At 25.6% G+C, this 72,089-nt stretch overlaps 2 protein-coding genes across 5 annotated transcripts; both read right to left on the bottom strand.

Moving 5' to 3' along the window:
• Window positions 1-24,623: 24,623 nt before the first annotated feature.
• On the bottom strand, window positions 24,624-47,910 carry LOC129613783 (potassium voltage-gated channel protein Shal). Of its 4 annotated transcripts, none has more exons than XM_055528010.1 (6): window positions 46,406-47,910; window positions 41,582-43,623; window positions 41,306-41,468; window positions 41,037-41,225; window positions 40,059-40,211; window positions 24,624-26,773 (listed from the first exon to the last, which is right to left on the bottom strand). In XM_055528010.1, the coding sequence occupies exons 2-6, from the start codon at window positions 42,694-42,696 to the stop codon at window positions 26,678-26,680; spliced, it is 1,716 nt and encodes a 571-aa protein (XP_055383985.1). In that variant the 5' UTR covers window positions 42,697-43,623; window positions 46,406-47,910; the 3' UTR covers window positions 24,624-26,677. The 4 variants fall into 4 exon arrangements, with proteins under 4 accessions (XP_055383985.1, XP_055383986.1, XP_055383987.1 ...); XM_055528011.1 differs by having other exon boundaries at window positions 46,642-47,910; XM_055528012.1 differs by having other exon boundaries at window positions 41,582-43,379; window positions 46,642-47,910.
• Window positions 47,911-49,625: 1,715 nt separating this feature from the next.
• On the bottom strand, window positions 49,626-71,489 carry LOC129613721 (putative uncharacterized protein DDB_G0282133). Its single transcript, XM_055527908.1, has 19 exons — window positions 71,419-71,489; window positions 71,131-71,158; window positions 62,049-64,194; window positions 61,249-61,820; window positions 59,003-59,571; window positions 58,572-58,925; window positions 56,274-56,437; window positions 55,986-56,142; window positions 55,094-55,204; window positions 54,720-54,928; window positions 54,576-54,627; window positions 54,182-54,504; window positions 53,942-54,092; window positions 53,286-53,580; window positions 53,080-53,211; window positions 52,104-52,358; window positions 51,477-52,033; window positions 51,086-51,263; window positions 49,626-50,519 (listed from the first exon to the last, which is right to left on the bottom strand). The coding sequence occupies exons 3-19, from the start codon at window positions 63,525-63,527 to the stop codon at window positions 49,859-49,861; spliced, it is 6,219 nt and encodes a 2,072-aa protein (XP_055383883.1). The 5' UTR covers window positions 63,528-64,194; window positions 71,131-71,158; window positions 71,419-71,489; the 3' UTR covers window positions 49,626-49,858.
• Between the last annotated feature and the right edge of the window lie 600 nt (window positions 71,490-72,089).

Raw genomic sequence — 72,089 nt, 5'->3', positions numbered from 1 at the left:
CTGGCCTGGTATTTTGTTAGAAGTATATTTAAATTTTTGCTCCTTTTTACAATTTCAATTTTAATGAAAGTAATAGGCGATCATGAATGATAGCAAGCGAAAAAATAAATTTCTGATCTACTTTCTACAATTCCTGCTTGCCTGGTATTATTTTAGAAATATATTAATTTTTTGCTCATTTTTACAATTTCAATTTTAATGAAAGTAATAGGCGATCATGAATGATAGCAAGCGAAAAAATAAATTTCTGATCTACTTTCTACAATTCCTGCTTGCCTGGTATTATTTTAGAAATATATTAATTTTTTGCTCATTTTTACAATTTCAATTTTAATGAAAGTAATAGGCGATCATGAATGATAGCAAGCGAAAAAATAAATTTCTGATCTACTTTCTACAATTCCTGCTTTCCTAGTATTTTGTTTGAAATTTATTTAATTTTTTACTCCTTTTCACAATTTCAATTTTAATGAAAGTAATAGGCGATCATGAATGATAGCAAGCGAAAAAGTAAATTTCTGATTTACTTTCTAAAATTCCTGCTGGCCTGGTGTTTTGTTAGAAGTATATTTAAATTTTTGCTCCTTTTTACAATTTCAATTTTAATGAAAGTAATAGGCGATCATGAATGATAGCAAGCGAAAAAATAAATTTCTGATCTACTTTCTACAATTCCTGCTGGCCTGGTATTATTTTAGAAATATATTAATTTTTTGCTCATTTTTACAATTTCAATTTTAATGAAAGTAATAGGCGATCATGAATGATAGCAAGCGAAAAAATAAATTTCTGATTTACTTTCTAAAATTCCTGCTGGCCTGGTATTATTTTAGAAATATATTAATTTTTTACTCCTTTTTACAATGTCAATTTTAATGAAAGTAATAGGCGATCATGAATGATAGCAAGCGAAAAAGTAAATTTCTGATTTACTTTCTAAAATTCCTGCTGGCCTGGTATTTTGTTAGAAGTATATTTAAATTTTTGCTCCTTTTCACAATTTTAATTTTAATGAAAGTAATAGGCGATCATGAATGATAGCAAGCGAAAAAGTAAATTTCTGATTTACTTTCTAAAATTCCTGCTGGCCTGGTATTATTTTAGAAATATATTAATTTTTTGCTCATTTTTACAATTTCAATTTTAATGAAAGTAATAGGCGATCATGAATGATAGCAAGCGAAAAAGTAAATTTCTGATTTACTTTCTAAAATTCCTGCTGGCCTGGTATTATTTTAGAAATATATTAATTTTTTGCTTATTTTCACAATTTCAATTTTAATGAAACTAATAGGCGATCATGAATGATAGCAAGCGAAAAAGTAAATTTGTGATTTACTTTCTAAAATTTCTGCTGGCCTGGTATTATTTTAGAAATATATTAATTTTTTGCTCCTTTTTACAATTTCAAATTTAAGTAAAGTAATAGGCGATCATGAATGATAACAAGCCAAAAAATAAATTTCTGATCTACTTTCTACAATTCCTGCTTTCCTAGTATTTTGTTTGAAATTTATTTAATTTTTTACTCCTTTTCACAATTTCAATTTTAATGAAAGTAATAGGCGATCATGAATGATAGCAAGCGAAAAAGTAAATTTCTGATTTACTTTCTAAAATTCCTGCTGGCCTGGTATTTTGTTGGAAGTATATTTAAATTTTTGCTCCTTTTCACAATTTTAATTTTAATGAAAGTAATAGGCGATCATGAATGATAGCAAGCGAAAAAATAAATTTCTGATTTACTTTCTACAATTCCTGCTTGCCTGGTATTATTTTAGAAATATATTAATTTTTTGCTCATTTTTACAATTTCAATTTTAATGAAAGTAATAGGCGATCATGAATGATAGCAAGCGAAAAAGTAAATTTCTGATTTACTTTCTAAAATTCCTGCTGGCCTGGTATTATTTTAGAAATATATTAATTTTTTACTCCTTTTCACAATTTCAATTTTAATGAAAGTAATAGGCGATCATGAATGATAGCAAGCGAAAAAATAAATATCTGATCTACTTTCTAAAATTCCTGCTGGCCTGGTATTTTGTTAGAAGTATATTTAAATTTTTGCTCCTTTTCACAATTTTAATTTTAATGAAAGTAATAGGCGATCATGAATGATAGCAAGCGAAAAAGTAAATTTCTGATTTACTTTCTAAAATTCCTGCTGGCCTGGTATTATTTTAGAAATATATTAATTTTTTGCTCATTTTTACAATTTCAATTTTAATGAAAGTAATAGGCGATCATGAATGATAGCAAGCGAAAAAGTAAATTTCTGATTTACTTTCTAAAATTCCTGCTGGCCTGGTATTATTTTAGAAATATATTAATTTTTTGCTCATTTTTACAATTTCAATTTAAATGAAATTAATAGGCGATCATGAATGATAGCAAGCGAAAAAATAAATATCTGATCTACTTTCTAAAATTCCTGCTGGCCTGGTATTTTGTTAGAAGTATATTTAAATTTTTGCTCCTTTTTACAATTTCAATTTTAATGAAAGTAATAGGCGATCATGAATGATAGCAAGCGAAAAAATAAATTTCTGATCTACTTTCTACAATTCCTGCTTGCCTGGTATTATTTTAGAAATATATTAATTTTTTGCTCATTTTTACAATTTCAATTTTAATGAAAGTAATAGGCGATCATGAATGATAGCAAGCGAAAAAATAAATTTCTGATCTACTTTCTACAATTCCTGCTTGCCTGGTATTATTTTAGAAATATATTAATTTTTTGCTCATTTTTACAATTTCAATTTTAATGAAAGTAATAGGCGATCATGAATGATAGCAAGCGAAAAAATAAATTTCTGATCTACTTTCTAAAATTCCTGCTGGCCTGGTATTTTGTTAGAAGTATATTTAAATTTTTGCTCCTTTTCACAATTTTAATTTTAATGAAAGTAATAGGCGATCATGAATGATAGCAAGCGAAAAAGTAAATTTCTGATTTACTTTCTAAAATTCCTGCTGGCCTGGTATTATTTTAGAAATATATTAATTTTTTGCTCATTTTTACAATTTCAATTTTAATGAAAGTAATAGGCGATCATGAATGATAGCAAGCGAAAAAATAAATATCTGATCTACTTTCTAAAATTCCTGCTGGCCTGGTATTTTGTTAGAAGTATATTTAAATTTTTGCTCCTTTTTACAATTTCAATTTTAATGAAAGTAATAGGCGATCATGAATGATAGCAAGCGAAAAAATAAATTTCTGATCTACTTTCTACAATTCCTGCTTGCCTGGTATTATTTTAGAAATATATTAATTTTTTGCTCATTTTTACAATTTCAATTTTAATGAAAGTAATAGGCGATCATGAATGATAGCAAGCGAAAAAATAAATTTCTGATCTACTTTCTACAATTCCTGCTTGCCTGGTATTATTTTAGAAATATATTAATTTTTTGCTCATTTTTACAATTTCAATTTTAATGAAAGTAATAGGCGATCATGAATGATAGCAAGCGAAAAAATAAATTTCTGATCTACTTTCTACAATTCCTGCTTGCCTGGTATTATTTTAGAAATATATTAATTTTTTGCTCATTTTTACAATTTCAATTTTAATGAAAGTAATAGGCGATCATGAATGATAGCAAGCGAAAAAATAAATTTCTGATTTACTTTCTAAAATTCCTGCTGGCCTGGTATTATTTTAGAAATATATTAATTTTTTGCACATTTTTACAATTTCAATTTTAATGAAAGTAATAGGCGATCATGAATGATAGCAAGCGAAAAAATAAATTTCTGATCTACTTTCTACAATTCCTGCTTGCCTGGTATTATTTTAGAAATATATTAATTTTTTGCTCATTTTTACAATTTCAATTTTAATGAAAGTAATAGGCGATCATGAATGATAGCAAGCGAAAAAATAAATTTCTGATCTACTTTCTAAAATTCCTGCTGGCCTGGTATTTTGTTAGAAGTATATTTAAATTTTTGCTCCTTTTCACAATTTTAATTTTAATGAAAGTAATAGGCGATCATGAATGATAGCAAGCGAAAAAATAAATATCTGATCTACTTTCTAAAATTCCTGCTGGCCTGGTATTTTGTTAGAAGTATATTTAAATTTTTGCTCCTTTTTACAATTTCAATTTTAATGAAAGTAATAGGCGATCATGAATGATAGCAAGCGAAAAAATAAATTTCTGATCTACTTTCTACAATTCCTGCTTGCCTGGTATTATTTTAGAAATATATTAATTTTTTGCTCATTTTTACAATTTCAATTTTAATGAAAGTAATAGGCGATCATGAATGATAGCAAGCGAAAAAATAAATTTCTGATCTACTTTCTACAATTCCTGCTTGCCTGGTATTATTTTAGAAATATATTAATTTTTTGCTCATTTTTACAATTTCAATTTTAATGAAAGTAATAGGCGATCATGAATGATAGCAAGCGAAAAAATAAATATCTGATCTACTTTCTAAAATTCCTGCTGGCCTGGTATTTTGTTAGAAGTATATTTAAATTTTTGCTCCTTTTTACAATTTCAATTTTAATGAAAGTAATAGGCGATCATGAATGATAGCAAGCGAAAAAATAAATATCTGATCTACTTTCTAAAATTCCTGCTGGCCTGGTATTTTGTTAGAAGTATATTTAAATTTTTGCTCCTTTTTACAATTTCAATTTTAATGAAAGTAATAGGCGATCATGAATGATAGCAAGCGAAAAAGTAAATTTCTGATTTACTTTCTAAAATTCCTGCTGGCCTGGTATTATTTTAGAAATATATTAATTTTTTGCTCATTTTTACAATTTCAATTTTAATGAAAGTAATAGGCGATCATGAATGATAGCAAGCGAAAAAATAAATTTCTGATCTACTTTCTACAATTCCTGCTTGCCTGGTATTATTTTAGAAATATATTAATTTTTTGCTCATTTTTACAATTTCAATTTTAATGAAAGTAATAGGCGATCATGAATGATAGCAAGCGAAAAAATAAATTTCTGATCTACTTTCTACAATTCCTGCTTGCCTGGTATTATTTTAGAAATATATTAATTTTTTGCTCATTTTTACAATTTCAATTTTAATGAAAGTAATAGGCGATCATGAATGATAGCAAGCGAAAAAATAAATTTCTGATCTACTTTCTACAATTCCTGCTTGCCTGGTATTATTTTAGAAATATATTAATTTTTTGCTCATTTTTACAATTTCCATTTTAATGAAAGTAATAGGCGATCATGAATGATAGCAAGCGAAAAAATAAATTTCTGATCTACTTTCTACAATTCCTGCTTGCCTGGTATTATTTTAGAAATATATTAATTTTTTGCTCATTTTTACAATTTCAATTTTAATGAAAGTAATAGGCGATCATGAATGATAGCAAGCGAAAAAATAAATTTCTGATCTACTTTCTACAATTCCTGCTTGCCTGGTATTATTTTAGAAATATATTAATTTTTTGCTCATTTTTACAATTTCAATTTTAATGAAAGTAATAGGCGATCATGAATGATAGCAAGCGAAAAAATAAATATCTGATCTACTTTCTAAAATTCCTGCTGGCCTGGTATTTTGTTAGAAGTATATTTAAATTTTTGCTCCTTTTTACAATTTCAATTTTAATGAAAGTAATAGGCGATCATGAATGATAGCAAGCGAAAAAATAAATTTCTGATCTACTTTCTACAATTCCTGCTTGCCTGGTATTATTTTAGAAATATATTAATTTTTTGCTCATTTTTACAATTTCAATTTTAATGAAAGTAATAGGCGATCATGAATGATAGCAAGCGAAAAAATAAATTTCTGATCTACTTTCTACAATTCCTGCTTGCCTGGTATTATTTTAGAAATATATTAATTTTTTGCTCATTTTTACAATTTCAATTTTAATGAAAGTAATAGGCGATCATGAATGATAGCAAGCGAAAAAATAAATTTCTGATCTACTTTCTACAATTCCTGCTTGCCTGGTATTATTTTAGAAATATATTAATTTTTTGCTCATTTTTACAATTTCAATTTTAATGAAAGTAATAGGCGATCATGAATGATAGCAAGCGAAAAAATAAATTTCTGATCTACTTTCTACAATTCCTGCTGGCCTGGTATTATTTTAGAAATATATTAATTTTTTGCTCATTTTTACAATTTCAATTTTAATGAAAGTAATAGGCGATCATGAATGATAGCAAGCGAAAAAATAAATATCTGATCTACTTTCTAAAATTCCTGCTGGCCTGGTATTTTGTTAGAAGTATATTTAAATTTTTGCTCCTTTTTACAATTTCAATTTTAATGAAAGTAATAGGCGATCATGAATGATAGCAAGCGAAAAAATAAATTTCTGATCTACTTTCTACAATTCCTGCTGGCCTGGTATTATTTTAGAAATATATTAATTTTTTGCTCATTTTTACAATTTCAATTTTAATGAAAGTAATAGGCGATCATGAATGATAGCAAGCGAAAAAATAAATATCTGATCTACTTTCTAAAATTCCTGCTGGCCTGGTATTTTGTTAGAAGTATATTTAAATTTTTGCTCCTTTTCACAATTTTAATTTTAATGAAAGTAATAGGCGATCATGAATGATAGCAAGCGAAAAAGTAAATTTCTGATTTACTTTCTAAAATTCCTGCTGGCCTGGTATTATTTTAGAAATATATTAATTTTTTGCTCATTTTTACAATTTCAATTTTAATGAAAGTAATAGGCGATCATGAATGATAGCAAGCGAAAAAATAAATATCTGATCTACTTTCTAAAATTCCTGCTGGCCTGGTATTTTGTTAGAAGTATATTTAAATTTTTGCTCCTTTTTACAATTTCAATTTTAATGAAAGTAATAGGCGATCATGAATGATAGCAAGCGAAAAAATAAATTTCTGATCTACTTTCTACAATTCCTGCTTGCCTGGTATTATTTTAGAAATATATTAATTTTTTGCTCATTTTTACAATTTCAATTTTAATGAAAGTAATAGGCGATCATGAATGATAGCAAGCGAAAAAATAAATTTCTGATCTACTTTCTAAAATTCCTGCTGGCCTGGTATTTTGTTAGAAGTATATTTAAATTTTTGCTCCTTTTTACAATTTCAATTTTAATGAAAGTAATAGGCGATCATGAATGATAGCAAGCGAAAAAATAAATTTCTGATCTACTTTCTACAATTCCTGCTTGCCTGGTATTATTTTAGAAATATATTAATTTTTTGCTCATTTTTACAATTTCAATTTTAATGAAAGTAATAGGCGATCATGAATGATAGCAAGCGAAAAAATAAATTTCTGATCTACTTTCTAAAATTCCTGCTGGCCTGGTATTTTGTTAGAAGTATATTTAAATTTTTGCTCCTTTTCACAATTTTAATTTTAATGAAAGTAATAGGCGATCATGAATGATAGCAAGCGAAAAAGTAAATTTCTGATTTACTTTCTAAAATTCCTGCTGGCCTGGTATTATTTTAGAAATATATTAATTTTTTGCTCATTTTTACAATTTCAATTTTAATGAAAGTAATAGGCGATCATGAATGATAGCAAGCGAAAAAATAAATATCTGATCTACTTTCTAAAATTCCTGCTGGCCTGGTATTTTGTTAGAAGTATATTTAAATTTTTGCTCCTTTTTACAATTTCAATTTTAATGAAAGTAATAGGCGATCATGAATGATAGCAAGCGAAAAAATAAATTTCTGATCTACTTTCTACAATTCCTGCTTGCCTGGTATTATTTTAGAAATATATTAATTTTTTGCTCATTTTTACAATTTCAATTTTAATGAAAGTAATAGGCGATCATGAATGATAGCAAGCGAAAAAATAAATTTCTGATCTACTTTCTACAATTCCTGCTTGCCTGGTATTATTTTAGAAATATATTAATTTTTTGCTCATTTTTACAATTTCAATTTTAATGAAAGTAATAGGCGATCATGAATGATAGCAAGCGAAAAAATAAATTTCTGATCTACTTTCTAAAATTCCTGCTGGCCTGGTATTATTTTAGAAATATATTAATTTTTTGCTCATTTTTACAATTTCAATTTTAATAAAAGTAATAGGCGATCATGAATGATAGCAAGCGAAAAAATAAATATCTGATCTACTTTCTAAAATTCCTGCTGGCCTGGTATTTTGTTAGAAGTATATTTAAATTTTTGCTCCTTTTTACAATTTCAATTTTAATGAAAGTAATAGGCGATCATGAATGATAGCAAGCGAAAAAATAAATTTCTGATCTACTTTCTACAATTCCTGCTTGCCTGGTATTATTTTAGAAATATATTAATTTTTTGCTCATTTTTACAATTTCAATTTTAATGAAAGTAATAGGCGATCATGAATGATAGCAAGCGAAAAAATAAATTTCTGATCTACTTTCTACAATTCCTGCTTGCCTGGTATTATTTTAGAAATATATTAATTTTTTGCTCATTTTTACAATTTCAATTTTAATGAAAGTAATAGGCGATCATGAATGATAGCAAGCGAAAAAATAAATTTCTGATCTACTTTCTACAATTCCTGCTTGCCTGGTATTATTTTAGAAATATATTAATTTTTTGCTCATTTTTACAATTTCAATTTTAATGAAAGTAATAGGCGATCATGAATGATAGCAAGCGAAAAAATAAATTTCTGATCTACTTTCTACAATTCCTGCTTGCCTGGTATTATTTTAGAAATATATTAATTTTTTGCTCATTTTTACAATTTCAATTTTAATGAAAGTAATAGGCGATCATGAATGATAGCAAGCGAAAAAATAAATTTCTGATCTACTTTCTAAAATTCCTGCTGGCCTGGTATTTTGTTAGAAGTATATTTAAATTTTTGCTCCTTTTCACAATTTTAATTTTAATGAAAGTAATAGGCGATCATGAATGATAGCAAGCGAAAAAGTAAATTTCTGATTTACTTTCTAAAATTCCTGCTGGCCTGGTATTATTTTAGAAATATATTAATTTTTTGCTCATTTTTACAATTTCAATTTTAATGAAAGTAATAGGCGATCATGAATGATAGCAAGCGAAAAAATAAATATCTGATCTACTTTCTAAAATTCCTGCTGGCCTGGTATTTTGTTAGAAGTATATTTAAATTTTTGCTCCTTTTTACAATTTCAATTTTAATGAAAGTAATAGGCGATCATGAATGATAGCAAGCGAAAAAATAAATTTCTGATCTACTTTCTACAATTCCTGCTTGCCTGGTATTATTTTAGAAATATATTAATTTTTTGCTCATTTTTACAATTTCAATTTTAATGAAAGTAATAGGCGATCATGAATGATAGCAAGCGAAAAAATAAATTTCTGATCTACTTTCTACAATTCCTGCTTGCCTGGTATTATTTTAGAAATATATTAATTTTTTGCTCATTTTTACAATTTCAATTTTAATGAAAGTAATAGGCGATCATGAATGATAGCAAGCGAAAAAATAAATTTCTGATCTACTTTCTAAAATTCCTGCTGGCCTGGTATTTTGTTAGAAGTATATTTAAATTTTTGCTCCTTTTTACAATTTCAATTTTAATGAAAGTAATAGGCGATCATGAATGATAGCAAGCGAAAAAATAAATTTCTGATCTACTTTCTACAATTCCTGCTTGCCTGGTATTATTTTAGAAATATATTAATTTTTTGCTCATTTTTACAATTTCAATTTTAATGAAAGTAATAGGCGATCATGAATGATAGCAAGCGAAAAAATAAATTTCTGATCTACTTTCTAAAATTCCTGCTGGCCTGGTATTTTGTTAGAAGTATATTTAAATTTTTGCTCCTTTTCACAATTTTAATTTTAATGAAAGTAATAGGCGATCATGAATGATAGCAAGCGAAAAAGTAAATTTCTGATTTACTTTCTAAAATTCCTGCTGGCCTGGTATTATTTTAGAAATATATTAATTTTTTGCTCATTTTTACAATTTCAATTTTAATGAAAGTAATAGGCGATCATGAATGATAGCAAGCGAAAAAATAAATATCTGATCTACTTTCTAAAATTCCTGCTGGCCTGGTATTTTGTTAGAAGTATATTTAAATTTTTGCTCCTTTTCACAATTTTAATTTTAATGAAAGTAATAGGCGATCATGAATGATAGCAAGCGAAAAAGTAAATTTCTGATTTACTTTCTAAAATTCCTGCTGGCCTGGTATTATTTTAGAAATATATTAATTTTTTGCTCATTTTTACAATTTCAATTTTAATGAAAGTAATAGGCGATCATGAATGATAGCAAGCGAAAAAATAAATTTCTGATCTACTTTCTACAATTCCTGCTTGCCTGGTATTATTTTAGAAATATATTAATTTTTTGCTCATTTTTACAATTTCAATTTTAATGAAAGTAATAGGCGATCATGAATGATAGCAAGCGAAAAAATAAATTTCTGATCTACTTTCTAAAATTCCTGCTGGCCTGGTATTTTGTTAGAAGTATATTTAAATTTTTGCTCCTTTTTACAATTTCAATTTTAATGAAAGTAATAGGCGATCATGAATGATAGCAAGCGAAAAAATAAATTTCTGATCTACTTTCTACAATTCCTGCTTGCCTGGTATTATTTTAGAAATATATTAATTTTTTGCTCATTTTTACAATTTCAATTTTAATGAAAGTAATAGGCGATCATGAATGATAGCAAGCGAAAAAATAAATTTCTGATCTACTTTCTAAAATTCCTGCTGGCCTGGTATTTTGTTAGAAGTATATTTAAATTTTTGCTCCTTTTCACAATTTTAATTTTAATGAAAGTAATAGGCGATCATGAATGATAGCAAGCGAAAAAATAAATTTCTGATCTACTTTCTACAATTCCTGCTTGCCTGGTATTATTTTAGAAATATATTAATTTTTTGCTCATTTTTACAATTTCAATTTTAATGAAAGTAATAGGCGATCATGAATGATAGCAAGCGAAAAAATAAATTTCTGATCTACTTTCTACAATTCCTGCTTGCCTGGTATTATTTTAGAAATATATTAATTTTTTGCTCATTTTTACAATTTCAATTTTAATGAAAGTAATAGGCGATCATGAATGATAGCAAGCGAAAAAATAAATTTCTGATCTACTTTCTACAATTCCTGCTGGCCTGGTATTATTTTAGAAATATATTAATTTTTTGCTCATTTTTACAATTTCAATTTTAATGAAAGTAATAGGCGATCATGAATGATAGCAAGCGAAAAAATAAATATCTGATCTACTTTCTAAAATTCCTGCTGGCCTGGTATTTTGTTAGAAGTATATTTAAATTTTTGCTCCTTTTTACAATTTCAATTTTAATGAAAGTAATAGGCGATCATGAATGATAGCAAGCGAAAAAATAAATTTCTGATCTACTTTCTACAATTCCTGCTGGCCTGGTATTATTTTAGAAATATATTAATTTTTTGCTCATTTTTACAATTTCAATTTTAATGAAAGTAATAGGCGATCATGAATGATAGCAAGCGAAAAAATAAATATCTGATCTACTTTCTAAAATTCCTGCTGGCCTGGTATTTTGTTAGAAGTATATTTAAATTTTTGCTCCTTTTCACAATTTTAATTTTAATGAAAGTAATAGGCGATCATGAATGATAGCAAGCGAAAAAGTAAATTTCTGATTTACTTTCTAAAATTCCTGCTGGCCTGGTATTATTTTAGAAATATATTAATTTTTTGCTCATTTTTACAATTTCAATTTTAATGAAAGTAATAGGCGATCATGAATGATAGCAAGCGAAAAAATAAATATCTGATCTACTTTCTAAAATTCCTGCTGGCCTGGTATTTTGTTAGAAGTATATTTAAATTTTTGCTCCTTTTTACAATTTCAATTTTAATGAAAGTAATAGGCGATCATGAATGATAGCAAGCGAAAAAATAAATTTCTGATCTACTTTCTACAATTCCTGCTTGCCTGGTATTATTTTAGAAATATATTAATTTTTTGCTCATTTTTACAATTTCAATTTTAATGAAAGTAATAGGCGATCATGAATGATAGCAAGCGAAAAAATAAATTTCTGATCTACTTTCTAAAATTCCTGCTGGCCTGGTATTTTGTTAGAAGTATATTTAAATTTTTGCTCCTTTTTACAATTTCAATTTTAATGAAAGTAATAGGCGATCATGAATGATAGCAAGCGAAAAAATAAATTTCTGATCTACTTTCTACAATTCCTGCTTGCCTGGTATTATTTTAGAAATATATTAATTTTTTGCTCATTTTTACAATTTCAATTTTAATGAAAGTAATAGGCGATCATGAATGATAGCAAGCGAAAAAATAAATTTCTGATCTACTTTCTAAAATTCCTGCTGGCCTGGTATTTTGTTAGAAGTATATTTAAATTTTTGCTCCTTTTCACAATTTTAATTTTAATGAAAGTAATAGGCGATCATGAATGATAGCAAGCGAAAAAGTAAATTTCTGATTTACTTTCTAAAATTCCTGCTGGCCTGGTATTATTTTAGAAATATATTAATTTTTTGCTCATTTTTACAATTTCAATTTTAATGAAAGTAATAGGCGATCATGAATGATAGCAAGCGAAAAAATAAATATCTGATCTACTTTCTAAAATTCCTGCTGGCCTGGTATTTTGTTAGAAGTATATTTAAATTTTTGCTCCTTTTTACAATTTCAATTTTAATGAAAGTAATAGGCGATCATGAATGATAGCAAGCGAAAAAATAAATTTCTGATCTACTTTCTACAATTCCTGCTTGCCTGGTATTATTTTAGAAATATATTAATTTTTTGCTCATTTTTACAATTTCAATTTTAATGAAAGTAATAGGCGATCATGAATGATAGCAAGCGAAAAAATAAATTTCTGATCTACTTTCTACAATTCCTGCTTGCCTGGTATTATTTTAGAAATATATTAATTTTTTGCTCATTTTTACAATTTCAATTTTAATGAAAGTAATAGGCGATCATGAATGATAGCAAGCGAAAAAATAAATTTCTGATCTACTTTCTAAAATTCCTGCTGGCCTGGTATTATTTTAGAAATATATTAATTTTTTGCTCATTTTTACAATTTCAATTTTAATAAAAGTAATAGGCGATCATGAATGATAGCAAGCGAAAAAATAAATATCTGATCTACTTTCTAAAATTCCTGCTGGCCTGGTATTTTGTTAGAAGTATATTTAAATTTTTGCTCCTTTTTACAATTTCAATTTTAATGAAAGTAATAGGCGATCATGAATGATAGCAAGCGAAAAAATAAATTTCTGATCTACTTTCTACAATTCCTGCTTGCCTGGTATTATTTTAGAAATATATTAATTTTTTGCTCATTTTTACAATTTCAATTTTAATGAAAGTAATAGGCGATCATGAATGATAGCAAGCGAAAAAATAAATTTCTGATCTACTTTCTACAATTCCTGCTTGCCTGGTATTATTTTAGAAATATATTAATTTTTTGCTCATTTTTACAATTTCAATTTTAATGAAAGTAATAGGCGATCATGAATGATAGCAAGCGAAAAAATAAATTTCTGATCTACTTTCTACAATTCCTGCTTGCCTGGTATTATTTTAGAAATATATTAATTTTTTGCTCATTTTTACAATTTCAATTTTAATGAAAGTAATAGGCGATCATGAATGATAGCAAGCGAAAAAATAAATTTCTGATCTACTTTCTACAATTCCTGCTTGCCTGGTATTATTTTAGAAATATATTAATTTTTTGCTCATTTTTACAATTTCAATTTTAATGAAAGTAATAGGCGATCATGAATGATAGCAAGCGAAAAAATAAATTTCTGATCTACTTTCTAAAATTCCTGCTGGCCTGGTATTTTGTTAGAAGTATATTTAAATTTTTGCTCCTTTTCACAATTTTAATTTTAATGAAAGTAATAGGCGATCATGAATGATAGCAAGCGAAAAAGTAAATTTCTGATTTACTTTCTAAAATTCCTGCTGGCCTGGTATTATTTTAGAAATATATTAATTTTTTGCTCATTTTTACAATTTCAATTTTAATGAAAGTAATAGGCGATCATGAATGATAGCAAGCGAAAAAATAAATATCTGATCTACTTTCTAAAATTCCTGCTGGCCTGGTATTTTGTTAGAAGTATATTTAAATTTTTGCTCCTTTTTACAATTTCAATTTTAATGAAAGTAATAGGCGATCATGAATGATAGCAAGCGAAAAAATAAATTTCTGATCTACTTTCTACAATTCCTGCTTGCCTGGTATTATTTTAGAAATATATTAATTTTTTGCTCATTTTTACAATTTCAATTTTAATGAAAGTAATAGGCGATCATGAATGATAGCAAGCGAAAAAATAAATTTCTGATCTACTTTCTACAATTCCTGCTTGCCTGGTATTATTTTAGAAATATATTAATTTTTTGCTCATTTTTACAATTTCAATTTTAATGAAAGTAATAGGCGATCATGAATGATAGCAAGCGAAAAAATAAATTTCTGATCTACTTTCTAAAATTCCTGCTGGCCTGGTATTTTGTTAGAAGTATATTTAAATTTTTGCTCCTTTTTACAATTTCAATTTTAATGAAAGTAATAGGCGATCATGAATGATAGCAAGCGAAAAAATAAATTTCTGATCTACTTTCTACAATTCCTGCTTGCCTGGTATTATTTTAGAAATATATTAATTTTTTGCTCATTTTTACAATTTCAATTTTAATGAAAGTAATAGGCGATCATGAATGATAGCAAGCGAAAAAATAAATTTCTGATCTACTTTCTAAAATTCCTGCTGGCCTGGTATTTTGTTAGAAGTATATTTAAATTTTTGCTCCTTTTCACAATTTTAATTTTAATGAAAGTAATAGGCGATCATGAATGATAGCAAGCGAAAAAGTAAATTTCTGATTTACTTTCTAAAATTCCTGCTGGCCTGGTATTATTTTAGAAATATATTAATTTTTTGCTCATTTTTACAATTTCAATTTTAATGAAAGTAATAGGCGATCATGAATGATAGCAAGCGAAAAAATAAATATCTGATCTACTTTCTAAAATTCCTGCTGGCCTGGTATTTTGTTAGAAGTATATTTAAATTTTTGCTCCTTTTTACAATTTCAATTTTAATGAAAGTAATAGGCGATCATGAATGATAGCAAGCGAAAAAATAAATTTCTGATCTACTTTCTACAATTCCTGCTTGCCTGGTATTATTTTAGAAATATATTAATTTTTTGCTCATTTTTACAATTTCAATTTTAATGAAAGTAATAGGCGATCATGAATGATAGCAAGCGAAAAAATAAATTTCTGATCTACTTTCTACAATTCCTGCTTGCCTGGTATTATTTTAGAAATATATTAATTTTTTGCTCATTTTTACAATTTCAATTTTAATGAAAGTAATAGGCGATCATGAATGATAGCAAGCGAAAAAATAAATTTCTGATCTACTTTCTACAATTCCTGCTTGCCTGGTATTATTTTAGAAATATATTAATTTTTTGCTCATTTTTACAATTTCAATTTTAATGAAAGTAATAGGCGATCATGAATGATAGCAAGCGAAAAAATAAATTTCTGATCTACTTTCTACAATTCCTGCTTGCCTGGTATTATTTTAGAAATATATTAATTTTTTGCTCATTTTTACAATTTCAATTTTAATGAAAGTAATAGGCGATCATGAATGATAGCAAGCGAAAAAATAAATTTCTGATCTACTTTCTACAATTCCTGCTTGCCTGGTATTATTTTAGAAATATATTAATTTTTTGCTCATTTTTACAATTTCAATTTTAATGAAAGTAATAGGCGATCATGAATGATAGCAAGCGAAAAAATAAATTTCTGATCTACTTTCTACAATTCCTGCTTGCCTGGTATTATTTTAGAAATATATTAATTTTTTGCTCATTTTTACAATTTCAATTTTAATGAAAGTAATAGGCGATCATGAATGATAGCAAGCGAAAAAATAAATTTCTGATCTACTTTCTAAAATTCCTGCTGGCCTGGTATTTTGTTAGAAGTATATTTAAATTTTTGCTCCTTTTCACAATTTTAATTTTAATGAAAGTAATAGGCGATCATGAATGATAGCAAGCGAAAAAGTAAATTTCTGATTTACTTTCTAAAATTCCTGCTGGCCTGGTATTATTTTAGAAATATATTAATTTTTTGCTCATTTTTACAATTTCAATTTTAATGAAAGTAATAGGCGATCATGAATGATAGCAAGCGAAAAAATAAATATCTGATCTACTTTCTAAAATTCCTGCTGGCCTGGTATTTTGTTAGAAGTATATTTAAATTTTTGCTCCTTTTTACAATTTCAATTTTAATGAAAGTAATAGGCGATCATGAATGATAGCAAGCGAAAAAATAAATTTCTGATCTACTTTCTACAATTCCTGCTTGCCTGGTATTATTTTAGAAATATATTAATTTTTTGCTCATTTTTACAATTTCAATTTTAATGAAAGTAATAGGCGATCATGAATGATAGCAAGCGAAAAAATAAATTTCTGATCTACTTTCTAAAATTCCTGCTGGCCTGGTATTTTGTTAGAAGTATATTTAAATTTTTGCTCCTTTTCACAATTTTAATTTTAATGAAAGTAATAGGCGATCATGAATGATAGCAAGCGAAAAAGTAAATTTCTGATTTACTTTCTAAAATTCCTGCTGGCCTGGTATTATTTTAGAAATATATTAATTTTTTGCTCATTTTTACAATTTCAATTTTAATGAAAGTAATAGGCGATCATGAATGATAGCAAGCGAAAAAATAAATATCTGATCTACTTTCTAAAATTCCTGCTGGCCTGGTATTTTGTTAGAAGTATATTTAAATTTTTGCTCCTTTTTACAATTTCAATTTTAATGAAAGTAATAGGCGATCATGAATGATAGCAAGCGAAAAAATAAATTTCTGATCTACTTTCTACAATTCCTGCTTGCCTGGTATTATTTTAGAAATATATTAATTTTTTGCTCATTTTTACAATTTCAATTTTAATGAAAGTAATAGGCGATCATGAATGATAGCAAGCGAAAAAATAAATTTCTGATCTACTTTCTACAATTCCTGCTTGCCTGGTATTATTTTAGAAATATATTAATTTTTTGCTCATTTTTACAATTTCAATTTTAATGAAAGTAATAGGCGATCATGAATGATAGCAAGCGAAAAAATAAATTTCTGATCTACTTTCTAAAATTCCTGCTGGCCTGGTATTTTGTTAGAAGTATATTTAAATTTTTGCTCCTTTTCACAATTTTAATTTTAATGAAAGTAATAGGCGATCATGAATGATAGCAAGCGAAAAAGTAAATTTCTGATTTACTTTCTAAAATTCCTGCTGGCCTGGTATTTTGTTAGAAGTATATTTAAATTTTTGCTCCTTTTTACAATTTCAATTTTAATGAAAGTAATAGGCGATCATGAATGATAGCAAGCGAAAAAATAAATTTCTGATCTACTTTCTACAATTCCTGCTTGCCTGGTATTATTTTAGAAATATATTAATTTTTTGCTCATTTTTACAATTTCAATTTTAATGAAAGTAATAGGCGATCATGAATGATAGCAAGCGAAAAAATAAATTTCTGATCTACTTTCTACAATTCCTGCTTGCCTGGTATTATTTTAGAAATATATTAATTTTTTGCTCATTTTTACAATTTCAATTTTAATGAAAGTAATAGGCGATCATGAATGATAGCAAGCAAAAAAATAAATTTCTGATCTACTTTCTAAAATTCCTGCTGGCCTGGTATTTTGTTAGAAGTATATTTAAATTTTTGCTCCTTTTCACAATTTTAATTTTAATGAAAGTAATAGGCGATCATGAATGATAGCAAGCGAAAAAGTAAATTTCTGATTTACTTTCTAAAATTCCTGCTGGCCTGGTATTATTTTAGAAATATATTAATTTTTTGCTCATTTTTACAATTTCAATTTTAATGAAAGTAATAGGCGATCATGAATGATAGCAAGCGAAAAAATAAATATCTGATCTACTTTCTAAAATTCCTGCTGGCCTGGTATTTTGTTAGAAGTATATTTAAATTTTTGCTCCTTTTTACAATTTCAATTTTAATGAAAGTAATAGGCGATCATGAATGATAGCAAGCGAAAAAATAAATTTCTGATCTACTTTCTACAATTCCTGCTTGCCTGGTATTATTTTAGAAATATATTAATTTTTTGCTCATTTTTACAATTTCAATTTTAATGAAAGTAATAGGCGATCATGAATGATAGCAAGCGAAAAAATAAATTTCTGATCTACTTTCTACAATTCCTGCTTGCCTGGTATTATTTTAGAAATATATTAATTTTTTGCTCATTTTTACAATTTCAATTTTAATGAAAGTAATAGGCGATCATGAATGATAGCAAGCGAAAAAATAAATTTCTGATCTACTTTCTACAATTCCTGCTTTCCTAGTATTTTGTTTGAAATTTATTTAATTTTTTACTCCTTTTCACAATTTCAATTTTAATGAAAGTAATAGGCGATCATGAATGATAGCAAGCGAAAAAGTAAATTTCTGATTTACTTTCTAAAATTCCTGCTGGCCTGGTGTTTTGTTAGAAGTATATTTAAATTTTTGCTCCTTTTTACAATTTCAATTTTAATGAAAGTAATAGGCGATCATGAATGATAGCAAGCGAAAAAATAAATTTCTGATCTACTTTCTACAATTCCTGCTGGCCTGGTATTATTTTAGAAATATATTAATTTTTTGCTCATTTTTACAATTTCAATTTTAATGAAAGTAATAGGCGATCATGAATGATAGCAAGCGAAAAAATAAATTTCTGATTTACTTTCTAAAATTCCTGCTGGCCTGGTATTATTTTAGAAATATATTAATTTTTTACTCCTTTTTACAATGTCAATTTTAATGAAAGTAATAGGCGATCATGAATGATAGCAAGCGAAAAAGTAAATTTCTGATTTACTTTCTAAAATTCCTGCTGGCCTGGTATTTTGTTAGAAGTATATTTAAATTTTTGCTCCTTTTCACAATTTTAATTTTAATGAAAGTAATAGGCGATCATGAATGATAGCAAGCGAAAAAGTAAATTTCTGATTTACTTTCTAAAATTCCTGCTGGCCTGGTATTATTTTAGAAATATATTAATTTTTTGCTCATTTTTACAATTTCAATTTTAATGAAAGTAATAGGCGATCATGAATGATAGCAAGCGAAAAAGTAAATTTCTGATTTACTTTCTAAAATTCCTGCTGGCCTGGTATTATTTTAGAAATATATTAATTTTTTGCTTATTTTCACAATTTCAATTTTAATGAAACTAATAGGCGATCATGAATGATAGCAAGCGAAAAAGTAAATTTGTGATTTACTTTCTAAAATTTCTGCTGGCCTGGTATTATTTTAGAAATATATTAATTTTTTGCTCCTTTTTACAATTTCAAATTTAAGTAAAGTAATAGGCGATCATGAATGATAACAAGCCAAAAAATAAATTTCTGATCTACTTTCTACAATTCCTGCTTTCCTAGTATTTTGTTTGAAATTTATTTAATTTTTTACTCCTTTTCACAATTTCAATTTTAATGAAAGTAATAGGCGATCATGAATGATAGCAAGCGAAAAAGTAAATTTCTGATTTACTTTCTAAAATTCCTGCTGGCCTGGTATTTTGTTGGAAGTATATTTAAATTTTTGCTCCTTTTCACAATTTTAATTTTAATGAAAGTAATAGGCGATCATGAATGATAGCAAGCGAAAAAATAAATTTCTGATTTACTTTCTACAATTCCTGCTTGCCTGGTATTATTTTAGAAATATATTAATTTTTTGCTCATTTTTACAATTTCAATTTTAATGAAAGTAATAGGCGATTATGAATGATAGCAAGCGAAAAAGTAAATTTCTGATTTACTTTCTAAAATTCCTGCTGGCCTGGTATTATTTTAGAAATATATTAATTTTTTACTCCTTTTCACAATTTCAATTTTAATGAAAGTAATAGGCGATCATGAATGATAGCAAGCGAAAAAATAAATATCTGATCTACTTTCTAAAATTCCTGCTGGCCTGGTATTTTGTTAGAAGTATATTTAAATTTTTGCTCCTTTTCACAATTTTAATTTTAATGAAAGTAATAGGCGATCATGAATGATAGCAAGCGAAAAAGTAAATTTCTGATTTACTTTCTAAAATTCCTGCTGGCCTGGTATTATTTTAGAAATATATTAATTTTTTGCTCATTTTTACAATTTCAATTTTAATGAAAGTAATAGGCGATCATGAATGATAGCAAGCGAAAAAGTAAATTTCTGATTTACTTTCTAAAATTCCTGCTGGCCTGGTATTATTTTAGAAATATATTAATTTTTTGCACATTTTTACAATTTCAATTTTAATGAAAGTAATAGGCGATCATGAATGATAGCAAGCGAAAAAATAAATATCTGATCTACTTTCTAAAATTCCTGCTGGCCTGGTATTTTGTTAGAAGTATATTTAAATTTTTGCTCCTTTTCACAATTTTAATTTTAATGAAAGTAATAGGCGATCATGAATGATAGCAAGCGAAAAAGTAAATTTCTGATTTACTTTCTAAAATTCCTGCTGGCCTGGTATTATTTTAGAAATATATTAATTTTTTGCTCATTTTTACAATTTCAATTTTAATGAAAGTAATAGGCGATCATGAATGATAGCAAGCGAAAAAGTAAATTTCTGATTTACTTTCTAAAATTCCTGCTGGCCTGGTATTATTTTAGAAATATATTAATTTTTTACTCCTTTTTACAATTTCAATTTTAATGAAAGTAATAGGCGATCATGAATGATAGATAGCAAGCGCAAAAGTAAATTTCTGATTTACTTTCTAAAATTCCTGCTGGCCTGGTATTTTGTTAGAAGTATATTTAAATTTTTGCTCCTTTTTACAATTTCAATTTTAATGAAAGTAATAGGCGATCATGAATGATAGCAAGCGAAAAAATAAATTTCTGATCTACTTTCTACAATTCCTGCTTGCCTGGTATTATTTTAGAAATATATTAATTTTTTGCTCATTTTTACAATTTCAATTTTAATGAAAGTAATAGGCGATCATGAATGATAGCAAGCCAAAAAATAAATTTCTGATTTACTTTCTAAAATTCCTGCTGGCCTGGTATTATTTTAGAAATATATTAATTTTTTACTCCTTTTTACAATGTCAATTTTAATGAAAGTAATAGGCTATCATGAATGATAGATAGCAAGCGAAAAAGTAAATTTCTGATTTACTTTCTAAAATTCCTGCTGGCCTGGTATTTTGTTAGAAGTATATTTAAATTTTTGCTCCTTTTCACAATTTTAATTTTAATGAAAGTAATAGGCGATCATGAATGAAAGAAAGAAAGGAAAAAAACCGTAGGGAGAGATAGACTGAAAGTACAGAAAGACCGAAGGGAGGAGAAAGGCTGAAAAGAGAGAAAGGCTGAAATTACAAAAAGATCGAAGGGAGTAGAAAGGTCGAAGGGAAGAAAAGATCGAAGCGTGGGAGAAAGGCCGAATGGAAAAGAGAACGAAATTGAGGAAAGACGTAAAATGAAACACAAAATATATTTTTCTCACTTTTGGTTTATTTTTTTTTTTCTTTTTTTTATTGTTTTTTTAATTGTTTTTATTTCTAAAATATTAAATTTTTTAATGTTACTTTTTTTTTGTTTCTTTGTTTTTCTTATATTTATTTAAGGAAGAGGTTTTGTTTCTTTTTTTTTCGTTATGCTTCGTTATGATCTTTTTTTTTCTTTTATTTCGTTTTGTCATGTAATTTTAATTGGAGAGATTTTCTTGCTTGTTGTTTTTAGAAAATTACATAAATATTATATTTCTCTTGTTTTTTCTTTTCTTTTATAATTTATTTTTTCAGGATTCAGGTAAGTATAACAGTTTTACATTTCTAATTTTAAATTTATTTAATTTTTTTTTTTTTAATTTTAATCACGGGTGACAAAATAAGTTTTTCTGTTCTTTTTTTTTGCTAATAAGGAGAAAATTTTTATAACTTGAATTTTTTTTAACATTTATTAAATATTATTTTTCTTTTTCTTTTTTTGTTGTCTATTATTGAATTTTCATAAATATAATATACATATACTTATATATACATATATATACATATATGTTTATATATATATATATATATATATACCTATATATATATATATATATATATATATATATATACATATATATATATATACATATCTATATATATATATATACCTATATATATATATATATATATATATATATATATATATATATATATATATATATATATATATATATATATTATATATATATTATATATATAGGTGTAAAATCTTTAATGTCAAAATGGCGGTTGATCAACAAATTTATGCTAAAAAAAACATATTTGCATATCAACTTTTGTTTACAACTTTTGCATACAACCATAGATTTGAGAACTTTACTTTAGTAATACATAAATGTAGATAGACATCTGGTGGACAACCTTACAAAAGTTAACACAATGCACTTTTGTTAACCTGCAACTAATCAAGATTAAGATGCAAAAGAAAAATTCAACAACGCGCGCATTTTACACATTATCGCGATTACACCAATATTTTTAAATTTAACAATGTTATACAAAAAAAGGTGTGGTAAACACTTGGCTTTGTAAAAAAAAAAAAAAGAGAATTTAAAGATCGTAAATTCGTTAAAGCCATAAAAAAAATGGAATGAAAAAAATTAATTAATATAAAAATAAAAAACAAAAATACAAAACAAAAAAAAAAAGCAAAAAATAACAAAAAATACTTGTTATTTTATTTTTTCTTATTTATTTGAATAAAGTTTTAAAAATGTTAATTAATAAATTGTATAACAAGAATAACAAACTCTTAAGTATTTATATACAAAAATTTTATACATAGTTTGATATATAAACTGTTATATATTTATAACAGTATATATTTAAATGAAATTTATAAAGGATATATTTTGAAATGCATAACAGTAAGTTAGTATTTTATTCCATAAAATTTTACAACTTAACTACGCGCTATAAGAAAGCTTGTTTCAATACCTATATATATATATGTATAACATTTATAATTATATTTTAATAATGATTGTATGATATTTGATATTTGCGTCCTATTCATGTGTTCAAGCTATGTATATATGTACTCATATGTAAGAGCTCATATAGTCATTTGTAATATTTATAAATCGAAACCGTCTCTTTTACGGTATATGAGGATATATATCATTTGATAGAATGTAATAATTATAATTTTTAATCAACAATTAAGATCAGTTTATGAAAATTTTATGGTTGCAACGTTAAGAAATTTGCTAATAATAAAATTATATTAGATTTTTACAAAAAGTATAACATAGAATCCATCTGTTGTAATACTAGAATACTATTTATTGTATATAAATTAGAAATACTATATATTTACTATTATACAACGAAAATATACTACTTATACTATAAATTTACTATATTATTACCGGGAATAACATAACACTGTACACAGAATATCTATATGCAATTTCTTCGAGATAAGCGTATAGTTTAAATAGAGTTGAGTTTAATTTTGCTATATTCATAACAATATATAGTTTGAACACCTATAAATGGAACGCAAATATTTTTTAGCTTTATTTATGTTATATACGTTATATATATACATAATCTGTTATGACATTAAATCGTTTTAATTTATATATAATTTAATATGAATATTATTTTTTACTTACTTTATGATTTTTTTAAGTTTTCTTTTGACTTTGTTTTGATTTAATTCTAAAGATAATAATATCATCGATTTTTTCAATATTTTTATTTTATTTATTATATTATTTTGTTTAACTAATAATTTATATTATGTAATTATTATTATTATTATTATTATTTGATTACGTTTCCTAAAAACGACATTTATAATTTTCTATGAATATTTTTATAATTATTTTTATAATTTTTTTTTTAATTTTTAAAATACTGCTTTTCTCATATATATATATATATATATATATATGTACGAAGTATAACTGTATAATTTATTTGTTGTTTATAAATATAGAATATATATGATTAATTCTATATATGTATATTAAACAGTATAATAGTCTCAATTTGATCTATAATTATTAATGCCAGAAAAATTGTGTACCAGTTGACTGGGAATTTAGATTATACATATATATATATATATTATACCTAACTTAAAAACAGTTCTAATAAATTTATAATTGAGTTACTATATATAATTTACTGCATATAACAGATACAATAAATTTATATGTACTTAAATGGGATAAAATTGAAGAGAAAAAATTTTTTAAAATTTTTCAGAGATAGTTTAAAGTAAAAGAAAATTCATTTAAGCTTTTTCAATTTCACATTTTTTTTTTGGAATTAAATTTTGAATTATACTTGTAAAATAGATTATATATAAAAAAAATTAACTGTAACTGTTATATATTAGCTAATCTAACATCATTAGTTAAATTAGATAAATTTAATTATGTTTCCTTTTTTCACGCAATTTCTATTCACGCAACTTATTTAATTTATTTCGACTTTAAATTTTATATATATATATATATATATATATATATATATATATACAATATACATTTCAATTTAAATAACATATTGTTATATATTATTAAAGTGTTAACCGAAAAATGAAAATATTAAGAGTACGCCCGATGTTTTATCGAAAATACGTAAGTTAAATTTTGATATAAATTAATTTTTGAAATATTTTTCTGAAAGACGCCCGAAGATGTTAAGTAAATATTCATGTTATACACACGATTCTATATACCATATAATTATTCTCGAAAGGGTATGATAGGTATGATTTTCTTTCTTCTTCTAAAATTTCTTTTTAATTACACGAGATCTAAAATGTTATACACCTCACTTTACCCAAAAAAATCTCTGACTTTTCTTATAATGGATGAAATTAAATATTATAGTATAGTGTATGAGGGCTATGGAATATATACTTTATAGATATTATATTTTAAAATTAAAATTTTACGCAAGTGTATTAAAAATTTTACAAAATAGATGCGTTCACATTATATTGTTTAAAAGTTTTAGATTAAGTGTTCACTGTCAACTTCAAACACATATATGTTTCAATATATGTGTTATATTGTAAAGTACATATATTTATTTTCCACTATATACTTGAATGAAATCGTTATATATTGACGTGCATCTTGGATGACTCTTCTATATATAAAATGAAAATTCAGAATTAAATCTCGCTTCTTTTTGAACACATTTTATTTTTTTTGGGTTTCTTTTCATATTTTTATTTGCACATATATACGTCCCGCCATATTTATTTTTTGGTTACTACTTTAATAATCATATGTATGTTTTTTTATTTTTTATAACCGACTATATATACTTTTATTAATACATATATAATTACATATAAACAATAACTAGTTAATAATAATTATGTATATTTATATGCAATATTGGACAATAAACATAATGAATATTATTATATATATATATATGTACATATTACTATTCAATTATATTAATTGAAAATCTCAAAAAAAATACATATTAATAATCAATAACTTTAAATTATAAAAACGAAATATACAAGTACAAACATATACAAAATATACATAGTAAATAAAATATATATATAATAAAGCAAAATATATACATATATTTAAAAAAATATTTAAATAAATTATATATTTACCTCCAAATATTTTAATTAAAACTATATTATAATTACTAAAATTTATTATTAAATACAATATGGATTTGTGCAGGTACAAACCCTCTTACAACCCCGTTCGATTAGATATTTTCTAAAAAATTTCGCGTTATATATAGGAAATTGTGTTGTATAAATGTACCGCGTTGTATCTGGAAGTACCATCTTATATAGAAAATTTTTTCGCCTTTTTCGAACGGTGTTATATAAAAGTATCGCGTTAAAATATAGAAGTACCATGTCATATAGGAAATTTTCGGAATTTTATGAACCGTGTTGTAACAAAACCGCATTATATAGAAGTACTATGTTATAGGAGCTTGATTACCTGGTAATTTATTAAAAAATTTCGATAACTAAGGTTGTGCATGTATCATTTTAATATACGAAATTTGAGTATTATTAATTTATTTTTAATATAATATATGGAATCATCAAATACTATTAAAATTTATAATAAGTTTTGTATAGCGTTAATAAATTTAAGAAAATTTAAATGGTGTTAAACTTAAAATTTATAGTTTATTGAATAAAGTATGTTAGTAATAGTATAAAATGAAAAACTTAAAGATCCTACATAACATTTAATAAATTAAATATAAAATAGAAAATATTAGTATAACAAATTTTGTAAAAAATTTATATATTGTTATTATTACGAATATAATTTATATACATACATATATAATGTTGCGTTTTACAATTTACAGATATTTCTGTATGGTTTGTCATTTGTTTTATCTACACATATAGCTTTCGCGCAATTAATTAATTATAGCCAATTTGGCGGGTTTGATTTTTTCCTAATTTTTTTTATATTTTATTTTGTTTTATTTTTTTTTTTTATAATGAAATATTTTATATGTTCGCTATTATTATGCAGCTTGAAATTTTATATTTGCAGGCAGAAATTTATATATATATATATATATTTTAAAATGATGCTTCAACCAAATATGTTCCATCCATTCCCTGACCTCCTTGATTATTTTGAGCGTTTGTAGTAGCTGGTATATATTTTCCACAAGCCTATATTGTATTATTTTTTGTTATATATTATATTATATATGTATAAGCAATATATATTACATATATACATTTATATAGTTCTTTTAATTTTAGTATGTTATGAATATATATAAATACATATACATACAAATACATGTATATTTTGCTATAATTATTAAATATTTTTCGCGATTTAAGAGGTTTTTTATAGCAAATACGGGTGTAAATATATTATATATATATATATATATATATATATTAATAATTAATTTAAAAGTTTATTAAATAATAAAAAAAAAAAATTAAAAATATATATGTAATCGAAATTTTTTAATATATATTATGCAGAGCAGCAATAAAATAGCATATAAGGGAATTTTGATAATTCAGTTCTATAACTTAGGTCTATAGAACTAAATATAAAAAGCATGCTCGACAAAAACCAAATTAAAAAATTTGAAAAATAGTTGTGCATAAAAATTGAAACGGAGCTCTTATAATTTCGAAGAAGAGTATAAGGAATAAAAAAAATCTAATGTGGTCAGCAAATAGCCGACCACAATATGTATTGTCTAAATTAGTAAAAGTATTCCAGAAGATAACGAAAATGCGTTTTAAACACTTCTTTACAATTTTAAGGACACTAAAAAGCTTTTAGCTGACATACCTATAAAAATATGAAATTGGCTCTTAGTATAGTTTCATTTTGTGCTGTCCGAATTATACGAAAAGTTCGTCAGCAACATCTAGTTACAATCAGAACTCAAATATTAAATTTCAAGAAATTGCAATATTTTCGAATTTCCATCTAATCTGCCCCCATCAATTTCTGAACCCTGATCTTCCCAAAAAATTGATAAATTCATTGTTTTAACGCTTCAAATTTAAATATTTAATTTCAATGAAATCGAAATCGAATGTATTATTTCTCTTTATAAACGCAAAAATGTTTATTTGGCCCCTTAGTAAACGTCCAGTTGCTGACATCTGATTTCTTCCAAAAGAAGAAAGAAGCTTATATATTATGAAATTTTAAGTAAATCGGTTGAATATTGTCTTCAAAATGATCAAAAATGTAAAACAGGCCCGTTAAAAAGTCCGCTTCCCGAGGCTTGATATATCCCAAAAGTTGATTAATCCGTGTCATAGACGAAATAAACTTACATATAAAATTTCATCAAAATCGGTTGACCCGAACTTGAGATACGCGCGTGTACACGCGTGTACACACACAGACCGACATACCGACAGATCGACAGGTTTCTAAAATTAGTGTATTTACACTCTCCTACTATGGAGAAGTGTGTTCCCATCGAAAAATCGAGAGCCAAAATTTGGTGCCATCACATAACCTACCTTATTGTATACACAATGCCGTCGGTAATAATAGTTGCATATTGAAGAACTATTCATAGTTACAAAATTGTATACATAGTCACAAAATCTGCAAAACTATAATATTCAGTTTCAGCATATTTTTAAGATTTAATTTAGAACGATCATACGGAATTGTTGAAAAATCTCCGGTATGAATGTTATATGGCATAGTATATAAGAACTGTGTGGTATATTCTAAAGTGTGTACTTCATACATATACTTATAATGCCAATTCGTATTCTAATTCTTAAAATTCGTATACTAATTAAAAATTATAAAATTCGAATGATTTGAGGATCATCATTTAGAAACGCAAAAACAAAACTACTATCAGATTCTTCCTATAGCAAAATCATATATCAGATTCTTCCTATAGCAAAATCATATATCAGATTCGTCCTATAGCAAAATCAACATTAAATGAGGAAGGACAAGGAAATTTTCAGTATAATAACCTCGTATTATAGATTCAAGTTTTATTTACAATAATTATTAATTGTTTTAGGTATATAAATGCGGCTATATGCCATCGAAAATTATATAATTATTTATTTATTTTAACTCAGTTCATTTATTTTGCCCGCCCCTAAAAGTATGCAAAATTTTTGTAATTGTAATTGAAAATGAATAGAGTTTTAATTAATTTTTTTTTTCAAGAAATTCAGGAAGAAAATATATATCTAGTACCTACATATACACTTGAAAAGAATTTTGCGTTTACTGTTATATAATGTCTATGTTTTATTCGTAAATTACATTGTTGATTAACATCCGATTTTTGACTTTTCCTAAATGAGGAAACTTTACTATTGTATAGTAACTCTATATATATATATATATATATTGTAAACTGCTCATGCATATATATATATATATACATATCTTCATATAATATATAGACATATATATATATATATATATTGTAAACTGCTCATGCATATATATATATATATACATATATTCATATAATATATACATATATTCATATAATACATATACAGATATAATGTATATATATAAATATACACATATATAAAAAATGCATATATATATATACACATATAATATATACATAATATAGAAAATATTTACATTAAAGGGGCTATATATACTTTTTAAATATTAAATGTAAAAAAATTGTTATATTAAAAAGAATAATAATAAAGAAAAAAAACAACAATAACAAAAAAAAAAAAATTTACTTAAAATTAAAAATGCTGTATTTATATACCCATACATATGTATATATAAAATGAAAAGAACAAAAATCATAATCAAAGGTTCGCCATATAAAGTCATAAAATCTTCATTTGAAATTTTTTTATTTTAGGTTGTTGTTAAATAAAAATGCAACTACATATATACTTTAACAAAATAAAAAAAAAAAAAAAGCAAAAATTAATTTATTGCAAAATTTTAAAATATTAAAAAAATATTTGTATATTGGTACCATGCAATTTGACATAAAATTGATGTATATTCGAATGTTATATTGAGTATAACTGGAATCTGCCCCGGTTCTGACTTGTTCGGCGTCCTACTCGATTTCAGGTCTCCTCCCCCACCTCCCCCCCCTTCCAATTTTGTAATAAATTTGGTTTTTAAAATAAATTTAGATTAGGTTGACGCGGTCTCCCTATCCAAACGGTACATCTAGAATACTAAGACCCGTTTTTGTAGAAATCCATTAGTCCTTTTCCGCTTCTCGTTTCCTCGAAATTTCTCAAAAACCGGCTAATATCCCAAACATTTACAGCAGCTTTCAGTTACCAAATTATAAAATTTTATTACATGACTAATGGATTTCTATACTTTGACGCAGAATTTTGTGGGAAAGCTTATTAAAATTTTTTAAAATCAATTGTTTTTAATTATTTTTTAAATTTAATATAATTAAAAATGAAAAAGCGAAAGTAATATTTTGTAAAAACTTATTGTTATATACAATTACAAATTTTATTTTAATTAAATACAACGGAACTGTATATATTTATGGGGTTCATATATAGCTCAATTTATTTTCCATTTAAGCATTGAGCAGGGATTCTTCTTCATATATGAGCTCTTTTTTACTGTACTATGCCAATTCAACAAAACTGAATCTATGTTCGAAACTATGACTTGAACTCTTATAGACATTATGTTTTTTTTTTTTTTGGTTTCATTGCATCCATATAGTCTTACAGTTTTCAGAGACACCATTAACGCATCTTATATGTGATTATTTTGTTCAAAGTATTCTAAATTTAACTTTGAATACATAAATAAATTTAAGTTGAAAATGAATTTAATTTAATTTAAACTTAAAAAATGTTTAAAAATTTAATAAAAAAGAAAAACAAAAATAAAGAAAAACGCCAAAAATAAAAAAAATATTATAAAAAACTATTAAAAATTTTTAAGAAAATTTTAAAATATTTTTTCAAATTTGATTTTTTTTTTTTGGATTTTCAATCTATTAACATGCATAGTATGCGAATAGACTTTATTCTAAATATATATATATATATATATATATAACAGCATTTACATTGACAACATTTATATATGTATATTTTAGCAAATCTAAGTATATATGTATATAATTTTTTGTGCATCAGCTGATTTTACAACTAATTATAATTCGGTATAAGCATAAAAATAACATTCTATTAACTGCTGAATTGTGTTTTACAGTATTACAGTGCATTACGATATCATACAAAAAATTTATAAATTTCGAAGGAATTTATTAATTTTTATCATTTACACACATATATCAAACTAAAATTTATAATTTTAAAATTACTGTAACACATCGCATTTGACGACAAAATTCAGCAATTATTATGAATATTTTTATAAATTAAATATCCAACAAATCATTAACAAATTAATAATTGTATCTATATGTATAATGTCAAAAATAGTATGGTACATACTTTGGAGTATCTTATAGCCGTGCACGTATATGTCATTAAAAAAAAAACTGTCCTACTAAATGAAAAATATAAATTTTTTTTATTTAAATTTTATATGGGCTTGCGAAACTATTTGCAACAAATATATTATAATGACAGTAACGACGACAAACATCTGAACTGCGAATCCCTGAACTGTTTATTAATATAATATAATAAATAATGCAGTGGCGTTGTGGTATATTTTATTGAGGAATATACGGTTTTTTTTATTTACCACTGTTTTTACCCGTATCAATAATATATTGTTAAAAAAAAACTAAATTTATTTTGTATATCTGTTTGATTAGATTCAGCAATATACAATTTTAATAGTATAAGAATTTCTACCATGGGTATACATAAGAACCTATATTTTATAATGTTGCTACTTGTTATACATTTGAAAGAGAAAAAAATAAAACAAACAACTGATATGATCAGCACATAAAAGACGGCAATGTTCTATAATGGTTAAACAAAATTTCGTTGTATTGTTATACTAGATCAGAGGTTCCCATAACTTTTTTCCTCGTAGACCCATTGTCGTGTTTTTGAATTTTTGATAGACCGCCTTAATACTTATTTTATTACCTAAAGCAGGTATTCATGGACACCTGGGGTCCACTATGGGAATTACTGTACTAGGTAATATGAAAATGCTTTCCTAAACACTTTTTTCAAATTTTATGGAGAAGCTTTTAGTTAATATAACTATATAAAGAAGAATTTAAATTTCGAACATTTAGCAGAGTTTTCATTTTATAGTCATCCTATATTTAATGAAAAATTTCATCAGCTAGTTCTGGTACAGTAATCTGGAACACGAATATTAAATTTTATTAAATTTCATCTTTTAATTTTCCTATATATAGATTGCTAAAATTCATACAATACCATGACATAGAAAGTTTATAGGCCTTTAATATGGTAAATAATATAGTAAGGAGCCTCTTACTATACTCATACGTATACCGTTTCCGATATAAAGAAAATTTAATTTTAAATAATTTTTTAAAATTTTTCATTTTAATAATTCCGAAATTTACCCAAGAACACAAATAGTCAACAAGTATAGTCAAAAATATACATGAATGTGATGCAGTATAATTAGTGTCTTCGTATAATATATACCATCGCGTTTCGGGGCATTAATAGAATAACTATAAATATAATAGGAGGTGATTGGAGTTCTTGCATTATCTGGGATTATACCCGCAAAATATTATCTAATGCCTTCTGTCGCAAGTCTCTAGCCCTTCTGGAAGCACCCATACTTGTTCAAAACTCAAAAATAGTAATTGTTATATATACAATATTTTAAGGAATTTACAATTTATTTTCCATATATAACTATACTAACTAATACGGATTAGGAAATTTTCACAATTCCAATATATGGAGCTAATTTAGTTAAAAGTGTTATACACATAGAGTGTTATGCACATAAATTGTTAAAAAACATAAAGTATTAAAGTGTTCTACAAATAAGGTGTGGTACACATAAAATTTTATATACACAAAGCGTTAAAGTGTTATTCATAGAAAATTATGCCTTTTTTTTTGCATTTTTTAGGACCCGCAAAATTCTATCTAATACTATAATATCAGTTTTATAATATAATATAATATTATAAGAGATTCAGTGTTTTTTTTTTATATGTAGAAGTATGCCCTTTATCTCAAGTCTTTATCCTTTCTAGAAGTATCCGTACTTTTTCACACTGAATCCCTTATAATTCCTGAAAATGAGCACTGGATCCCTTATAAATATTTTATATATATATACTCGTATATATATATATATATAACAGTTAGTACTTCACATTTGTCAAAAAGTACGGATATTTCTAAAAGGGCTAGAAGCTTGTGACAAAAGTTATTAGATAGGATTTTACAGGTTGGATTCCAGAAAATGCAAGAATTCCACCCACCTTCCCCATTCACCGCATTTTGTTGTGGTTTATTTGACCATAAAAACACGGTAATAGAAAAAACGTATCATAAATTTCGAGCTAACGTCAAGTATGCTCAAGCCACCATATAAACGAGATTATATGGCCACCATATATTATATTATATTAGTAAAGATATTTAAGATCTATTATAGTAAAGATTCAATTATATATATTAGTAAAGATATGTATAAGTGTCAAATTTATTAATCGAAACTAAACACAAAATTTTTTATAAAAATTTATTTTTTTTTTTTTTACCTCATATACCTTCCATTTATAATGTACGTACTTTCATTCAATTTTTAAACCGTAAGTAATTGGTTATATGCTTTGCACTATTATGGGATATTTTTTTATTTATTTTTAATTTATTTTATAAATTTTCCATATTTTACAAAAAGATTCATTGAAGGATCAAGATTCTTTAATTAATTTTTTTTTTATGTTTATTTCAATTTTTATTTTATATATAGTTTTTTAATTTGAATTTTTTATTTAATCAATCATATATTTAATAAAATCTTTTATATATGAATTATACACAAATTTTAAAATTAATTTTATTAATAATAATTTGTTAATTTATATATATATATAGATATACATACATAATTTATAAATTTATACATTCATATATGTGTATATATAGATATTATATGTATATAATAATTTAATTTGCATTTATTTTTTTAATCAATACGACTATCATCATGCGATATACTAGAGCTTCTCTTTGTACCACAACGATACACCGTGTCCTGTGGAATATACAGTTGAAAAACCAAAAATAAAAAGAAAAAATAAAAAAAAAAACACAAAAATATATAAAAAATAAAAAAAAAATAATAATAATATACAAGCTTCTTTGTTTGATTTTATATAGAAATATTATATAAAATTTTTATTAGTGTTAAAATAATAAATTCAGCGATTTTCAATTGCACTTATAACAATTCTATATTGTTATTATATTCATATATATTATTCATTTTATTCTCTCATTTGGTGAGAATAAAATATGGCGAAATATACACAATCAAAGCCCTTATATTCTCCCTTTTTTATACAGATTTATTGATGCAGTGCAAGCGATTTGATTTTTCTGATTTCAAAATATCTTATACATACAACATATCTGATTAGGCGAATTATACAGAATATAATATATAGAATATACACAGAAATTCGCCTTAAAATTAACTAAAAAAATGAACTAGACATTAAGAATTAGAAATTGCCCGGAGAAAGACAAAAAATAATAAGAAAATTCTTGCTTGAGGAGTGAAGAAAAAACAAAAAAATGTTAAAAAATTGTTTTTTTTTTATAAGTAAATAAAATATAAAAAATATTCTCTGACTTCAATTGTACAGATACATGGATGCTACTACTGGAATACTACTGCAACATACTGTTATACGTCTCACTACAATCTTTAGATATACACATTTGCATATATTTAAAGTTCGTGAAATGCGGACACAAGTGATATTTTGCGCAAATGGCTGTGTGGCATTGAAAAAACTGTCACTTCAGCTGTATAGCAAAGTAGCAAAAATTAAACATGTATACATAAATTTTTCTTTTCGCTCAAAGTACTCATATTGTCTGCACGAGTTTTATATGCGCATAACAAACTACATATGTATACATTTAATTATGAAGTTTGCAGTTTTTTTGTTCATTAGAATTTATATATAATATTGCGATATATCAATAGGACAATATTGAAGTCATAATTTTCGCAGTATAATAGTAACTTGATCATAATAGATATATGTATATACTTAAATTGTGTATGAATGCAAAATATATATATATATATATACTGAAATAGGATGTATGAATGCAAAAATTGCTAGTGTACATATAAAAACACACAATATGTATAACAGTGCATTTCTTTTATTCAATTTCGTATGACGCAGTTAATTGGCTATATAGCTAACTAAGAAAAAAACACTCATTGTAATAAAGTAATTGAGAATCGCTGAAGTTTTTATAATACTGAAATATAAACCCTATATATTTTAGTATTTTGTTATTTGAATATTTATGAAAATTTATATATATATATATAATTGGATGTATGTGTTATATGTTTTTGATGTAAATTATTTTTTTTTATTTGGTCAAAAACAAATATAACAGTCTTATTATACAAATATAACAGCCTTATTCTATAAGAGAGAATGTGTGAGCCGTATGAAAGATTTGTTATATTCTACTATAGAAACACGCTTATCTCACTATTTGTCATTCGAAATGTTACTATGTTACTAAAGCGCATTTTCAAAACAATTTGACATTTTCTTTTTGTCACAATTAGTCGTGTACATGTCACATTTTGTTGTTGACATATAGTTTTATAAAAGTTGCTGCAAAATAAACATGAAATAAAATTGAGAAGATTTAAGTGTTATGATTATACCACTATAAATTAAGTGTTATAATTGTAAATATTTTAATAACGCTATTTTAATTAAACTTGTTTATTTCAAAATCAAACATTTTAAATTTTTGGCATCAAAACTAAAAATCGAGTTTCTTTTCTTCTTTTTTTGTACTCCACATATTTTGCGTCTATAGTAGAATACAAAAAAAAAAATTTCAAAGCCATAAATGTGACACGTCTATATGGTAGAATAAGGCTGATATAGTTATATTTTTACTATACTATCGAACAATTAATATATTTTTTTGTACAGTATTCGAATATAACACAAATAGAAAAACATAAAATATAATTGCTATGTTTAGTTATAAGTATAATGAAAATTTAACAAGAATATTCTATTCTACCAGAATTTTATGTACATATATAAACAGATATATACATGTATACAAATAATTGTAATTGGTTTTTAAAAGTATATAATAAATATCTCTATATATAGTATAATAATGATCACTACATAAATGTCATATCATATATTACTATAATATTTTTATCGTTGACATAAACGATAATTTTGACAATTTGCTTTAGTACATTATATGTGTACGTAATTCGCGAACTAGGGAGAAAAGATATCATAAAAGAAAAGATATTATATAACTCAAATACGAATATTTTTCATAAAAATTGTATAACAGTTTAACTTTTTTTTTTGTTTTATCCCTACTTCGCCTCTGGGAGGAGCATAGAGCTGGTGCACGATATTGTGCTGGTCATTTAGTTTACTAGGTAGGTGCCCCGTAGTTTTATTTTGCTAGTATTTTTTTATATTGGATATTAATGAAATATGGCAATTAGTTCATATGTATAATATGTATAATATAATGTTTATTAAGCTATATAATATTGAATAGAATTTTAATAGTGACCTGACTATAGTCAAAGTCAATAGTAAAAATTATATATTAATTAGTAGTGACCTTACTGACACTTTTTGTATTATAACATTTTGTAACATTTGAATTAAGGTTTAATGATATAACACATTCTATTTTTTTGAGTGGCAGTTATACATACAGCAATTATAACTGAATTTCCAATTAATATCGCAATATCGATAATTTTGGTCAATTGGGTTGTGAATGTCAAATGTCATACATAGATGAAACAGTATGTATAACCGTGTATAATTTGAAGATTTTATATAGTTTCTCAGCAATTAAACCCAAATATTTTTGGAAGCTGTGTTTATGTTATGGTTATGTAAGAAAATAATACCAGCTGCATATGGGAAGTTATAAGGAAAAAAGCCTGGGCAAGTAAAAATTTCGTGCGAATTCTTTAAAATCCCTGTACCACGGGAACAGTTGTGATTTGATACCTAGTGCTCAATAAAAACTTTATCCCTTTTTGATGCCCTAAATGATGGTATATATTACGTCACTGATTACTGAATCACCCTCTATGAAGAATTTCTAACAACTCTTTAAATTATAAGTATACGTAAGAGCTAAGTTAGAATCGCATTTTCAGAAATTGTTATACCATTTTACATTCCTCTATATTATTATATTATCAAATTCGATATTTCATTTTGCGCAGCCTACAATATATATGTTATATTAAATTAAAGGGGTTTTATATTGTCAAAAATTTCGTTTATTTATCTCGATTTTATGGCGTGTTTTTCCATTGTATATGACATTTTATAATTATATTAAACATGGATGTTATATGGTACCACATAAATAGCTAGAATAATTTAATTTACTAACATTTTAATGTTATACTATTTGTAAAATTCTTTTTAATAAAAATTAATAAAAAGTAAATAAAAATAACCAATATACAAATATATGCAATTTTTTTTGTAAGTATTTTATGTTTTTTTACTTTAAGAAGACGATTTTTATTACTCTTATAATTTTTACGTCTTCATTTGTATAAATTTTAAGTATTGTGTATAATAGAGGTTTTTTTTTGTGTATTTAAAATTAAATATAATATTAAATTATAATGAAATATTAAAGTGGACAAAATTAACTTTCGGAAATTCATAATTTTTTATTACAATCAACATCTCTCTTAGCTCATAATCATCGCTGTTGTAAACGATATTATTCTTTATTTTGACAATGAAATGCATACTATATATAACATTTATAGTACTTTATTTTTATTAAACAACTCCTAAACCAGAACGAAATTAAAATTCAATTAATAAGGTCGCCAGCTGTTACTAATATCTAGAGAAAATTGCAATGTTACGTCACCTAGAGATTTTTTTTTTAGATAACATGAGAAATTGAGGTGATATTCATGAGAAAAACCTTATTCAGAGGTTTTCAGATCATATTTAGTATTGTGCCTGTCTGACACATAGCACGGAGTTATACTTTAAATTTGAAAAAAGTAAAAAACTCAGTCGAAATTGATTTTAAGCTTCTGCATAACACGGAATCGGTTGAGCTATTTGAACATCGTTTCTTTACAAAAATTTTGCCTACTCATGAGGTTCTACACAATTACATTCAACATTGCACTCAGATACGAGACATCCTGTATAATATTTTCCTATATCAAATCTTTTCATATTTTATTTTATCATTAATAATTTAGTTAATTTTTAATTTTAGAATTAGATTTATTTATCATTTAATCTTTTGCTTATTCAAAAAAGACTGGAATTTTATGGAACAATTAAAAAATTTATATGTTGAATTATAAAACATCATTTAGTATCAAATCAAAATTTAATATTGTAATATTTTTTACAAAACATGATCTCTTATATGAAATATTCGGTTTAATCAAATTGAATAGGATGACATAAAAATGAAATATATTGTATATAATAGATTTTCCTCAACAGAACGCTGTTGGGTTTGTTGGGTCAAAGCAGTGGTTTTTAAAAGAAGTATTGTATTACATTGTATTTAAATTGTTCTAATTCACTAAGAAACGAATTGCATACTTTTAGGGAACAAACGAAAAATTTTAGTGTTGACGTAAATGATCAAATTTAAGGGTTAATTACGTTAGTTAAGATAAATACTTGTATATTTTTAATCGAAGGCAATTACCAGCACCTTTTTGTATTTCAAGAATTTTGGAAAAACTTATAGGAATAATTTAGAAATAATTTATTTATATATGAAATTTCACCTTTCTATTGTAAACAGATCCACAGACGGATAGACGAACGAACGGAAGAGAAGAGAGAAAATATTAGCACTTTTTTAAAATAGATATAAATATCATGTTTTGTAACAATACCACAAATAAATATATATGTATAATTATAAATTAACGGCATTGGAATGGCATTCTTATATTTATTTTTTTAAAAAATTAATTAAAAAAATATGTACATACTTATATATATATATATATATATAACAATTTAAATATATAAAAAACAGTAAAGAAATATAGAAATAAATAAACATTTATTAAACATTCCGCGCATAATTCAAATTTTATAATTAACATGATTAAATAGAAAATTAATAATAATGCTTATCTTACATAAAAAATAATAAGACAAGCAATATTAAAAACACGCAAATAAAATCAATGCACAAATTTATGAAAATTATTATAAAGTATGAAAATAAAATTAAAAAATTAAAAGAGAGAGAAAAAACACAATAAGAGCGATTTTCCGCGCAAAATATCAAAATTCATACACGTAGAATACACACAAAAATATATGAGTTTGACTGGCCCGTAATGGAGCGAAGTTACCTTCTACAGCAAAGGTTAAAATCATATTTTATCTCAAAAATGCTAAACAGTTAATTTTATAGTTCTGCTGTCTCTTTTTCTGAGGTTAACAAACGGAAATCATCTGCTATTACCGTTCACCGCTTTGGTTTTATTTTTACAATTTTAAGGATTTTGAGATTTTAAAGTTTTGTGAAAATACTCTTATTCTACAATACTTTCTAATATATATTCATTATACTTTTTATTAGCCAATGTGCCGTTTAGTTGTCAATATTAAATTATTTTTTGAAAAGTATACATTGTGAAGACAGAGAAAAACGAAAGAGCTTACAGCAAAAATCAATTGTACCTTGTCTTGCACAAATATTTTCCCTTTAAATTTAAAATTAAAAAATTTCTTCTCATTCATTTTTTCTCTCACTTTCTAAATTTTTCTCTCTTTTTTTTGTTTTTAAATAAAAGGCAATACTTTCATACATACATATATACTGATAATAATAATTAAATTCACTTTTTGAATGCAGAAACAGAAACAATAAAAAAAAAATTAATAATTTTAAATAAAATGAAAAATACCTTGACTTCAAAAATGTAGTAATACTGTTTTACTACACCAATTCATCAAATGCAAAATTCATAAGTTGAATTGTGTATTAATACCCATATTACGGTAGCTTTTGAAGTCAAGGAGACATTCTTCTTTTCCCAAAAAATCGGATCGTTTTTCTTTGTATAATTGATTAATTTAAATAAAATTCCATACTTATAGGCATACTTATAGGTATATGTAACAGCATTAATTATTATAAAAATAGTGTTTTGTAATAAAAGAAGCAATAAAAAAAAACCAAAAACAAAATAAAATTAAAAATAAAAAATAAAAAATTTTTCTTAAGAAAAACTCACCTGATATCGCTGTGAGCAACATCTGCCACAACATGATTGCAATAAACCAACTGTTGAATTTGTTGAATGAGCTGGTGATGCCATTGGTGATGGTGAACCAGGTCGTTTCGGTTGACCATTATAAGGAATTTCTAATTCTACAAATTCACGATCCTAAAAAAAAAAAAAATAATAATAAATTTTATGTGTATATTAACAGGTTTGGATCATATTAAATATAGAATCAATGTCTTACAGAAAATAAAATCAAAAATGTTTGAAAAGAAATTTTCTTACAATAAATGTGTTAACAGTAATAAAAATTGAGTCAAACTAATGGCCTGTAAAAGAAGCACTTTTTCTTTTAACAAGTGAAAATGCTGTTTTAAAAAAAAAGCTATTATATTATTTGAATTATTTTTATTTATATACAAAAATATTGCCTAATTTTAAAAATGAGTCAAAAGGTCATACACCAAAAATACATAAATTACGCTTATGGATAAGAGAGAAAAATTGAAAGAGACTCATTTTGTAATGTGATAACAGACATAAGTGTCTTGACAGTAAATGTCGTAACAGTAACTGCCATGACAGTAATTGTCATAACTGTAATTGCCTAATTATGAGAATGTCTTGACAGTATATCAGAATGTCTTCACAGTCGATTTGTATGTCGTTGTTTCCCGTCTTGTACTAAAACGTTTTGACAATAAATGGCTGATCAAACTTTGCAACAACTCTTATACTTATTTTCAAATACACGATGGTAGTATAAGACACAAAAATTTTTTGTAAATTTAATTAATTTAAAAACACTCAAATATTAATTTTATTCTACTTGCTTTATAAGAATAGAAATGGAAAAAGGATATATTAATACTATTCGTAGTTACCGTCCGCATACTATTAATTCTGACACTAAACTATTTAAATATTACAAGATTTTGTGTATACTAATATAAGATTTTGTGTAACTCTACAATAATTAACACTTACCGTAGTTTTTTCTAAACATCTTAATAAATGATGATGTTGCAACTCGAAAATATCTTCTTCTCTGTAACTATCATCTAATTCGATACCAGATTCTTGTGCTGCTAATCTAGCTTCAGCTGCTTTTTTCTTACTAGCGAATGCAGCTCCGGAAGATGCTTTTGCAATACGAATCCTAGCCAATCTTGCTTTCTATATATACAAACATCAAAATAAACAGTTTTTAATTAAACGCCATAAAGTAACATCGCAATATTTAAAAAAACACTTACTCTTTGTGCTTTACGCTTATCAGCCCTTTGATTTTGATGATAAATTCTACTAAAGTTTGATACAATAACCGGTACTGGTAAAGCAATAACAAGCACACCACTTAAAGAGCATACGCCACCAACTATTTTGCCAGCTATTGTTTCTGGTACCATATCACCATAGCTTTAAAAAAAAAAAAGCAAAAATCAATAATCAACAATTGGTTTTCCTTGCAAAATTATAGAAGTACATGTAGCCCGGTGGAATATTAAAAATTAAAAAAAAAATTAACTTACCCCAGTGTAGTCATTGTTACAATTGTATACCAAAATGCAGCTGGTATTGATGTAAAATTAGTACCGTTAACATTTTTTTCAGCATAGAACATAACTGTTGCAAATATAATAATTGCCATTGCTAATGAAAATACTAAAAAACCCAATTCGGAAGCACACGATTTCAGTGTATAACCCAAAATTCTTAAACCTTGTGAATGTCTTGAAAATTTAAATATACGAAATACGCGAAATACTCTTAATGTTACAAATGCTCCCGATACATCATCATTATCAGTTAAACCTAAACCAATATAATATGGTAATATTGCTACAACATCAATAATGCTCATAACACTTCTAACAAATTTACAACGATCTGGTGCAGCAAATAAACGTAATAAATATTCAGCAGTAAATATCATAACACATGCAGTATCTAAACAAAAAAATACAATTTTATAACGTTCACCACATGGTAATGTACCAGCACGTGCTGGTCTTGTACCACATGGTACTGTTTCAACAACATTTGCCATTACTGATACAGCTATAAAAAATCCAGTTACGTAATAAAATACTAATGCTGCTGTTGATGTATGTGGATTTTCAAATGCACGCCACATTTTTTGTCTAATATTTGTTAATTCTTTTAAATTTTGATCACCATTTTCTGATAATTTATCATCCATAAGACGCTCAGCATTTTCACGTTTACGATCACGATAATCTTCATAACAACAATCACCGATAACATCAGGCATAATACCAAAAAATGCTAATTCTTCATCATAACTTGTTAAACATTCATGTTTTGGATAATGTAATTTACCAGTACGATAATAATTTAATATGTGACGGAATATATCTGGATCACGATCAAAAAAATATTCTTTACAATCTTCATCATAAAAAAATTCTCTTTCATTTGAACCCAATAATGTATCTGGATATTTTTCTAATGTGTTACGCCATGTTTCAAAACGTCTACCAGATACATTTATTAATAATTTTTCATCATCTGTTTTACGACGATCTTTTGGTATTGGTGGTGGTGGTAATGGATGTGTTGCTATCGGTACCCAACCAATGGCCGCCGCCCGTGCAAATGGCAGCCAAGCGGCGACCGAGGCCATACTATGTGGTGGAATGTTTTTTTTTTACCACACAAAACAAACAAAAAAAAATAAATTTAGATTAAAAATTAAATTAACTGTTTTGTTATACGCACACTAAGTTAGAGTTTAGTTTTTTAAATTATTTTTTCACTTTCTATAAAATATTCAAAAATTTTTGAAAATGGAAACTCGTAATAAATTCTGTTGTTTTGTTGTAATTCTGATTTACTTTAGTTTCTTGTCTATACCCATTGGAGTCCCTTTTTTGTTTAAATTTTGTAATTATAACACTTTTTCTTCTTATTGAATAAATTGTGATTTGAAGTTGTAGGAACAATAATTGATTATTTTTGGTTTTCATACACACATTTTTTAATATTCTATTATGTTTTTAAACTGACAATTATGATGACATTAATGTTTATTATTTCTGTATATTATTTTTGTATAACAGTTTAGTAAAATTTTTTTTAAATGATATTTGTTTTCCAAACTCATTTATTTATTATTGTAACCGTATATATAATTTTGCATATGAATACAGGACTTTACAAATTGTATTGCTATACAAATTAATCAATTATATAATTCAAATAGTTTTCATCCCTTTTATCCTTTCATCCTTTGTAAATGTATGTATGATGGGCACATATATATACATATATTTGTTGTTTTTCAAATTTCATTCCATATTTTAATGTCTAACATTTGCTTAGTTGTAACAATTAATTTAATATATAAGTTAAATTTCAATATATATTATAACAAAAACTGTTATACTATATAAAATTAATTTCATATATCTCATATTTTTGTATATTTTCACTCATATTTATATACAATCTATATTGTATAACTACTATATGTTTATATTAATATTTATGTTAACATCTTCAAGATGGAAGAAAAGAAACTCTTGTCAAATTTATAACAGAATTCAACAACCTAAAAATGAAAGAAAAATAAGAGGAACATAGAAAGAAATATTAACGTAAAATAAGTATATAATAATAATTTAATTAATTTATTGGAAAGTATATAGACGCATTTTAGGGTTTTTATGTTTGAAAACAATTTTTCAATGGAGTTCTTTTCTTTTTACATATACTGTAGGTACATATAACATTCGAAATGTCTACTGGAGTATTGTTGAAATATGTAAATACATCTACGAAAATATTCAATATTCAATTTGGATAAAAAAAAATTGCATGTGGTACAAATTAAATGATTACAAGGTATTAAATAAGACTTCTAGTTATAGTAAACTGGAGTATCGTTATAGGTATACGTAACTGGAGTATAGTTATAGGTATTTTGTATTACAAATGTCCTCGTATCCTAGTGAGGAGTATAGGGCTAGTGCATGGTATCATAGATAGTCATGCCCTAGCTTCATTGAGTCATGGAGTTTTAACTAAATAGGTGACTAGTCTGCCGTAGTTTTTTCCTTTATATTAAGTATTTAAGATTATTAATATTTATTGATTAGCTTAATAATATAATAGTTATGCTCATTAATGTTCGTATAATGTAAAATGTAAATTTAAATTTATTGATTTACGAAGTCCGGTTTATTTTTCCAATAATAATATTGGCGTTATATCGAAATTAATTGCAATTCCAATAGTAAGCCTTATAAATTTAAGGTCGTTTTTGTTTAACATATGTATAGCTATAGGGTTTTCGTATATTAAAGGTTTCATGGATGAATTTCTTTGATCAATTTCTAAAATAAAAATCATATGTGTGGGGAAAAATTATAAACATGTTTTTGAGTTACAAGCCTGTTAAACAAATATCGGTCCCAGATTTTTATCCCTTCATATAAATAAAAATATTAATAAATTCGGAGTACGTATACCATAAAGTAAGCATTAGAGACACTATTGTTTTAACGAAAATTGATAAATCTTTATTTTTATTCTAACAATTAATTGACTATTTATTCTTTATTCAATCTGACTATTTAGTTTCCGAAAAGTGAGAATTTTGGATTTTTTTTTTTCGAAAATTTTTTTTTGTTCTTTTAAAACATGAAATTTGCACGTCCTCACCCATATGATTTTTTGCTAGAAATTGATTAAAGAATCATTGCTGAAATTATTCGCAACCTTATACTATATACCCTGTATACAAAAACAATAATTTAAAGAGCTATATACTTGTATACTAGCTCCTATATAAGTAGCTAAAATTATTATAATATATGGTATGTATATATATATGGGTGATATAAAAATTATAATATAATTAGAAACCCCTAGTATGAATCGCATTAATTTCATATAATTTTGAAAAAATTAAAACAAAATTAACACATTGAGCGTCATGACTATAAAAAATACTTACGTTGAGTTCTATCGTGTAACCCATGAGCAAATCTAAAAGGCTTTGTAGAGTTCGTGTTCACCTGTGAACGACTTATTTTAAGTCCCTGTATCACAAGGGATTTTAAATTTATTAACTTATATATTTTAACGTATATAGGTTTTTTTATGTTGACCATTTTTGTCATTTCAGATTTGCTCACCGGTATTACATTGAGACTCAACGTGTCAAAATATGAATATATGTACATTAGTAATTCATTTAATGAAGAAACGAAAATTAAAACTTAGATAAGGTAAGCTGTTGACTCGCAAAATATAAAAAATTACATCCATGTACCCTCAGTTCTCATTGTTGATTAATCAATAAGTAATGATTTGAAATGAGCTTGAACTTAAATTTTGTTGGTTAAATTCTCTATCACCTGTACAGTGTTCATGAATCACATATTTAGTGTGCTCTGTAAGAAATAAATTCATATTGAAATGCAGCTAAACATACAAATGTCATATACATATTAGGTTCTATATAAAGTTCACGTATTAACTAACATATTATGTTTTATTTTTTTTGCAAGCATTGTGTTGAATGATATCAAAAAAAAAAAATCTGATATGCTCAACATATAACCGACCGCAAGACATTGTCCTGTTTAGCTAAAATATTGCATAATGCCTTTTAAATGCTTCCCACAAATTTTAGGGAGTCTAGTACGATTCCAGTTAACATACCTAGAAAAATGTAAATTTAGCTCTTATCAGAGGCTCTCTTTATGCTTACCAAATTCACTGAAAAGTTTGCTAGTTAGTTTTGGTAGTAAACAGTATCCAGATATTGCGTTCATTCTATTAAATGGAAGGGCTCTGTATGTGTTCTAGAGTATTATAACATTTGCGTGTCCATCATCTGTTAGCAAAGTATTGTTTTCAGATTAAAATGTTGTTTTCTAACAAGTGTTCTGTTTTATTTACTTTATATTTACATTATGTCGGATGTGTGGATCACGCCGGCTGTAAACGAATTGAACCTTAATTATTATATACATAAGTACAAACATATGTATAAATATTTTTTTTTCTTATTAAAACATAATATAAATGAATGTAATTAACGTAAAACTTTTTTGGCTACTTAAGTTTATCAGTAAAATCAAACAGAAACAAAACTCTTTTTTGGATCATATGTGTTATTATGATTTATGGTGCTCTTTGGCGATTTTATTCATTTGGCCGAAAAATGTATTAAAGATTAAATTATACATAAAAATTGTATGTTATCTGTTCTGCTGCGTAACAGGCTTATTACTCTTATCACAAAACAAATATAACACGGAAAATAAAAAAAGTTCTGCAACAAATCTGTGCACAATTTATGATAATATGATATACATACATACCTAAAATGTTGGGAGAATTCAGAATAAAAATTTTTTTGTTTTCGTTTTCTTTTTCTATGTTATTCTTCCGAAGATTAAGAATATAAGCGAAAATACACGATGGTTGCGCCATCGAATTTGACTTTTATAATATAATATAGATATACAAATTACTTTTATGTTATATACAAATTATTTTCCTTATATTACACATTTCCTTATACTTACACTATTTATATATATATATAAATATTTACCAAAATATTATTAATTTTTTTTTAAAAAAACATTCTTTAAGCAAGTGTATGTCAAATGTCCAATATTCTTGAGGCTTCAACACTCCTCCTTTTTCTTCTTCTTCTTCTTCTTCTGCTTGTGTATATTTATTCTTCTCTATATATATATATATGTATATATCTATATATATGTATATATATATATGCGATATAAATTCGAGATTTTTTTTGTATGAATTTTATTTTTTTTGCAGGAAAAAATAATCTTGAATTAATGTTGATTTTGTTTTTTTTTTTTCAAAACTCTGGTAGTCCTTGTTGAAAAAATTGGTTATTAATGATGGTTATAATTTGGATTAAGGTAGGTATATATGTGAAATTTTTAAGTATTTTATCTATATATATATATATATATATGCAATTATTTTTGTTTTTCACAACAACTGGAATTTTTTTTTAAGTTCAATTATTGTAATTTTAAATTTTGCCTTCTTATTATATTTTTATTTTATCCAATTACTTCTTTATTTTCCTTTTTTTTACATCGAAATTAAATTTTTGGTTTGAAAAATTAAAAATTTTATTTTATTTGACTTAACTTATTATGTATATAGTAGTAGTTGGCATATGAAAGGGATAAAATTTTTGTATTTCTTTTTTTTTTTTATTATGATGTTATTCTGATTTTTTGTGCATATAAATCTCCCATCCCTTCCCTTTCAAATATATATTGTAGTTTATATACAGTAATGTATTGTGAACCAAAACCAAGGGTGGGCATATAATATAAAAAAACAACAAGTGAAAAAAAATGAAAATATTCTTTTTTCGAGTTTTTCTCAATAATACTTTTGATTTTCTGGAATTTCTTCTTTATAATTTCCTTTTTCTTTAATTCCTCCTCATTATAGCACATAAATATTGTTATTTAAAATTGTTTTTCAGAGGTAGGCAATAATAGAACACTATATTAATAAAAAAATCATATATAGGAATAATTTTTTAAATATACACTATAAACGATGATTAAATGTTACAATATTAATCATACACAACATTCAAAAGAACCGAAAAAAAAAACCAAAAAAAAAAAACACACAAAACGTGTTTTTTTTTTAAATGAAAATTTTTGAACACAAAATTTTTTCTTTTATTTGGAAATTTTCTTATTTTTCTAAAATTTTATTTTTTCCCCGTCCGATTTCTGCTTTCTTATGTTTTATTTTTTTTTTCCTTCTTAATACGCGAGAAAAATCCCACCATCGAGACTACAACCACCACTACGACAACGACAACGACTACCACTACTATCAAAATACAAATTAAATAAATGAACACGGTACAAAAGAAAGAAAGAAAAAGTAAGCAAAAAAAAAAAATGAAAAAACAAGCAAATAAACACAGTGTTACCATAGTAGTTTGAAAAAGAAATTTGAAAATTCTGACTAGAAAAAAAAAAAAAAAGAAAATTTTCAAAATTTAGCTGAAAAAAGAATTTGAATTTTACTTATTGCTAAATTATGGAAAATCGTCAATTCATTTGGAAATTCATTTTGTAAATATAAAGAAATTTTTTCAAAATTTCAATGTATATCCATAATAAAACTAAATAGTATTTGGTAACACATTCATAACACTCAAAATCAACAAAAAGGAAAAAAAGAAAAATTGACAACTGAATCGATTTAAGAAATTTCCCTAGGAAAAATCAAGGAAAATTTTAGTTTAATTGGTAATAAGAAGAAAAAAAAATCCCAATAAACAAAAAATATTCACAAATTGGTACAATAATTATTGTGAATGAAAAATTTTTATTTTATTTTATTTGATTTAACTTACTTGGGTATAAGATTTTAAAAAAGAAAATATCTTGAAAATATGCGTTGTAATGTTATTAATACATTTATGTACATATTCAATTGAACTAAATAAATATCCAGCCCTATCATATATTGTATTTGTCGCCGTGTAGTCTAGGGAAAATTATATGATTATCATAATGTACAATTCCGAATTACTAAAATACTCTGTCCCGAATATTCGTAAATTGACAGCCCTATCATGAATTCCGTTTGTAACACTAGAAATCGGAAAATTACGAATTTCATTTTATATAATTCCGAATTACTAAAATACTCTGTTCCGAATATTCGTAAATTGACAGCCCCATTATGAATTCCGTTTGTAACACTAGAAATCGGAAAATTACGAATTTCATTTTGTACAATTCCGAATTATTAAAATGCCCTGTTCCGAATATTCGTAAATTGACAGCCCTATCATGAATTCTGTTTGTAGCACTAGAAATCGGAAAATTGCGAATTTCATTTTGTACAATTCCGAATTATTAAAATGCTCTGTTTTGAATATTCGTAAATTGACAGCCCTATCATGAATTCTGTTTGTAGCACTAGAAATCGGAAAATTGCGAATTTCATTTTGTACAATTCCGAATTATTAAAATGCTCTGTTTTGAATATTCATACATTATACGTTCGTAATAAAAATAAATTTTAAAATTCTATTCGAAAAAAATAATTACTCACGTAACAAAAGCAATTTAAAGAAATATCCTTTTAATAAAAATATAGATTTTGGTACTCCGAAAAGTGGAGGTGCTGCAATTGCTGATTTTTAATATCTATCAGTGGAATTTTGTGATCATTCAAAAGAATTTACGTCGTAGCTCGTAATTCGTACAGGATTCTATATCCGAGTGGAATTCATGATAGGGCTGCTGTAGGTTCGCAACATTTTGTTTTATGAACGAACATATGTATCACAGTTTTAAATTGCCATATATCGCGGTATATTATGCGTTTATGAAGAGAAAAATACAAAAATACAATCACAAAACTTCAGTCCTTACTTGGTTTAATTTTTTTTTTTTTTTACTTCAATAAAAACAGTTTTAATAATTACAAAATATATTCGTATAAGAAGAGAAAAATTAATTCTGTAATAAAATTTAGCAAATTAATTACAAAATATATATATATATGCTATGTATATTATACTATATATATATGTATATATATATATATAATTATTATAATTACATATATTTATAAATACATTTATCTCTTTTTTTTATTTTTTTATTTTCAATTTATACAAAATAAGATTCGGCTTTTCTTTTTTCTTTTCAGATCAATAACAAATATTTATATACAAATATGTATGTATATGTAAATGTTTCGGCAATGTTGAAAAAGTATAATATATAATATAATAAATGTTAGTGTTTTGTTTGGTTAGTCCTTTTTGCGCTTGAGATTAATTCTTGCCTCTTATAAATTAGTCCTTGTGCCGATGGTGATGATGATTTACGATTTTGTTGTTGTTGTGACGATTGTTGATTATTCGAATTTAATGGTGATAATCGTTTCCCAGTTGATTGATTTATAGAACTACCAGATTTTGTTGATGATTGTAAATTTCCTATTTCAGCTGATTCTTTTCCAATTTCTGTTATTCCACTTACTGCTACTCCTCCTCCTCCACCTCTTCCAATTGATGATGAAGAAGATGATGATGCTAATAAATTTGATGATCCTATTTGAATATTATCATATTGTTCATTTCGTTTACTATTTTTATTATTGCTGTTATCATTTACTTTTTGACTTTGTGTTAAAATTCTTTCGAAATCAGCTGTTTTTGAACGTAATACCGCACCACCAATATTTGTAATACTTGGTGTTATTTTCGGTTCTAAATTTGATTTTAAATTAATTCCTTGTTGTTGTTCTTGTTGTTGCTGTTGCAATTGATGTAATTCGGAATTTAATTTATCTTGATTTAATTTTATTGCTGATTTATTTAAATTTTGTTGCAGTTGTTGCTGTACATTAGGAATACTTGCATCAATATTTGTTGATGTACCAACACCATCACCACTATGTATAAGAAAAAATTATATTTGATTAATTATTGCGATCACAATAATTATTATACAATAATATTAGTAAAATGAGTTACGAAGCTGTTACGTTAGAGCTACATACTAAAATCACGCTGCATCACATACACAACATTTTCGTTCCCAGAATATAAAGCTCTCATAAAAAACTGCGCGTGTACAACAGTCATTGAATTACACAAAAACATTGTTTCAGGAAAACTGTCTACTTTTCGTCTTTTGCAGCAGACAGAAGTAAACAAAGGTATCAAGTTGCAATTGTTTTCTCAGGGTAGATTGCTGACAAGAATTTTAACTTATAGAAAATATTTTTGTCTACTATACCAGTTTTAATTTGTGTGTTAATTTTATTAGTTTATTTGTCAATTCAAAAAATCCTACATCGCAATTACAATCGAGAATATCTCGAACACACCCTATTTATTAGTAGATTTACGAATCTATTAATATGATTACAAATCTAGATTTTTTTAAGTAGATTTACGAAATTGCGATAGAAATTGTTCCTTAAAGAAAAAATATCATAATTTTTGCGGTACCTACCTTGATGTTAAACCTTTATAATTGCTATTATCACCACTTTCTATCATAAAAGGATCGGGAAATTTGTATACATTTAATAATGAATCACAAGATGATTTCCGTGTTATATTTGTTGGTGTTTTTGGATTATTACTGAATGATAATGAGCCAGTTACCGTTGTTTCTGATTGTTGCTCTCCTGAAAATATGCAAAAAAAAGAAGTAGAGAAAACAAGAACGTAAGTACAAAAAGGAAAAACTGAATAAATTTTTCAAATCACAAAATCGGAATTAATTAAAAATTTTATTTTAATGGCCTTACAAACTAATTTTCGAAGGTTTAAGTTGAAATTAGTAGAAAATGTAATAATGGCAAACTATTTTTTTTCTTTGTTGTATTTTTTATTATTACCTGGCCAAAAATCGTTATCGTGGCTATAATTTGTAACATCTTCAATATATGGTATATCAGAGAAATCGATATATGTTGCATATCTATCATTTTCAGTATCACTTGATGGACTACATACAGATGAACTACCACCGCCACTATTCGAACCAAGTGTATCTTGAAATGTACCCTGTTGTTGCATTTGTAATGGTATTTTAAGACTTGCTGTAACAACTCCCGTACTTTGTAGTATAAAAGGTGATGATAATTTTCTTGTTCTAGAATCAATTTGCTGTCCACCTGTAGGTAAATGTTTCTTTTGTGTTAAATTAAATGATATTTGTTGCTGATGTTGTTGATGTGGATATTGTTGTTGCTGCTGCATTTGCTGATTTTGTTGAGAACCGTATGAACTTTTATTCATTTCTGATGTTGAAAATCCATCCACTGCATTATCATCAATATTTGAATTACGTAATGTAGTCATATTTGAATTATTATTTGTTGATCTTAAACGACGTCGTCGTTGTAATTCACTTTCATTCTCAACGTATTTCATTCTTGATGTTCTTTCTCGTCTAAATATATAAATGAAATAATTTAAGTGAACATCAATTTTCCAATATAAAGAATAGAAAAAAATTTAACCTTTTCAATCCGTTTTCTATTTCAATTCCCATGCTATGTGGATCATTCGCTGTTGCAGCTCTTTCATGCATAACATCCTCACGTGAATACACACGCTTTGGGACTGATGATGACATTTGGCTTACTGATGATGTTTTTGATGTACTATTCGGTATAAAGTCACGAAATATTTGATTTTGTTGATCTGAATTCAGTCCCATTACAGGAGGAGGTGAACTAATTGGTGTACTGGAACTTGCACTATCCAATTCATCACTAGTACATATTAGGAATTAATGGAAAAAAAATTATTAAAAAAAGTTTAATTTTATTAATTTTATTCTGAGCTGTAATTTGTCGGGAAAAGCTATATATTTTTCAAATTGAAGATAGGAAAAAATTCTATAAAAAGTCGATATTAAGGTAGTGTCAGAACGACATTTTAACACTTTTCCAAAAAAAAATTGTGAAAAAAAGTTTTTATTAGTTTCACTCTGTTCGTCCTCCTAAAACCTGTTTTTTTTTTTATTTTTGGTATGGTTTTTCCTCTAGCTCTAGAAAGTTTCGAAATTGAAAAAGTTTGAATATTCGGCACCTTATATTTCCGAAACTACAAACTTTTCTAATGCACAAATGCACAAATTAGTTTTTCTAACTCACGCAATTAACTCTTGAATTTGAGCATTACGTTAACGTCACCATTAATTTAAGTTTTTTTTATCGCCCCTAAATGTATGCAATATTTTTTATACTTGAATAAAAATAATTTAAATAATGTAATAGATTGAACAAATGAAATACTGCTTTTAAGGAGCAGCAGTTTTTATTGTTGAACAGAAAACTGCTGGCTTACATTGGCTTGTCTCAGTTTTTTTATTTAGAACGACAATATATGGCTTAAAAGTGGCATTTTAATTTTGTTTTGCTTTCTACAAGTTGGATAAATTCTATGTTTAGATTATATAAATACATTAAGATTGTTACATTGCATATGTACCTCAGACGGAAACCTCGCCTCTCAAATAAATAATCAAGTTGCTGAGGAAATGCATCCAACATATATGTATAAATTTCATCCATTAATTCAGAAGGAACCCTAAATAGTTCTTCATAATGATCAATCATTGTTCTAAAAAAAAAAAAAAAAACATATTTTTTTTTAAAAATGTGAAACAAAAAAAGTAGTTTTTTTTTTAATTGCACCTTATCACATTTATTACATCGATTTGTTCATCTAAATCTTGTTCAGTTGTTGTATTTGTATCAAAATTTGATGTTGATCTCAAAATATTTGGTGCAAAAACAGTTGCTAAATTACTACTGTCCATTTTATTACCTTGTGATAATACTGTGCCGTCAATTGATGTAACATCATCGGAACATCTTACTACTTTTGCTAAAAATTTTAATAAAAAATACAAGGTGTCACGATGTGCAACTGGTAAAAGTTGTACTAAATGAGACAATGCTTCTAATTGTAAACGTCGATTGCGAATTTCTATAAAACAATAAAAACAAGAAAACTAATCAATATTAATATTTTATAATTAATATTTTTATAAAAAATTAGTTATAATAAACAGATTTTTCACGTGGGGCGGAGCAAGTGTAACGAAGCTGAACGAAACATCAGAAATTGGCATTGTAGATTCAGATAGATTCCTAGAAAGATAGAAAGAACCGGGTGGCCTAGATAGGCCACCTGAAATCGCACGCTCAATGACGGCAATGGTGGTAGGAAAATGGCACATTTGTGCTAATTAGGGTGCAATATATCGTTCTATATTATACATATAAAATTTTATTAATTTAATTTTATGAAAATTTACTAAAAGATTTAAAATTAAAAAAAAAATTACTTTGTGTTTTAACAAACGCTTTGTATAAACTTCGACATAGCAATGGTTCTGGCAAATCTCTAAAATATTCCTTTAATATTGTTGCAACATCATGTGGGCATGTTTCTGGATCTAGTGAGCTAATTTCACCTTGATCAAATTCTTCTCTTAACTGTTTTTTTTTTTTAATTAATTAAAATAAGAAAAATAAAATTTATAATAATACGAGTATATAATTATCGTTTAATATTAAGTATATACCTGCCGAACACGTTTTTTCGATGTACTAACACGAAATATTCCTATTATATGTAATCCATGCTCTTCTAAATGCTTAAAACATGCAGTAACTAAAGCTGGAACTTTATATGTATTACATTTTGTAATACAAGGTTGATTTGTTCTTAATAAATTATTTCCGATACCACTTTCACTAGTACCACTATCTAATTCATCGTCACCTTGACTAGTTCGTCTAACATCTGATTGACTACGAGATATTTTTGATGTTGCAGTTTTTATTAAATTATTACCAATAATTGCTGCGGCTGTTGCTGCTGCTGATGATGATGATGCTGATGAACCTATAACAATTTTTAATATAAAAATCATCTTGTTATTGCTATACCAATGTTTTTTTTTCAAATATATACACCTGTAGTTATATTTTTTGATCCTTTCATTGATAAATTTTCACAAGATCCAGCCTATGGTTTTAAATTATTAAAATTTAATTAATTTAAAAAATTTAATACAAATATAAGTATATGTGATTGATAATTAAAATTATAAACTTAACCATTTTTCCATTTATGTGAGTTGATGAGTTATGGGTTGTACCTAATAAAGATGCAATTGAATTTCTTGAACCTCGATCAGATTTATGTGAAATACTACTACTAGTGCCTTCGCTTAATAAACTACCAGAATCTTTTCTTAATTTTTGATCTTTTTCAACACATTTTTCCAATGAAATACCAAAAACTCCCGTAGAATTTGTGTTCACTGCTAAAATATATAATAAAATAATTTGTCAATTACTAAGAAATACTGAATAATACTAAAAATATTAATTTATCCGGAATAATCCGCACAAAGTACTAAAAAATACTGTATATACACTAAAAATGGGAATTAATCCGGAAATTAAAAGACCATTTTATGTACACTTACTTTTTGAATCTTGTTTATTTTTCCCACTATCAAAAAAACTTGTCGTTATAGCTTTCCTTTTCATAAGCAATGGCCGCCTTTTGCTTTTTACCGGAGGAGCAGTTGTATTATCTATTAGAAATATATAAATATATCAACATAATATTTTTGAATTGTTGAAGTAATTATTTGATGTATTGAATACACAGAGATAGAAACAGACAAAATTTTCAGTAAATTGCAAGAGCTTATTATTAAAACTTTAAATTGAATGTGAAATTAAATATTTTATTTGTTGATTCGATGAATAAGAATTGAGGAAAATTTAATTTTATACAGAAGACATGCAATGTTTAAAATTGCGATTTACCTATTAAATGTAATAAAGCTAAAATTAATGCCAAAGGCGGTAAAACTGTACAACGTGCTTTTCTAACGAAAAAAATCTAAAGGTGTTCTGCAAAAAGTATAATATGCGGTCTCGCCAACGTTAATCTCGTTTAGTATAGTTTTGTACGCTTATGAATACGATTTTAATAAAAATATTTTTGTTAAACCAAAATGAAATTTTGATCAATTCTAGTTTGTCAAATCACACAGAAAAAAAACATTTATCGATCTACAACAATTTTTGGTTGTAAAGTTACTCAAAGCGAAGTAAATAAAATGAAATGAAAAAAAAATGTTATTGTCTGTCTCTCCGTATGGCTCAGATCAAATTTGAACTTACGTCAATTTGACGTTGAAAACTGTATAAAAAGTCAAGATTAAAGAGTGTGAGATTGTTATACATTCGGTTTTTAAACAAAAATTTAATAAAGGGAAGAGATAGTGCATGTTGAAGTCATTCTGTATATTCAACACACAAATTTGATTATTTAGCAAAATATTTTAATATTATACAAAAATTTACCTGGTGGTGCTGTTACAGTAACACCAATATTTAATTGATTAATTTTTTCTATTGCAACTTTATGTAAAACTTTACGTTCAATCTCAAATAAATCATCTAATTTTGTATCAGTTAATGTTAAACATTTACCACTAGATGACGCCCATACACCATTACCCTTTTTTCGAGAAAGTAAAGAAACAAAAGTATATGTATATAGATTAAATTGTTAAGATTTCTTGTTCTACAATTCCTTGTTGTATATAAATATAATAAACTAATATTGTAAATATGCATAAATAAATTTACTTGCGGCGTCCATGTTGGTTTTGCTATATTACTTAATGATGTTGTACGTGTTTGACTTTTTGAACGTGATTTCCATATTTTTGTTGAGACAAATTGGCCAACATTTGATGATGATTTTGATTTTTGCATTGTTAGCTGATCTTTGGAATGGTATTTTGGTGAATCTATATTGAATAATTATAACAATATATAAATAATTAATAATATAATAAACATATATATATATATAGATAAATAAGAAAATGCGTTTATATAAAATGTTTACAAAAAAAGAATGAAATTTGATTAATTGAAAGAAGCAAAAAATCAAAATTGAAAAAAATATTATAATTTATTAAAAAAAGATAAAAAATGCCAGTTTTTATTTAAAAATGCTAGAATTTATGTATAAAAAAATAATAATAAATAATGTAAGTATAAATAAAGTATGCACACATTTCTAAAGCATCTATAGGGAAAAAAATGAGCTTATTCCGCTAAATCCGATCCTAGATCCAGTAGAGGCATATTCAACCCCTCTGTCAGTCAACATTCATCTGGCTCATTATCTTCTACTCCATAACATGCCCCAGCGATACAGAGTTATAAGGATTGTGCGCATACTCTGCTTGTGTTTAACGTCTCGAGACAGCCTCACACTACACCTTGGGAAGTAAGAACAAGTATGAGCTTAGCGCTCCGATAACAGCGCTCCAACTATTCGGAAATGTGTTGCTATTTATTTTCTCCGATAATCCTCCTCTCAAAATTAAGAAGCACGCACATGTCATTGGTATGCCCACTACGGCTTAGAATTCGTTCACTCGAATACGTCCTCTAATTGTCAACCATAACTTACAAATTACAATTTACAGAGGAGGCAAAAATATCACCCACCCTCTCCACACTGTTGACATAAGTAAATTCGTTTAACAAAAATCTTAATAAATTGCAGGATATATACAAAACAAAACAACTGAAAAAATTTGTTAACTTTAACATTATTAAACACCGCTGACAACGCAATTTGTGTAAATAAAAAATATCATAGCCTGTTTATTATTTCTGAGAGATTATAAGGATGTAGATTCAACTATAGTGCATGTACCTTCATATACAAAAAATACTATAAATGAAAACATTAAGAGCAAAAACGAAATAATTTTCAATAATGACACACACACACACATCAAACATAACACTAAGCATATATGAAAGTATATGAGATTTTTATGTGGAAAAGGTGAAAAAGATGACCTTGTAGTGAGGAAAAGGATCAACTATAAAAGATAAAAGAGGATCAAAAGGACCGTATATTTGGTTCTTTTCCTCACAGTTAAGCACAAATACTTTTTAAATTCTGCAAACGCAGAAAAGTAGTTATAGACTTCTTTTTCAGCGGCATAGCACAGTTGATCTCTAAAAAAACAAAATGGCCATTAGAATTAACCGTTTTTTTTTTCAAATTTTTTTAAATTAATTTTCTTCTAGAAGACATTTTGTAGAATTTTAAAATCTTAGCAGCTTTTAGATACTGACAAATAATTTATTTTGTTAGAAAGAAATTTTCTTCCACCTTCACCGCTTTATATTTATCGCCTCTTGAAATTTACGTTACATTTCCGAAACTGTAAGCTGGTTTTCCAAATTTCTATAAATGAAGAAAACTAACGGTAAATGACATGCCATCAAAAAACATAATTACTTTTCTTAGCTCCCGTAATTTACCAACAAATTTTGTTAACTTTTTGTTAACTATTCACAAATTTTTTTTTCTTCCCTAAATGTATGCAATTTTTTGAAATATTTTGTAATAAATGTTATAAATTGTTTTTAAAAGCAGTATTTTCACTTGTTGAAGGAAAGTGCTGTTCTACAAACCTTTGGTTTAACCCAACTTTATTTTTATTTACACACACACAAACACAATTTTGATAAAGTAGTTCATTTTTTGTTCAAAAAACTTTAAACAATTATTTATTTTATATGAGTTAAGCCAAGCAGTAGTAGCCAGTTTTAAAAAAAAATTATTAAGCGAAACAAAAAAATTTTTAAAACTGCATAAAAAAATCAAAATTAAAAGAAAAAAAAAAAACGGAAAAATTAGAGGAAGTCAGAGTGAAAAAAGCCACTAATTAATGTTTTTTTATTTTGGGATTTTTTTTCTTTTTTCTCAAAATAATTTCTTTCTTTGTCATCCATTTTTGTTTTATTATTTTTTTTTTCGTTTGCTTAATTTAAAATTAATTTAAAATTAAAAATTAAAATTAAGAACAAAAAAAAACACAAATTAATATTGGATAAAAAATCAATTTTTACTGAGATCAGTTCTAGTTGCTGCTACTGTTGAAATAGCTGATGTAACAGCTGGAGCGGAACTTATCGATATAGTACTACTTGATGGTGATGGTTGTTGATAATTACTAATGTCACCAGTAGTACCTCCACTACCACTATTACTATGGCCATGCCATAAATTTGATAAAAATTGTTGTCCTGTATGTAAAATTCCAGATGAAGTACCAGATGAATGTGTATGACCAGTTGTTGTTATTATTCTATTACTAAGTTCTTGATCTAACCTTCCTACTCCTCCTCCATTCGCTTCTGCTGATAATGTTTCATCAATTATTATTCCATTGTTACTATTATTAATATCATTTCCAATATTTCCTAAAAAAATGATCATCTCCTTTATAACTTTTTTTTTAATATTTATTCCATTTGTTATTATATTTGTTAACAGTTACCAATTTTATTGTTGGATACATCTTGTTGCTGATTTTTTATTTGATTTTTTTTTTCATATTCATCTTTTTGTTGTATACGTTTATTTAATGTTTTTTCCCATTCAATATGTGCATCCATTAATAATTTTGAATTCTCAATGCCACGTATATATTCTAATGCAATAATTGGCCATTCATCTAATGTTTGTGTTTGTTTTGTATTACCATCATCCATACCGGGTGGTATTATTTCACCTTTTGCTTTAATATTACGTAAATTACGATCATAATTAACACGTTTAAAACGATTAGCATTATTATCATGTACGGATTTTTTTCTAGCCATTCTTAAATAACGTTTTATTGTATCACTAACTGATTGTGATATATCTTCATTATCAAGACTACTTTTTCTTCTTGAACGATGTGTTGTTGTTGTTGCTGTATTACTACTTGATTTATCACTTTCATCATCAGTTGGACTTAATAGAGCTCGTTCTCTTTCTTCTTCTTTTCTTTTTAATTCTAAATCTTTGGCCAAACGTTGTAATTCATGTAAATGTATAAAATCCGTTTGTATGCCAAGTGTGCTATAAATCAGTTAATTTTTTCAATATATATATAAATATATATATATATATGTTCATAAAATATATAAATAACCAAAAAAAAAATATAGATCATATAAACCTTCTAGAAAATTTAAAAAATATGAAACGCACATATCACCAAGATCACATATCATATGATTTTGCATAAAACTCGAAAGACGTGCGTATTGCTATTGATCGCGATTTATTTTATTTATTCCAATACAAAAAGAGCAATAAAATTTTGATTGAAATTTTAAAAATTTCTATCTTATAATAAATTCTACTACTGTCTGGCAACATCTTAGTGCTTATTAGGAATATATGGTAGTTGTTATACTGAAATTTCCACATTGTTTTTATTTTATTTAACAGTGCAATTTTAAAGAATATGAAAGCTGAAGACTATATCATATCCTGGAGACTATATGCAAATTGTAGGCTATCATCTCTTAGAGACTATATGCAAACAGGAGTATGCAATTATAATTAGATGACTATATCCCACTTTTAGAGTTTGATGTGTGATATCAGCCTGTTAAAATACTCAAAAATGTTCATATTTTTTTCAAAAGCAGTTCTCAAAAGAAACCGGTACAAAATATTCTATAATATTATAGTAATGGACCAGATATGATAAATGTTATCTTCATATTTTTTTAGTTTAATATGATTATAATGATCTTAGTATACAAAAAAAAAAGGATTTAGTCAATTTGCATTAATACGTATAGTATATGCGCTTTCCTATTCTTCAAGCCGACTTGTTTTCGTATATGTTAGGACTGTATTTGGGAAGTGATAGTAACCTATCTATATTGGTGCTTCATTAAATTTTAAAAATTGAGATCAAAATTTTCTATATTTCAGATTCTTCTGATGAATACAGCCTGCAGGTTGTTGTCTGCTCACAATTGAATCTTCATATAAAAAAATATCGTCTATAAAAATTGAAATCTTTAATGAATAATAGTAAAAATAAAATCGTATATATAATATTAAAATTTAAAGTACATTTTGTATAAGTGTCTGTCACGAATAGTGTCGTCGTTTTTGTCGAATATCGAACAAAGATTTTTAACATAATTTTAATTAACTTATTCTCTTAGCTAATATTATCTCTCTTTACACTCCCTGTAATTATATTTTATTATCGCATATAAAATATTATTTACATAATAATTTATAACTGTTATATAACTTTAACTATACAGTTTTTACTTCCTTTAACAATATTATATATACTGCCGAACACGCTTTTATTTCCAACACGCAATAAAGCAAAACTTTTTATATATACATTGCATTTTTGCATGCCTACATTATGATTTTTCTAATCATAGTACGGCGATATATGCACAAAGAAAATTCTGTGCGAACTGTTATGCATATAAGCGTATTCGACTGTGTATCTATTTATGGTATTTGGTTTATAAAAGCAAGGGGAAACTGCAAAACTATGAGTTTACATTCATGAGCGCTGAGTATAACACGAAATGAAATATAGAAAGAATTGTGAGATTAAAAATTAGAAACAATTATTAGGCATAAGAGACATGTGATCGAATCCTTGATTATCATGATTATATCGAATAATATTTAATTCAATAATTTTTAAGGACAAATATTAGAGTTTTGTTTTTATACTTTTATAGTTACTATTTTTTTTTTCGTTACCTGCTCTGTATTTTATTTGATGTTGATGCTTTTTTATTAATGCCATGTATTTTTGATATTGCACCAGTACTTGTTCTAGTTGTTGTTGTTGGTGTTGTTGTTGCTGGTGTTGTTGTTGTTCGTATTGTTGAAAAATTATTTAATATAGTTTTATAATCGTTATCATTTGTAATTGTAGTTGTCAATGGCCTACCATTTGATGATGATGATGATGACGATAATAATGTTTTTGGTGTTGTTGTTATTGAACCACATGTTGTTACTGTTTTCGATGCTGTTGATACATTACGTAATTGTATATTTGGAAAATTTGTATTATATTGGGTAGATTGTTGTGTTGTTATTGGTTTTAAATTAATATTTTCATTAATATTATTTATATTACTATTTTGATTATTATTAATATTTGTATTACGTTTAAAGTTTAAAACATTTGAAAATGATGTTGATAATGATTTTGTAGTATTATCATTATTATTATTACTATTATAATTATTATTATTATATGATGATGTTTTATAATATGTTTGTGATGAAGTTAATGATGATAATGATGATGATGATGTTAAAGGTAATGTTGTTGATGGTATAAATTTATTTGATAATGATTTTGTTTTATTATTCCTATTTTTATATAATATACGATTTAATTGTTGCTTTTTTAAATCATTATATAATTTTTTCAATAATATTTTATTATTAATAACATCCGGTGTTATTTTATCAAGATTTAATAATGTTTTTGATTTCATAATAATATCATTATTTTCATATAATTTATTATATTGATGTAATTTTTGTAATAAATCATGTAATAATTGTTCTTGTAATTTCATATCATTCTCATTATTATTGTTATTATTACTATTATTATTTGTACATGATTTTGTTAATAAAGATGATGATGATGATGTTGATGGTAATTGTGATGATGATGGTAATGATGACATTGTATTACTATTATTATAATTATTAGCTAAATTATTTAAATTAATATCATTTTTATTATTTTTATTATAATTATTATTATTACTATTACTATCATTATTATTATTATTATTATTATTATTATTATTATTATTATTATTGTTATTATTACTGTTATATGCAATTAATGGACGTTGAGATGATGGTGATTGTTTTTGATCTGGTCTTATTGTTTTTGAATTTAATAATGTTGTTATATTTTTATTTTGATCATTTAAATTTAATAAATTTTGTAATATTGTTATAATTTTATCAATATTTTTATTTGCTTCAATATAATCATTTGAATTAATAATTGATAATAAATCATCATTATCATCATATATGTTATTATTATTAATTGATTTATTTGAATATGATAGTAATTTTTTAAAACGTGGTTTTAACGATAATGATGATGAATTACGTTGCTGCTGCTGTTGATAATGATGATGATGTGTAACACCAATTGCACCTGGATATGATGATTTACGTTTCCATATTATAAATCTTTTTTCATTTGAACATATATTTTGAAAATTTTTTTCAATTTTTTGTAAATCATCTTTTATATTTTGTGGATTATTATTTTGACTTAAATTATCTGGTATTAATTTACGACCAGCATCAGTCATATATTTCCATGTTTTACGTGTTAATAACCAACGTTCACGTTTTTTTGGTTCTTTTTTTTCTTTAACTGGTGGCATTTTTAATGATGATGATGATAATATTATTTCTCCTGTTCCCGTTGTTGTTTTTATAGATTTTGGATTCAATTTTGAATTCAATAACATTAATGGTGATGACAATGTTGTTGAATCTGTTGTTATTGATGTTGTCGTCGTCGTTATTGTCGGTATTTTAGTTGTATTATTAAATGGAATTTCAGTATTATTTTTCAATAAAAATTGTGTTGCAGTTGATAATTTTGTTTCTAATAATGATGGTGATGATAATAATATTTTATCGTTTATTTTTTCATCATCTATTATTTGTCTTTTAGAATTTATAATAGAATTTTGATTATTTGAATTTATTATCACAGTTATGTTACTGTTATTATTATTAATGTTATTATTATTACTATTATTATTAATAATAATAATGGCAGGTTGATGACAGTCTTCTTTATTATCAATTAAATCTTTATTAATTATATTATATTGTAATTGTTTATTGTTTGTTGTCGTTATATTTGTAGATGTGGATGTTGTTGTTGTTCTTGTTGATGTTGTTGTAGTTCCTCGTTTATCATTATCGTTATTTTGATCATCATAATATTTTTTTTTTGGTTTTTTTAAATCATCCATTTAAATTTCAATAATATACATACATATATACATATATATATATATATATATATATATTTATAAATGTATACATTTATTTTTCCATTTAATTGCAATTTTATTGAAATTTTTTATTAATTTTTTTTTTTTTTAACTAACAATACAAATTAATTTTTCAATATTCATTGCTATATTCAGTGCTATTTATTAATTATTATAACAGTAAATTATAACAGTATAATTTTATTATATAAAAAATAAATATTCTTTTCTTTTCATTGAGAACATATTCTTTAATTTTTAATAATAATAAGTCAAGAGAAATTTATTTTTGTTTTTCCTTTTTTTAATTTTATTATTTTTTTCACTACTGCACACACATACTCACGCATAAAATAAGTGTACATGTATATAAATATTCCTTGTACACATTCTATATATTTACAATGAGTGATGCATTTTTGTATTTTATATATGTATTGTGTGTGTTTGTGTGAAATTTTCGTGTTTATTTTTTGAATTCTTTAATTTTTCTCTTAATAAAATTTTTTAATTAATTTATTTTACTAAAATTTTTCTTTTGGTCTTTTCTATAATTAATTCTATGTATAATTAATTAGATTAAAAAAAATTACTTTAAATTTTACAAAAATGTTAATTTTTTTGATTTCCTACATACCTATATACACTTAGTAAATAAAATTATTATAATTAATTTTAATAAGTTTTTAATTCAAAAATTGCTTGTTTTTTCAAATAAAAATTGATTATTTAATATTTTCATATGTTTGTATGTATATATTTAATAATTGTTTTCAAAGTTCTTTAAATTCTTAATCAACTTTTTATTACATTTTTTTCCAACAGGTAGTGCTGTCTTAAGTTGTAAACAATATATATACATATAATATGAGAGAAACACATATATGTATGAGAAAAATTAATATAATTTTTAATACAAAAATATACATACATACATATATAATGTATCTCTATGTACATACATTCATACATATATAACTAATGATTTAAGTATATGATTTGTGTATACGATGTACGTGTTTGTATTTATATCAGTGGCCTCAAACACAAACCGCCTAACTCGAGTTAAGACAAAAATGAGATATGTTTACCAGCGAGTTCTCCGTTTTGAGTTTCATATGCTCACAAAATTTGGTGGTTCTACAACTGTTGTAGCCGGAGTTATTGTCGAATTCACACATGACCTAACTCGAAATGGTAGCTATGTGCACTTGCACTAACCGCCTATTTCGAGTTAGGAGCAGAAAACATCTTTTTTATGTTTTTGACAAACAACTTATTTCGAGATAGGTTATTGTTGCAAATCAAAATTAGTGACATTTTTTTTTATTTGTATGAATTTTTACAACCGCTTATCTCGAGTTAGGCTTTTGTTGCAAAATTAATTTTGATTTTTTTTAAATACTAACTCGACATAAGCGATTTGTGTAAAATAATTATTGTTGGTTGTTTAAACTCATCTCGAGTTAGGCGATTATTGCAAATGCAATTATATTCCAAAAGGCTTCTTATGTTGAGTTAGGTTTTTATAACGCGTGCAAATAAGAATCAAAAATCAAAGTTAAGCGTTTAGTGTTCGAAATAATACATGATCAGTATAGAATATTTTTCAGTTTTTTTAATAAAAAATATTTTATAACGCTTAACATATTATTTTATGTGATATATAGTGTAGGTACTTTATATTCATGATTTACATTCAGCGACAAGTAAAATTGTTGTATTTTTTAACACAAAATATAAAACATCTGCAGAAGTTACCTGCATTATTAATGCTCTAATTACCCAAATATCCTATGTTTAAGATTTGAATTTTTTTATTTAACAATAATAATCTTGTAGGTCATTTCGTGATTTACCTGCGACAAATGTTTTTTTCAATTGACGGAGTTCCCATGTTAAAATGACACGTGGCTAGCTACCTGATGGTAGATTGTTTTGCCTTTGTGGTCTAACATAATTGTATTATTAAACAAAGTGTTGTCTTATTACGCCCTTGTAAAACACATGTTATTAGGAAGATAAAATTTTTGTGTTTAACAAGAGTTTTTATCTTAACTATTGTATTACAAAGCAATACTTTTATTATACACTAGTAAAACACATTTTGTTAGGAAATTCAAATTATTATAATTTGCAAGGGTTTTCAACAAATAAAATTGGTACATCTGCGAATAACAATATTTTGTTATACTTTTTATTACTCATTTCCGTGAGATCAAATTTCTTCGATTTTCAAATATTTATGATATTTTTGTTATTTCGAAGGAAGTATTTTTTACAAAGACAGTTATTTGTTATTGTTTTTAAATGTGCTTATGTTGGAAATTGTTAAATAATATAAAAATTATCCAATATAAACTTTATTCACGCTTAATAAATGTACATTAAAAAATTTGGAACTTGCTAGGAGAGCTGAGATGATTGTGGTGGATGTTATAGGTATTGCAATATATTTGAAACTAACATAACGGATTCAAAGTGTTTTAAAGCATAGAAATTAGCGAAACTGGTCCTATAGTAAATAAACAAGTATTTACACAACAGATCTTACTTTGAAAACCGAAGTTAATACAGTTTTGAAAACCGCAATTGACTTTGGTCGTGGTGACTGTATTAACGATCCTGATTTTAAAATTGACAACATTCAAAAGCAAGTTTTCGGGTCCTATTGGGCATGTGAACATATCTGTAGAGATAAAAAAATATGAAAGGCTTTCTACTTTTATTCTTTTAAGAAAAATCCTTTTACAATTTGCCGAACGGTTAGAAAAATTCGCTTCATCTTTCGCGACCGGGCTTCCTGAATGCACTCAAGTACATGAACGCTCGAAACTGACTCGTGGTCAATTTGTATGGAGTCTTAATTTAAAAGTAAATGCTGACAGCTAAAATAAAAATGTCGAGCAAACTTACAATATTCTTTGTTTATTTGATAATCAAATACTTATATACTCTATGATAGGAGAGCAAATTCCGAACCAATTTACTTTGCCACAACTTTTTACGGAGATCTATATACTTTTTACGGCAGAACTTAGAGAAAAACTGACTCACAAACCATTCTCTATATGTAATTAATAATACGTCTCCAAGATTTAATTTTCACAAGTATCGAATTATTATTTTCTATACGAGTTCGAGTTCACTATCAAATTTGACTTTTCATTACAGTAGTTGTAATGACTCACACTCGATTTCATTTTGTTTTTTGATTTAAAAATTTTAATTAATTCGCATTTAGTATCATTATGAACAAGTAAGAAAGTCATATGGACTATAGTACATAAATAAAATAACAAACACAAAACTCATAAACTCATTTTAGAGATTACTTTATGTGCTAATTTTTACAATATTGTAACAACTTTGTCAGATCCGTTGCACAATGAAGCCTTTTTGTAATTGAAATACTTTTTGAAACTCCCTTAAGTGGAAAGAGCCACACCACAGATTTTAAAAAATTGACTTCCAAAAAATATTTTACAAAAACAGTTTATACGAACAACGCTTTCTTATATTTTAAGACAAGGTGTTAACTAGTTAGATTTTCAAGATATACTCCGAATTGAAAAAAAAGAGAAAATTAGTCCCAAAAAAGAAAAACTTAGAGTACTTGATGCAATTTATTGATCCTTTGGTTCAAAAATTTTACAAAACGATTAATACTGGAGACTTAGCAGATACTCCTCTATATTTAGTCGAAGAATTCGAGAGAGAATAAAAGATACTGTCACCTTTTTAGCACTTTTCCAAAAAAATTTTGAAAAAAAGTGCTTATTAGTTTCACTCTGTCCGTCCGTCCGTCCGTCCGTCCGTCCGTCCGTCCGTCCGTCCGTCCGTCCGTCCGTCCGTCCGTCCGTCCGTCTGTCCGTGTGTCTGTTTACAAAACTTCTACACCCTTGAAGATAGAAAGCTGAAATTTTGCACGTTCATAGATTTTTACTAGAAACTTATTTTCGTAGAACAAAATTTTTATCTATCTCCCCCCCTTTAGAAGTTATACCCCCCCGAAACCCTAAAAATGCCATTCTTTAACTATTTAGTGCAATGAAACCATAAGAATTTTTCAAATTTTGCAAACGCAGAAAGGCAGTGGCTTGCTTCCCCTAGCGGGGTATATTAAGGTTAACTTTAGAAAAACAAAATGGCCGCTCAAATTTACCGTTATCTAAAGTCTGTTTTTTCCAAATTTTTGATGTCGTTTATTTTCTAGACCCCAGCCTGTAGAAGCTTGAAATTTTATGGGCTTTTAGACATTAACAAATAGTTCATTTCGTTAGAAAAACATTTTTTTCCATCTCCTTCCCCTCTCAAGTTATTGCCTCTTGAAATTCGTAAAATTTGAATTTTTGACACCTTATATTTCCGAAACCGCAAGCTTCTCCAAATTTTTATAAACGCAAAAAGCTAACGGTAAATTCCATGAAATTAAAAAATATAATTATTTTTCTTAACTCACACAATTAACGCTTAAAATCGAGCATTGTGGTAACCCCTTTTTATATTAATTTTTGCTTTAATTCAAAGACTGCATATATGCGTCATCCTAAATATATGCAATCCTAGAAATAGTTTTGTATATGAATGAAAATAATTTTAATAGTGTGATAGGTATACATAGACTGTATTTAAAAGCAGAATTTTCACTTGCTGAAGGGAAAAGTGCTACAATACAAACCATTGGTTTGACCCAACTTTATTTAAATTTGATGAAAAAATTATTTTTAACTTTTAGAAATAATTTTTCCTTGAAGTTTATTCATTTCTTGCCTCAATTTATGGTTTTTATGACAATGATTTGAAAAAAGAGTGAAAAATCAAATAACCTAAAAATAATACATATATTTCTTCCCTTTTTAGTATAACTTAAGTCACCTAAAACCATATCTTCAGTTTTGCAACAACAGCTTAAGTCGACTTAAGTTTGACGAAAATGCAAAAGTAATTTTTCACAAATCGCCTAACTCGAGATATGCTTTGCAAAGTGCTTTTTATAAATTTTGTATAACCGCTTATCTCTCTTTTTTCACAATTATGAGAATACTATTAGTTGTTTTACTTCAGATTATAAGTTAATCGCTTCCTTTTTTAATTATCTTTCGATCAAAAAAAAAATTGGCTCAAAAAACTTCATAACTTTTTTCAAAATTAAATTTAAAGTTTAAAATGCATTTATCTCGAAATCACTAAAACAGACTTAAGTCGTTTGTGCTTGAAGCCACTGATATATTGTGGAAATATGCGATTGCACTTGTGTGTTTTGCAAAAAACGACAAAAAATTAAAAAAAAAAAATACCTATAACATTTCAAAAAAAAATATTTTTTACGACAGCATATACATACAAACAATCAAAAAAAAAAATTCATTGGCCATGACATTTATATTTTATGCTCTTATTTTTCAGCCCAATTTTAGTTTTTTTTTTTTTTTTTAATTTTTTTCAAATAGTCCTATATACCGTAATATTCGACATCAATTTTTGATTTTATATTATACTGTTTTCAAAAACCGCATATATACTCGTATATATAAATCTATGACAACAAAGAGATTTTTGTTTTTATTGCAAATAAATTGCCAATATTAAAAAACAAGCAAGATCACAGCTTTTTAGAGAAACTATATACATACATACGTTCTAATCAGTCTGAAAAATCATTTGATCGCCGTCATTTAATATTTGCAATAAACAACTTGTTTTCAACATAAGATTTTCAGAAAAAGAACAAATAAAATGTGGAATTACTGATTTTTCTAAAATGTAATGTGCAAGTTTTCATAAAATTTTTTTAAAATTCACGAAATATTTTCCAAAAAAAAAAAAAATTTAATTGTAAAATTATATTTGAGTATGATACAAATTTTAAAAATTTTCACAATATTCAATACAAAACGATCTCATATGAAAAATTCAATAATAATTATTACCACACTTTTATATAGTAAACTCTCTATATAATCAACTACACTCCCAATATAAAACAATATACATAGCATTTCAGACAGTGGTGTATTAACATATACTGCGCGTATATCTTCATATGTAAGTAAAAATTTTGCTGCGCAGTAGCCTACTCTTGAAACCGGGTTTAAAAAGGAAAACATTTTTTTTTTTTTTCGATTTTGTCGCAAATAGGCTATAAATTTGGCTGCGTAAGACAAACGTTACATTTAATTAGACATTCGCTAGAAAACTGATACAAAAGCCTATCCAACAAGCGTGCAATTAACTACCGCAGCATTTTTAGTTCAGATGCTACTAGTCGTTTGAAAAATGAATGTAATGTTGCAGCATTTAAAAATTTCAAAGAAAATAGATTGCCCGTTTTCAAAGTTTTCTGTTAACATGCCACCCATAGTCGTACCCCTCCTAGTTACAGAGAAATTGCTTTTTGATTATTGAATAATTTCTCATAAAAAGAATTTACTTATATAGTAGTGCTTTAATAATTTAGTAAAATTTTTTTTGAATTCTTAATAAATTAAATAATAATATAAAGAAAAATTTAGCTGCTTTTAAGGCACTAAAATTAATCATTTATTTCGTTAGAAGAAAATTTCTTTCCGCCTCTATCCTTCCCTCACATGTTATCGCCTTTAAAAAATTTATAAAATTTGAGTTTTGGGCACCATATATTTCAAAAAACTTGTGAACTTTTTTAAATTTTAAAATAAACGCGATATGCCATCAAAAAGTACAAATTATTATCTTAAATCACTAACTTAACCGTCGAATTGCATTGGGTTTGTTGGGTGTTGGTTTTGGGAGGCTGCCGATTGGCCTTTCTGTTGTCCTAGAGCATGGGCTTCGCGCTAGTGTACGGGTGGGAAACCCCCTATCTTACTACTACCATTAGTAATCGTCCTATTTAATCCATTATGTTAACGCTTCAGTTAAATATTTTTCTCTTGCTCATCCCTAATTATATGCAATATTTTTGTATATGCACAAAAGTAATTTAAATACAATGTAATATTTAAATTAAGAGCAATATTTTCTCACTTATTAAAGGGATTGAAATGCTAATTTACAACCCCCTGATTCAATTCTAATTTATTCCTATAGTTTATATGACGGGGCGTCTACTGTAATTGCAATAGTGTATGTATATGTATGTATGTATATGGGAGTATATATTATGTATGTTCCATTCAAAATATTAATTAAATTTTTATATAATTTACAAAAAAAAAACAAAAAAAACTAAATCTTTTTTTAGATTTATTTTTTAGATTTAAGTTGTTTTGTTCAATTTTTTATATTAATTTTACTCGTTTTACGTTACACCGCGAATGAAAATAAAAAAAAAATTTTTTAGTAATATTTTTTAAATATTTTGGAACTTTTTTTTTTGTTGTTGATTTTTGATCATTTTGTTTATAAAAACTTCCAAATTTCCTTAACTAAAAATATTTTAGAATTTTATTAAAAATTATTTTTTTATTTTTTTTTTTGTATTTATGACAATTTTTTCTCATTTTTTTTTTTAATTAGGAAAATAGTTTTTTCACACCTTTGTATTTTTTCACTTTTGTACTTTTAAAAGAAGATTAATTTTTTTTTTTAATTTTCGCACTTTGAATTTTAATTATTTTTATTCAATACTAATAAAAAATTAAAAAAATATTCAATATTTAATTTTACTAATTTAATTTTTTCATATTTAAATAGACAGAAGGAAAAACCTAAAAAAGAAAATTTTTGTTTTTCCTTTTATTTTTAAACAAAAAAAATGAAAAATAAAAAAAAATAATGTTTTCAAAAAAATTTTTTTTTTCACTTAAAACATAATTTTTTTTTAATACATACAAATAAAACTAAAAACTACATATATATACACACACGATGATTTAGATATATATACCTCATATACAAGCATATATATATATATATAAATAAATAAAAAATATTGTTATTTATTTTACAAAAAGAAAATTTTTTGATTTTTCTTTGTGATAACGCGGGGCGGCGGCGCGATATACCACAAATTTAGAAAACTAAAAAAGCGAGAGTGCAAAGAGATAAAAAAAAGGCAAGAAAAAAACAAAAAAAAAAAAAAACGAAACAAAACAAAATTTTAAATTTTCCTTTTTATTTTTAGCAAATTTTCTAAAAAAAAAAATTTTTGAAAAGAAAGTGCTTATTGGTTTCATTCTTCCCGCCTGTCTGTCTGTTTACAAAACTTCTAATCATCAATAAATACATATTTTCTAGAAACTTATTTCTATAGAATGAAATTTTTACTTACAAGACGGTTGGGACGGGCCCTTTTTAATTATAAAAACTATAATAGTTCTATAAAAATGCCACTTTTCTTATTGTAAAAAAACCGTAAAAATTTTCCAAAATCTGAAAACGAAACCGGCCGGTTTCTTCTTTTAACGACAACGTTTGAAATTTGAGTAGCTTTTAGATTCCAATAAATAGTTTATTTTGCTTAAAAAAAATATTTTTTCCAATTTTCGAAAAAACTTATTTTGAATTATTGGAACCTTATATTTGTGAAACTTCGCAAGCTGGTTTCCTAGATTTCTA

Source organism: Condylostylus longicornis, unplaced genomic scaffold, assembly GCF_029603195.1.
Source record: "Condylostylus longicornis isolate FDR11 unplaced genomic scaffold, ASM2960319v2 ptg000091l, whole genome shotgun sequence".
Lineage (NCBI taxonomy): Eukaryota > Metazoa > Arthropoda > Insecta > Diptera > Dolichopodidae > Condylostylus > Condylostylus longicornis.
Note: the sequence above shows the minus strand (reverse complement) of the source record. Positions and strands in the feature narration are given on the sequence as shown.

Bases quoted from the DNA above. Each gene is read 5' to 3' on its own strand.
- LOC129613721 (XM_055527908.1), bottom strand. From the start codon at position 63,527: ATGGATGATTTAAAAAAACCAAAAAAAAAATATTATGATGATCAAAAT. The intron at 54,628-54,719 runs GTTAAGTTTATA...TTAAAACCATAG, and splicing joins CTCACATAAATGGAAAAATG to GCTGGATCTTGTGAAAATTT. The intron at 51,264-51,476 runs GTAATAATAAAA...GCATATTTTCAG, and splicing joins CGATAACGATTTTTGGCCAG to GAGAGCAACAATCAGAAACA.
- LOC129613783 (XM_055528010.1), bottom strand. From the start codon at position 42,696: ATGGCCTCGGTCGCCGCTTGGCTGCCATTTGCACGGGCGGCGGCCATT. The intron at 40,212-41,036 runs GTAAGTGTTAAT...TTTTTTTTTTAG, and splicing joins GATGTTTAGAAAAAACTACG to GATCGTGAATTTGTAGAATT. The intron at 26,774-40,058 runs GTGAGTTTTTCT...AATACAATATAG, and splicing joins GTTGCTCACAGCGATATCAG to GCTTGTGGAAAATATATACC.